Source organism: Salvelinus alpinus, chromosome 32, assembly GCF_045679555.1.
Source record: "Salvelinus alpinus chromosome 32, SLU_Salpinus.1, whole genome shotgun sequence".
Lineage (NCBI taxonomy): Eukaryota > Metazoa > Chordata > Actinopteri > Salmoniformes > Salmonidae > Salvelinus > Salvelinus alpinus.
In genome coordinates, this window is record NC_092117.1 from 4,391,735 (window position 1) to 4,452,847 (window position 61,113).

Below are 61,113 nucleotides of genomic sequence, written 5' to 3' on the forward strand. Positions count from 1 at the left end.
ATAAAGGCCTGATTGGTGGAGTGCTGTGGAGATTATTGTCCTTCTGGAAGGTTCTCCCATCTCCACGGAGAAAGTCTGCAGCTCTGTGAAAGTGACCATTGAGTTCTTGGTCACCTTCCTAAACAAAGCCCTTATCCCCTGATTGCTCAGATTGGCCGGGCGGCCCGCTCTAGGAAAAGTCTTGGGGGTTCCAAACTTCTTCCATTTAAAAATGATGGAGGCCACTGTGGTCTTAGGGACCTTCAATGCTGCAAAAATGTTTTGGTACCCTTCCCCTCTGTGCTTCGACACAATCCTGTCTCGACACTCTACGGACAATTCCTTCAACCTCATGGCTTGGTTTTTGCTCTGACATGCACTGTCAACTATGGGACTTTACCATAGATGGACTCCAATTAAGTTGTAGAAACATCTCAAGGATGATCAATGGAAACAGGATGCACCTTAGCTCAATTTCGAGTCTCATAGCAAAGGGTCTGAATATTTATTTAAATAAAGTGTTTCTGTTTTCTTTTGTAATAAATTTGCAAAAATTTCTAAAAACCTGTTTTCACTTTGTCATTATGGGCTATTGTGTGTATATTGATGAGAAAAAACGTGTATTTAATCGATTTTAGAATAAGGCTATAACGTAACAAAATGTGGAAAAAGTCAAGGGGTCTGAATACTCTCTGAATGCACTGTATGTGAGGTGTGTGCATGAGTGCCTGAGTTGTGTGTGTGTACTCTACCCTGTGTGTTGAGGTGTGTGTTATGTCCATCCCCCTGACTGGTCATGTGGATGACCTCCATGAGAAACTCAAGCAGTTCAGTCTGGAGAACCTGTCTCTGCCCCGACTACGCTCCTTCTGGGGAATACTGCCACACAAACACACACACACACACACAGATTGGTGAACATGTGCTCCTAAGGTAGCAGCCAGCCTTGTCTTCTCTCCATCTCCCATGGTGTTAAGCTACAACGTGTGACTCAATTAATACGTTGCCTCTCTGTCTCATAGCTGGGCCAAGAGCGGCACCTTCTGGAGAAAGCAGGGGAAGACAGTCATTCCGGAAGTTCACCGGTGTGTGTGCGTGCGTGTGTGTGTGTGTGTGTGTGTGTGTGTGTGTGTGTGTGTGTGTGTGTGTGTGTGTGTGTGTGTGTGTGTGTGTGTGTGTGTGTGTGTGTGTGTGTGTGTGTGTGTGTGTGTGTGTGTGTGTGTGTGTGTGTGTGTGTGTGTGTGTTTACCTCCAGTAACAGCAGTTCCTTGGCAGGCATGTTGAGCAGGCTGTCCAGCAAGAGGCTACGGATTAAGTCACACACCTGCTTCCTGATTGGCTGACAATCCCCCTTAGGTGCCTCCCCCTGAGGGAGAGGAGAGTAGAGCTAAAACATCACTATTTATCAAACCCCCCATTCTAGGTCTGACGCTCCCACAGGAGGAAGATTAAGAAGAGCAGAAGAAGGACACACACCTCAGTGTAGTCTGGGGGAAACAAAGTGCTGGCGAGTGTGTGTAGGAACTCCATAATCCGTCTCAGGGCAGTGATTGTGTACCAGACACAGGAACTGTATCACAGGGAAACTGGGAAACTGCAACTCCCAAGATGCATCAGTGGCAGACAACCGCTATACATGGAGAGAGATGACAGACAGGACAGCATTTAGATTGAGGAAGAGTGATATACTCAGTTCATACTGATGACTTTAATAGTAACCATCTAGAATGTTGTTTTTTAAGACTACTTTTGTGTAATTTGGCCCTATCCTGTATGGACAGGGCCAAATTGAAATGTTTCTAACCAAAGAAAATGTGAAGAAAATGCAGAACCAAGGTAGCAAATGAAAGGGACCACTTTGGAGAGTATTAGTACAGTAGATAAAGTCCCCAAAAATACCATAAGGTTAGATTTGATAAACCATCATGAAAATTGGCACATTTCAGCAAAGCCTATAGGTCAAAGGTGTAAATGCATTTGCCTGCTTTTACATTGTGGCTCATAACATCCCTTGTGTTGGGTCTACCTGGCTACCAAATAGTTTAAAATGTTTGTATTTTAAGCTACTTTGGTGTTTGCTTTTACCTTGATGATCACAACAATGATTTTTTTTAAACATCAGAAATTGCAGTAAAAAAAAAATATATTCTTACTTTCAAGGTGATGTATTAAATACAAAGTTACCTTTCACACTCTAAGTTATAAGTCTTCCCTGAAGTCTACTGGTTACAGTGATATATAATACGATATTATACACTGTGTCACCTTTAAGAAATGTGACAGAAAACCGTACCTGTACACGTCACTCTAGGTAAAATCCCTTGAGAATGTATTATGTCTAGCAGGGACATAGGTAACCTTATTACAAATTCCCTGCCGATGACTGTTATTAGCACCTCACAACCTGAGCTGCACACTCCACTCCCCATCCCCCGTGACTGGAGCCTGAGAGTCTAGGGGGTACCATAAACCTGCCTCTCAAACTCTCTCTGACTGTTACGAATCCCGCCGAGGATGGTGCCTCTTCCCGTTCGGGCGGCGCTCGGCGGTCGTCGTCTCCGGTCTACTAGCTGCCACCAATCCCCTTTTCTGTTTTCCTTTGAGTTGGTCTAATTTGTTTCACCTGTGGTGTGTTTAGGTTAGGGGTTATTTAAACCCAGTTTGCCCGCTGACTTTTGTGCGGGCTTGTTTTTCTGTTTCGTGTTGGTGGTGTTCAGTAGTGGATTTCTATGATACATTTTTCCTTGGACAGTATTCTTTACGCGCCCAGTGTTTTGTGTGGCGTCGCCGTATTGTATGTTATTTCATTAAGGAAATAAACATCCACTTGTTGAAGATATTCCTGCTCTCTGCACCTGACTCTTTTATTCCACCACTGGAAGTGTTACAGAAGCCCGCACCCGTAATGGAGTCAGCAGAAGCAGCAACCACCCCTCTTCCATCGATGGAGGAGCGTGTCCTTCATCACACCGCCGTTCTCCATCGGATAGGGTCGGCGATGGACATGATGATGGAGAGGATGGAACGATGGGAGAGGAGTGGTATCCCGACATCTACACCAGCTCCTTCCCAGACGGCGCAACCTTCTCCATCAACGTTGGCATCTGGTTCAGGCGCATTGCGTCTCGCACTCCCAAGGGAGTACGACGGAGCGGTGGCTGGGTGCCAGGGGTTTTTGCTCCAGTTGGAGCTCTACTTGGCCACCGTTCATCCGACTCCCTCTGGAGAGGAGAGTGTTAGCCTCCTCATCTCCTGTCTGACGGGTAGAGCCCTGGAATGGGCAAATGCGGTCTGGAACGGCCCAGACTCGGTTCGAGACCACTACCCAGAGTTCACCCGCCGCTTTCGGGCCGTATTTGACCACCCTCAGGAGGGCCGAGCGGTGGGTGAGCGACTGTTCCACCTCAGACAGGAGACGAGGAGTGCGCAAGACTTCGCCTTGGAGTTCCGGACCTTGGCTGCTGGTGCGGGGTGGAATGACAGGGCCCTGATGGACCATTATCGATGTAGCCTTCGGGAGGACGTCCGTCGGGAGCTAGCTTGTCGAGACACTACACTCTCTCTCGATGAGTTAATTGACATGTCTATACGACTGGACAACCTGCTAGCTGCCCGCGGGCGTTCAGAGGGGGTCCTGTCAGTTCCACCTCCCAGCCCTCCCGCTTCAACTCCGATGGAGTTGGGAGGGGCTGCATCTAGGGGGGCCGGAGGAGGTGGCTTCTCTTGCACCTATTGTGGCAGGAGAGGACACACTTCAGACCGGTGTTGGAGAGGTGCCTCTGGGAGTAGAGATGGCAGGCGGAATACTTCTCGGTCACCTCAGGTGAGTAGGCACAAGACTCACCCAGAGCTTCCTGTCGGTCACATGTTTTTGGTTATTTTTTTCCCTGCGTTTTTCCCTTCTCTCCAGCATAAGGCGCTAGTAGACTCAGGCGCAGCTGGGAGTTTTATGGATCGCGGTCTAGCCCGTAAGTTGGGTATTCCGTTGGTACAGATAGACCCTCCTTTCCCTGTGCACTCCTTAGATAGCCGACCGCTAGGGTCAGGGCTGATCAGGGAGGCCACGATTCCGCTGAACATGGTAACGCAGGGGGATCATAGGGAGCAGATTAGTTTCTACCTTATTGATTCACCTGGGTTTCCGGTGGTGTTGGGGGTTCCTTGGCTAGCCATTCACAATCCCCTCATTTCCTGGAGACAGGGAGCTCTTCAGGGGTGGTCAGAGGAGTGTTCAGGTAGGTGTGTGGGAGTTTCCATCGGTGCCACCTCGGTGGAGAGTCCAGACCAGGTTTCCACTGTGCGCATTCCCCCAGAATATGCCGATTTGGCTATCGCTTTTAGTAAGAAGAAAGCGACCAAATTACCACCTCATCGACGGTGGGATTGCGTGATAAACCTCCAGGAGAACGCTGCACTTCCCAGGAGTCATGTGTACCCCTTGTCACAGGAGGAGACGTTGGCTATGGAGACATATGTCACGGAGGCTCTGAGACAGGGGTTCATTCGGCCCTCCATGTCACCCGTCTCCTCGAGTTTCTTTTTTGTGAGAAAGAAGGAGGGAGGTCTGCGTCCGTGCATTGATTATCGAGGTCTAAATTCAATCACAGTGGGATTTAGTTATCCGCTACCTCTCATCGCTACGGCGGTGGAATCATTCCACGGAGCACGTTTCTTCACAAAACTGGATCTCAGGAGTGCGTATAATCTGGTGCGTATTCGGGGAGGAGACGAGTGGAAAACAGCGTTTAGTACCACATCAGGCCACTATGAGTACCTCGTCATGCCGTATGGGTTAAAGAATGCTCCAGCCGTTTTCCAATCCTTTGTAGATGAGATTCTCAGGGACATGCACGGGCAGGGTGTGGTAGTGTATATTGATGACATCTTGATCTATTCTGCTACACGCGCCGCGCATGTCTCCCTGGTGCGCAGGGTCCTTGGGAGGCTGCTGGAGCATGACCTATACGTCAAGGCTGAGAAATGTGTGTTCTCCAAACAAGCCGTTTCCTTCCTGGGTTATCGCATTTCCACCTCAGGGGTGGTGATGGAGAGTGATCGCGTTAACGCCGTGCGTAATTGGCCGACTCCAACCACGGTAAAGGAGGTGCAGCGGTTTTTAGGGTTTGCCAATTACTACCGGAGGTTTATCCGGGGTTTTGGCCAAGTGGCGGCACCCATTACCTCACTGCTAAAGGGAGGGCCGGTGCGTCTACAGTGGTCGGCCGAGGCAGAGGGAGCCTTCAACCAGTTGAAGGCACGGTTTACTGAGGCTCCCGTGTTGGCGCATCCGGACCCTTCATTAGCGTTCATAGTGGAGGTGGATGCGTCCGAGGCTGGTGTTGGAGCCGTGCTATCACAGCGCTCGGGCACGCCACCGAAGCTCCGTCCCTGTGCTTTCTTTTCTAAGAAGCTGGGTCCGGCGGAGCGGAACTATGATGTGGGGGACAGGGAGCTACTAGCTATGGTAAAAGCCCTGAAGGTGTGGAGACACTGGCTTGAGGGGGCTAAGTACCCTTTTCTCATCTGGACTGACCATCGCAATCTGGAGTATATCCGAGAGGCGAGGAGACTGAATCCGCGTCAGGCGAGGTGGGCCATGTTCTTTACTCGTTTTAGATTTACGATCTCTTACCGACCAGGTTCCCTCAACACTAAGGCCGACGCGCTGTCTCGTCTCTATGACACGGATGACCGGCCCATCGATCCGACTCCCATCCTTCCCGCCTCTTGTCTGGTGGCTCCGGTGGTATGGGAGGTGGACGCGGACATCGAGCGGGCGTTGAGGGTAGAACCTGCGCCGTCCCAGTGTCCGACTGGCCTTAGGTACGTACCGCTTGGTGTCCGTGATCGATTGATTCGGTGGGCTCACACACTACCTGCTTCGGGTCATCCGGGGGTGGAGAGGACAGTGCGTGGTCTTAGAGGGAAATACTGGTGGCCCACCTTGGCTAAGGACGTGAGACTCTATGTCTCCTCCTGCTCGGTATGCGCTCAGAGTAAGGCTCCTAGGCACCTACCGAGGGGGAAGTTACAACCCCTTCCGGTTCCACAACGGCCATGGTCTCATCTATCGGTAGATTTTTTGACGGATCTTCCTCCATCTCAGGGGAACACTACCATTTTGGTCGTTGTGGATCGGTTCTCTAAGTCCTGTCATCTCCTCCCATTGCCTGGTCTCCCTACGGCCCTACAGACTGCGGAGGCTCTATTTACCCACGTCTTCCGGCATTACGGGGTGCCGGAGGATATCGTATCTGATCGAGGTCCCCAGTTCACGTCCCGGGTATGGAGGGCGTTTATGGAGCGTCTGGGGGTCTCGGTCAGCCTCACCTCTGGGTATCACCCCGAAAGTAATGGGCAGGTGGAAAGAGTGAACCAGGAGGTGGGTAGGTTTCTGAGGTCGTACTGCCAGGACCGGCCAGGAGAATGGGCGAGGTACGTCCCGTGGGCGGAGTTGGCCCAGAACTCACTCCGCCACTCATCAACGAACATGTCGCCCTTCGAGTGTGTACTGGGGTACCAGCCGGTCCTGGCTCCGTGGCATCAGAGCCAGACTGAAGCTCCTGCGGTGGAGGAGTGGGTACAGCGCTCTAGAGAGACCTGGCGAGCGGTCCAGGACTCTCTCAAGCAGGCCAGTGAACGGCAGAAGAGGAGCGCTGACCGCCACCGCAGTGAGGCCCCTGTGTTCGCACCAGGGGACAGGGTCTGGCTCTCGGCCCGAAACCTGCCCCTCCGCCTGCCCTGCCGGAAGCTGGGGCCGCAGTGTGTGGGGCCATTTAAAGTCCTGAGGAGGATAAACGAGGTGTGTTATAGGTTACAACTTCCCTCTTATTATCGTATTAATCCCTCGTTTCATGTGTCTCTCCTCAGGCCGGTGGTAGCTGGTCTACCACCGGCCTGAGGGGTCCCCGGCGTATAGGATACGAGCCATTCTGGACTCAAGACGCCGGGTGAGGGGCCTGCAGTACCTCGTGGACTGGGAAGGGTACGGTCCGGAGGAGAGATGCTGGGTACCGGTGGGGGACATTTTGGATCCGTCCCTCTTGAGGGACTTTCACCGCCTCCATCCGGAGCGCCCTGCTCCTCGCCCTCCGGGTCGTCCTCGAGGCCGGAGTCGGCGCGCTGCGGGAGCCGCGCGTCGGGAGGGGGGTACTGTTACGAATCCCGCCGAGGATGGTGCCTCTTCCCGTTCGGGCGGCGCTCGGCGGTCGTCGTCTCCGGTCTACTAGCTGCCACCGATCCCCTTTTCTGTTTTCCTTTGAGTTGGTCTAATTTGTTTCACCTGTGGTGTGTTTAGGTTAGGGGTTATTTAAACCCAGTTTGCCCGCTGACTTTTGTGCGGGCTTGTTTTTCTGTTTCGTGTTGGTGGTGTTCAGTAGTGGATTTCTATGATACATTTTTCCTTGGACAGTATTCTTTACGCGCCCAGTGTTTTGTGTGGCGTCGCCGTATTGTATGTTATTTCATTAAGGAAATAAACATCCACTTGTTGAAGATATTCCTGCTCTCTGCACCTGACTCTTTTATTCCACCACTGGAAGTGTTACACTGACCCGTATGACCTGTGCCCTGATAGGTTGCTAGGGAGGTTACTAGGGGGGCGGACATCTGCCCATCCTCTTGACTATATACAGGTCAAACAATACTTGTAGTCTCCCTCAAGAAGTGGCAGAGAGCAACAATCTCTTTCTCTGCCCATCAACAACTGGACTCACTCGTATCTTTGGACTTGTGGGAGGGTGTGCGTGTCCAACGTGAGTTGTGTGACACGTATATATTGTTCTCAGTAGTTAGTTGTTAGTTTTGTTGTATGCTGCCTTTGTGTACATGTGTAGCTGTATTGTAATATGTGCAGGCGGCATATTCATTTTCATACAGTCCTTCCCTTGTTAATAACCTTGATGCTCTACTTGTGCTATCAGTAATAGTATTGTGGGCAGTGTATTCATTACCTCTTCTCTTCACTTTTCAGCCCCACGATCATCTTCGTCAGTGTGTTTAAATAAAGTTCCCTGTGTGTAACTCTTGGGCTGCTTTTTTCCCCTCTAACTGGGGGCGGTGTCAGTGAGTCACAAACCAGTAAAATGCACAGAGCTGGGTCGCACTCTTTCAAACCTGTATTATTGACAAAATGCCTTTATGATGACACAACAAAACTTTTACGAAAAAGCCAGAATAAGTCCAATGAAAGATGTCTAGGTGTATTGCCATTGTAGCTTTAGCCTATTACACTATGGGCAGCTGTTTTAAATATGCCCACCAACCAGCTCCATGGGGCCAAATAGGACAGGTTTCACATGGCTATATAATGCCCAATGATGGCTTAAAATGTTTGGGGTCCAAATATGCCCTAAATATGTACCCTTTAACAATGTTGTGCAAAAATCTAACCGGATTGCCTGTTTTTTTTCAATGTTTTCACCCTCGTTTAATTTGATTTTACATTTAATTATGTGGATATATTGAAGCAACATCTCACCTCAAGACATTTCCAAGTTAAATCTTGGTCGCAAATGGGTCTTCCAAATGGACAATGACCCCAAGCATACTTCCAAAGTTGTGGCAAAATGGCTTAAGGACAACAAAGTCATGGTATTGGAGTGGCCATCACAAAGCCCTGACCTCAATCCTATAGAAAATGTGTGGGCAGAACTGAAAAAGCGTGTGCGAGCAAGGAGGCCTACAAACCTGATTCAGTTACACCAGTTCTGTCAGGAGGAATGGGTCAAAATTCACCCAACTTATTGTGGGAAGCTTGTGGAAGCCTACCCGAAACATTTGACCCAAGTTAAACAATTTAAAGGCAATTCTACCAAATACTAAGTGAGTCTATGTAAACTTCTGACCCACTGGGAATGTGATGAAAGAAATAAAAGCTGAAATAAATCACTCTACTATTATTTTGACATTTTACATTCTTAAAATAAAGTGGTGATCCTAACTGACCTAAGACAGGGAAGTTTTACTATGATTAAATGTCAGGAATTGTGAAAAACTGGGTTTAAATGTATTTGGCTAAGGTGTATGTAAACTTCTGACTTCAACTGTACGTACATGTAGGTAGAGTAATTTAAGTGACTTACGCATAGATAATAACAGAGAGTGTCAGCAGCGTAAAAGAGGGGGGGGGGGAGAATGCAAATAGTCTGGTTAGCCATTTGATTAGATGTTCATCAGTCTTATGGCTTGAGGGGAGAAGCTGTTAAAAAGCCTCTTGGACCTAGACTTGGCGCTCTGGTACCGCTTTCCATGCGGTAGCAGTGAGAACAGTCTATGACTAGGGTGGCTGGAGTCTTTGACAATTTTTAAGGTCTTCCTCTGACACCGTATTCCTCTGACACGCCTTATGGCCGGAGGCCGAGCAGTTGCCATACCAGGCAGTGATGCAATCAGTCAGGATGCTCTCGATGGTGGAGCTGTATAACCTTTTGAGGATCTGAGGACCCATGCCAAATCTTTTCAGTCTCCTGAGGTGGAATAGGTTTTGTTGTGCCCTCTTCACGACTGTCTTGGTGTGCTTGGACCATGTTAGTTTGTTGGTGATGTGGACACCAAGGAACTTGAAGCTCTCAACCCACTCCACTACAGCCCCGTCGATGAGAATGGGGGCGTGCTCGGTCCTCATTTTCCTGTAGTCCACAATCATCTCCTTAGTCTTGATCACGTTGAGGGAGAGGTTGTTGTCCTGGCACCACACGGCCAGGTCTCTGACCTCGTACCTATATGCTGTCTTGTCATTTTTGGTGATCAGGCCTACCCCTGTTGTGTCATCTGCAAACTTAATGATGGTTTTGGAGTCGTGCCTGGCTGTGCAGTCATGAATGAACAGGGAGTACAGGAGGGAACTGAGCACGCATCCTGAGTGTTGAGGATCGGCGTGGCAGATGTGTTGTTACCTACCCTTGCCACTTGGGGGCGGCCTGTCAGGAAGTCCAGGATCCAGTTGCAGAGGGAGGTGTTTAGACCCAGGGTCCATAGCTTAGTGATGACCTTTGAGGGCACTATGGTGTTGAACGCTGAGCTGTAGTCAATTAATAGCATTCTCACATAGGTGTTCCTTTTGTCCAGATGTGAAAGGGCAGTGTGGAGTGCAATAGCGATTGCATCATCTGTGGATCTGGTGGGGCGGTATGCAAATTGGAGTCGGTCTAGGGTTTCTGGGATTATGGTGTTGATGTGAGCCATGACCAGCCTTTCAAAGCACTTCATTATTACAGACGTGAGTGCTATGGGTCGGTAGTCATTTAGGCAGGTTACCTTAGTGTTCTTGGGCACAGGGACTATGGTGGTCTGCTTGAAACATGTTGGTATTACAGACTCAGACAGGGAGAGGTTGAAAATGTCAGTGAAGACACTTGCCAGTTGGTCAGTGTATGCTCGGAGTACACGTCCTGGTAATCTGTCTGGCCCTACGGCCTTTTGAATGTTGACCTGTTTAAAGATCTTACTCACAATGGCTGCGGAGGGCGTGATCACACGGTCGTCCGGAACAGCTGATGCTCTCATGCATGTTTCAGTGTTACTTGCCTCGAAGCGAGCATAGAAGTAAGTTAGTTTGTTGAGGAACAAAAAAATATTTATTCAATTTTAGAATAAGGCTATAACGTAACAAAATGTGTATGTTTTCTCCTATCACAGCCATTAAACTCTGTAACTGTTTTAAAGTCGCCATTGGTCTCATCATTTTTTGAATGCTTTAACACAACAAAATGTGGTAAAAGTCAAGCGGTGTGAATACTTTCTGAAGGTAGTGTATCATTGTAACCAATAGACTTCAGGGAACACTAAAGAACATTTTAAAATGTAAAATGTAAAGAATTTTGCAAAAAATGTAAAGGCTACATATACACTCAGTGGCCACTTTATTAGGTGAACCACCCCTTTCACAGAAATTGTTGTCTCCAGGACCTTCAGAACTGACTGGAAAGAGGGGGGGGGAGAGTTACAGAAGAATCACACACACTATTCTGACTCCAATCATGCTTTAGTCCTTTCTGACTATCTAACGAACAAGGTAGAGGATGCTACATTATAGAGTTCAATGGATAAGGCAGAGAAATACCAGTTAACATGTTTACTGAAGAGATAATATGGCAACAATACAGGCATAACTCCAGGTCCTTGAGCCAATACAGAATTAACCCTTTACAGGGCAGCACAAACAGAAAAGCCTGGATCAAGCTATTCAGTTCACAATCACTATTCAGATGTATGAGGTATGTGAGTATGCAGTCACAGAAACATCAATGACCAGCGGCTAGATTAGATACGCTATGAGTAATAATGTATAATGCATTCAATTGCCTTTCGAGAAGCTAACATCGAAGTCCTATCTCTTTCGTGGTGCTGTTCAGTCAATTAAAACAAGCAGGTCATGAAGAGATGAAAAATAGTCCAGACATAAATAAATCACTAAATCATAAATGATTTGGGGTAACCATTGTTGAGGACTAAGCGAAATGTGATAAGCTTCCGCTAATTTAGTGGTCTAATCCATCAGATATGTAATGTAGTGGCAGAACGCAGGGAGAAATGTGATTAACAAGAACTGGAGTAATCACAATGGCTATCAACACACGCCAACCCAGGTCACACAATTGGATTGCCATGCGCTTTAACCAAGTTAACACACATTAACACACTCGCGCTCACACACGCACACACACACACACACACACACACACACACACACACACACACACACACACACACACACACACACACACACACACACACACAGATCGTCTGCGAGTTAGTACCCCTTCCACTCTGATCTATAAAAATGGACACGTACAGTAAGACGCTAACTCATTTAGACCTAATCAGGTTTATCAGCCATTCTCTGATGTGAAAGAGGTCCTAATCTTCAGAGAGCTACAGAACAAGGCTGGAGGGGTAATCGAATAGCACCCTGGCTAACAGCTAAACCTGTATTAGCGAATCAATCTGCATTTGTCTGTAATGCAATAAGGCTCCCGGAGGATGAGATAACAAATTCACTGCCTTATTATGCTTTAAATGTGTTACAATTTGCTACAATTAGATGTGAAAATTAAATTTGCAGATCAGTCCATTTCACCTCATGCTTTAGCAGAATGTGTTGGACAACAATCCATAATACATTAGAGATCTCTGTGTGTGTGTGTGTGTGTGTGTGTGTGTGTGTGTGTGTGTGTGTGTGTGTGTGTGTGTGTGTGTGTGTGTGTGTGTGTGTGTGTGTGTGTGTGTGTGTGTGTGTGTGTGTGTGTGTGTGTGTGCATGCGTGCGCATGTGTGCGAGAGTGCTTTTGCACACGTGTGTGTGTGTGTGTGTGTATACCTGCAGCAGGTCATGTTTGAGGCCCAGCTCCTGTTGTGTAGAGGAACAGAGAGCTCCTATAACCGTAGACATGAACTTGTCAGGGTTGATCTCTGATAGGTCCTCCAGGTCCTCTGTACTACTTCTCATATAGGAAGATCTTTACGTAGGGAGCCATCCCTCTACACTCAGTGAGTACACAATCGTTAAAAAAAATATTACTGGGTGTATCTACAAACGGCCTGTACAGGTCCAGAAAGATACATCCGTTCTTTTGTTATTTTTGTTTTACACTGCCTGCAAACAGGCTGGATGATTCCGAATCCATTGAAGAGCTTGAAAGATTCATTGACTAGAGATACTTACGAGCTCTGTCACGTTCCTGACCTTATTTCCTTTGTTTAGTCTTTGTTTAGTTGGTCAGGACGTGAGCTGGGTGGGTGTAGTCTATGTTATGTGTTTCGTTGTTTAGGTTTGTCTAATTGGCCTGATATGGTTCTCAATCAGAGGCAGGTGTTTTACGTTGTCTCTGATTGGGAACCATATTATGGTAGCCTGTTTGCACTGTTGGTTTGTGGGTGATTGTTTTCTGTCTTTGTGTTCTGCACCAGATAGGACTGTTTTCGGTTTTCACATGTATTGTTTTGTAGCTTGTAGTGTTCACGTTAATTATTCTTTATTAAACATGTTGAACACTAGCCGCGCTGCGTTTTGGTCCTCTCCTTCATCCCAGGAAGAAAGCCGTTACAAGCTCAAAGAAACTGGTTGCTGGTTTCGGAGGATTTAAGAACGGTTAAGGACAACAAACCCAATCAACAAAACAAACCAAAGTCAATTTGGCCAAGCCGTATCAACGAAAGCATCGAACCATCCCCAAGCAAGAGGGCGCGCTTGGAGAGTGGGGAGAGGTTTACGGATATGGATGTCGACTTGTTGAAATCCATGAATGAAAAGCTTGCCAAACTTGATATCTTGGATATACTACGAGAGGACATCAATGCATTATGTGCCAGTCTAAATACAGCCAATGTCAGATTGATGATCTAAGGAAAGAGAACACAGTGTTGAAAGGTAATGTAGACTCTATTCATGGCAAGGTGGAGGTGGTGCAAAGGGAGAACAAACAACTTAAAGAAACCTTGCTTGATGTACAGTGTCGATCAATGTGGGACAATCTTTTCAGGGATACCAGAGAATGACAACAGCAGAGGCTGTGAGGACACTGTCCGAGACTTTATGTCAACTCAACTGAAACTGCCCACTGATGTCATGCGTGATGTCACTTTCTCCAGAGTCCATAGAATGGGTAAGGCCTCTGGGAATAGGCCACGGGATATTATTTGATGTTTTGAACATTTTAAGCAAAGGAAATGGCGAAGAGCAGGGACAGAGAACCCAGAAACACTGATTTTGGAATGAATGATCACTTCCCCACTGAGATCAATGAAAGGAGAAAAAAAGTGTATCCTATCATGGAGGTAAAGCGTTGTCTGAATCAACGAGTCTCCATGGTGATGGATAAACTTTACATCAACGGGCAACTGTATTGGGACTCTAGAGTAACTCGCTGGCTATTTTAATTTAATGTTCAAATCTGAGTTTGTGTGTTGTGGTGTATCATGACAACTTCAACTATAATGAATACATGCTCTTTTGATCTCCACTTGATAAGGAAAGGGTTGCATATAGCTCAGGTTAATGTATGTAGCCTTCCTAACAAAATACATGAGGTTTTTAACTTGGTCTACAGAAATAATATTCATATTTTAGCTTTGACCGAAATGCATTTGGATGCATCTGTAAATGATGGACAAATTAACATTCATGGATATAGTCTACTGAGAAGGGACAGGAATAGGAATGGTGGGGGTGTAGCACTGTACATTCAGAATCACATACCTTTTAAGAGGAGGGATGACCTTAATGTATGTCAAATAGAGGCACTATGGGCTCAAGTACATCTGCCTCACCAGGCACCCATATTGGTAGGATGTGTGTATAGACCTCCTAGGTCTAAGGTGTTCGATCTGGATGACTTATGCACTGGATTTGACCAGGCCACAGATAGTAACAGAGGTGTATTTATCTTGGGTGATTTTAATATAAATTGTGTCGTGACTCTACTGTGAAGATGTGAAGGATCAGGTTACAGTGGGTCCGCTCTACAGCGCCCTCTCTCTCCCGCAGAGGTGGAGGGGGCCACTTTATGGCGGTCGTAAAATACTCTGCATCTGGGCTCTGTAGTATGGAGATTGGAATGTGACTGTGGAACACACAGAGACACTTGAACATCAAAAGGTTGAATAATTGAACAGTGTTTCTGTATTCCAAGCAGCTGGAGTGGTCCGTGGACACTTAAGGAACAGCCATGTCGAGTTTGTTTCATTTGGTGACCTCGTGAAGGACAGGAGACACACATGACTGTTTCTTTGTTTGTATATACTTCTCAATTATGTGGTTTGCATCTGAATGTTGTATGAAATAAATGATTGAGTATAGCAATACTTTTGGAAAGATAACAATGTGATCTTAGTTTTCTAAATGAGAATTGTTTTTCATAGTAACTTGGGATCAGTCAGTTGCCACGCCCCCGTGAGCACAGACATTACAAGGCGTCATGGAACGCCCCCTTTTCTATTAAGTATAAAACCCACTTTCGACAAAATGTAAATTTTACCAGAAAACATGGAAGCTGTCGCTACATGTTGAAATGGTTGGCAACTCTACCAAAGGACAAGACCAGAGAACGTGGAGATCATTCCCAGGTTGAAATGGCTAAGAAATCTACAACCCACTGTAATAAGAACAATTATTCAGACTGCAGCTGTTTAAGTACTTTAGTCTGGTAAACGCACCCGGTCGAACTACCGAATGGTACTCTGACATATCCATTATAACAAGCTACAACTACGAAAGACTTTGATCTCTGGTGGACAAGCCAGAGACTTTCTGTCGACAATCTATCCAGCAGACGGACTTAGGGGGGGCTGGCACTTAGGGGGTCTGGCCCTCCCTACCGTACCTCCTTGCCCATCCAAATAAAATATTGAAATATTGATAATTTATTTGACCGCGACGCGCGCTGACAAAGACGCATAAACCTCAGATAAAGCATCCGAGCGAGCGAAACAGCGCCCCTATGTCTCAATATGTGTTGACCATGTGTCTGATGCTGTCGGCACCAAAATAATATGGCATGTCATACTATTTCTGGCCAGACAGCATCTGATACATGGGCAACATATAGAAGGGCGCCGTTTCGCTCGCTCAGATGCTTTTACCCGGTGATATAGTTTCAGCAGAGATGAAGAGGCAAAGCGAGAGGGCTCACTCTGGCCAAAATCTGTACAGAATAAACCCAATGCGTTTCTAAGGCATAATGTACAGACCTACAGTAAGCTTGTCAACAGCCTTTCAGCCTTTGGGACAACGACTCCCATTGTTAGAGCGGAGACATGAGCATCTCGTCATTATACCGATCTCTGGTTTCAGCCTCTTGCAAAGTGGAAAGGGAAGGTGACGAGGCACAATGCACTGTTAGGATGCTGGCTTCTGTTCAAATAAATGTATGTTTTGCCAAAATTAGATAATTACTTCTGTCTAAATAAAAACACCAAAAAGCATGACTTACTGTAGCCACAGAGGATCATTAGCTGTGGATTGTTTCAAATCCAAAGTGTGTAGGCCTACGCCTATTTGGCAAGCCGGCAATTTGGGCAGCGAGCGTGGCAATATGTTTAGCGGATTGAGTTGCGGCTGTCAGTGAAAAGCATCTAAAATATGTGTGAAGATAGTGTCTTGAGTATAATTTTAAATGTTTCAACAAGAAGAAGGGGAGGGGTGTGAGGCGAAGATATGGTTGTCTCTCTCCAGAATGCACTCAGTTGTCTTCCGGCCAATTCTTGCGCATTCATGGTTTCATTATGTGAATTGTTTGCCCTTTGATTGTTTTAGTTTTTTATCAATTCTCCATTACATATGTCACCAGTAGGCCTAGTAAATGTACCGTTAATCCCCCGTCATATGGTTACATACGTTTTTGTTAATGCATGTATTAATTACAGTCATTTAACATTATCGGTGTGGAAACGTTATTTGTAGAGTTCACAACCTACTACACTTGTGAGAAGCAAGTTTTTTTATTTATTTCATAACCATTACGTGTTTTGTCAATCTTTTCATTGTCTTTTGTTTGGAGTGCTCCGTGAGCAATGAGCATGTGTCTGGTTTCTCTGTCCTGATAACATTGAAGGAGCATGCGTGCCTGTGCAAGCATAGAAGTAGACCTACCTGGCCTGCTGCGTGCAAATGTAGGAAAGTGCCCATTTGGCAATGTCTGATTTCTGATTGTCCTAACACACCACATAAGTTGGTCGTTGAAAAACAGTGTTACGATCTGATCCACCCAGTGGAGGTCTGGCCAAGGGTGAATACGCTTTGGGGACCGAGCCGTGACATAAGTCAATGATCTTATTTTTCCTTGTTAGACAAGTCACATACTGGGTGTAAGTACTCAAAGTGCGCTTAAGAGTACAGCCATTGAAATCCCCCATGATGAATCAGGGGAAATCGCATCAAGCTCTTGAGTGAGGTTAAAAATGATGTCAGCTGCATTGACAATGTTTGCTCTCGGATGCACTGATCAAGTTTGGAAGCGCAGCATTGTCAGAATAGTATGAGAGGGTTTTCTATTTAGGAGCTGAGACGTGGAGATGTTTGTGGTAAACAAATATATAGAAATATAGAAGTGGTTTGTAATACCCTACATTTTTTTTGACCTGTAATCAAAATCCCATCACAGGCAAATAAGATAATCTTAAAACACTGTGGTCTCTACGCCGGCGAGATGTGCTCCTCTGGGTGATAGATGGGCTGTGTGTGTGTGTGTGTGTGTGTGTGTGTGTGTGTGTGTGTGTGTGTGTGTGTGTGTGTTTGCCCATGCACATGGACATATCTGTATGTAAGTGTGTGAGATCGATGGGTAGCCTCCGTACAGTGGTGTTTTATGAACGCGGTGCGCGTGTTAACAGAGTTACGACAACAGACTCTACTTCATCATCTTAGACATAATCACCTCATGGCCTGTTAACCTGAGAGGGTGGCTGGGGGGCAAGAGGGATAATGTAGGGAGGGGTGCAGGGGGTTGTTTGGAGAGTACAAGGGATGAGTGCGGGGAGGAGGAGAGGAGCGTCTAGCGGTGGGAGGCACACAAGGTTATATTTTGAGATGTGCCTTGTAAAGAGGCTTTTTTTGTTCCACCCTTTAGTGAGAGTGCTGTAGCAATTTAGTAACTGTATGTGGTAGTCAGTGGCGGCTGCTGAAGGGAGGGCAGCTCATAATAAGAGCTGAAACGGAGCGAATGGAATGCCATCAGACACATGGAAATCACGTGTTTGATGTATTTGATTTCCGCAACAGCCATTACCACGAGCCCATCCGCCTGTGGTGGTAATAGTGCCCCATCAATTTAAAATGTATAGGGGACAGATTGGGGTGGCAGCAAGTCTTAAATCTTGAGCATTTTGCCATGTCATTTTGGTCTGCTTTGCCTTGTAGTTGCTGCCAGCTTGGAAGCCTTTGTTAAGGCCTCTAAAAGTGGAAGTGACGTAAAACACCAAATATCCATTCATATGCTGTAACGTGTGAACAAATTACCTAGCAGTCAACCTGCTTGCACCAATCCCATGTAATTACAGTAACATTTTGTCAAAATACAAACCCCAATTGCCTCAACCTAATTTCATTCAGAGCTGTGCAGAGCTGTGCAGACCGGGGGGCGACCATATAGTATACGAGATAATTCTGTATTTCATTTTCAATACATTTGTCATTATGGGGTATTGTGTGTAGATGGGTGAGAAATAAGATCTACTTAATACATTTTGAATTCATGCCGTAACACAAACAAAATGTGGAATAAGTCAAGGGGTATGAATACTTTCTGAAGGCACCATAGGCCTAGGCTAGGCCTAACTGTTAAGACTCTGTAACGGCTGTTTGAAGAAGAGGACCAAGGTGCAGCGTTGTTCGTGTTCATGATTTTTTAAATAAACCTGAAAACTAGAACAAAAAATAACAAAGCGGAACAAACAAAACAGTTCTGTCTGGTGCAGACACACAAAACAGAAAAAGGCTACCTAAGTATGGTTCTCAATCAGAGACAACGATAGACAGCTGCCTCTGATTGAGAACCACACCCGGCCAAACACACAGAAATAGAAAACATAGAATGTCCACCCCAACTCACGCCCTGACCAAACCAAAATAGAGACATAAAAAAGGAACTAAGGTCAGGGCATGACAGACTCTCTATACTGTCCCTACGCAAGGGTGTTGGCATACACAGGGGATTGAGAATAACATTGTAGCGAATTCAAAGGGCAGACTGACGGGCTGATGCACGTAACTCCATATCTTCACAGTCGGTGACAGTACCAAGAGAGTTAACTGCATTTGGTGTCCTGACAATGCACCATATGGTGCGTGGCCAAGCACAACTCCAACACCATCATTGAGTTTGCTGACGATGAAACGCTGGTAGTCCTGATCACCGTCAATGATGAGACAGCCACGCACCAGTTAACTCTTTTGTCAGAGACCTGGCAGTGTGGTGCCAGGATAACAACCTCTCCCTCAATGTGAGCAAGACAAAGGAGCTGATCGTGGACTACACATCGACGAGGCCGTAGTGGACCGGGTCGAGACCGAGTTCCTTGGTGTCCACATCACCAACAAACTATCATGGTCCAAACACACCAAGATAGTCGTGAAGAGGGCACAACAACACCTATTCCCCCTCAGGAGATTTGGCATGGGTTCCCAGGTCGTCAGAATGTTATACAGCTGCAACATCGAGACCAACCTGACCAGATTCATCACCGCCTGGTATGGCAACTGCTCTGCATCCGATCGTAAGGCGCTACAGAGGGTAGTGCGTACGGCCCAGTGTATCACTGAAGCCAAGCTTCCTGCCATCCAGGTAAGAGGAAGACCCCAAAACATTTTTCAAAAACTCCAGCCACCAAAGTCATATACTGTTCTCTCTGCTACCGCACGGCAAGCGGTACCGGAGCGCCAAGTCTAGGTTCAAAAGGCCCCTTAATAGATTCTACCCCCAAGCCATAAGACTGCTGAACATTTAATAAAATGGCTACCCAGACTATTTGCATTGACCCTGCCCCCCCCCCCTTTTTTTACGCTGCTGCTACTCGCTGTTCATTATCTATGCATTGTCACATTACCCCTACCTATATGTACATATTATCTCAATTACCTCGACTAACCTGTACCCCTGCACATTGACTCATTACTGGTACCCCCTGTATATAGCCTCGTTATTGTTATTTTATTGTGGTACGTTTTTTTAAACTTTAGTTTATTTAGTAAATCTTTTCTTAAAACTGCACCTGTTGTATTCGGCATATGTGACAAATAACATGTTTTAATTTGATTTAATACGGCCGTTAGAATGGTACAGCATTGCATTGGGGATACCTGGTGTGTGTGTGTGTCTTCGCCTCCAAGGACCACATCAATTTGCCACTTTATAGTGTATAGTGTAGGCAAGGCTAATCTCCCCCACACTGAAGTAGTAGGTTCCACTTGAACCACATACTTAGCAATCCCCCGTTTTCTCATCCATGCCAATATTTCAACATTCATTTTTCAAACAAATATAGGTGCATTAGATATGTTTTACAATCATATCAAAACCTCAATTTTACAGTGTAGAAAATGTTCTATTGTTCAATTTGAATGAGTGGATTAGAAAATTCAAGAACTTGAGAAATTGAAACTAACATTGTATTCTTTAATGTGTATTAGATCATTAGACTGCTAAAAGTTACACGGACCATGAACAATCACACTGTTTGATTCCCTATTTTGGGACACTTGGGTGTATCGGAAACAAATGTATAGAAAGATAAGATGGCGCTGACGGAGAAGGGCGTCATTTTACAAGTTCCATTCCGACTTTGCTATTTAGTGACTTTTTGTGTGTGTATATATCAACTTTTTTTGTACAGAATGTTCGTACTATTATCACATATCCCCAGGTATCCCCAAAGCAACAGCTCCCCAAGATGGAGAGTTAGAGAAAGAGAAGCAACACTTGGATCCATTTGGAAACGACGCTTATAGTAGCCCTAATACCTTTCCCCCCGAACTGCCGCTCTTATGGATAAGAAGTAATGTATGTATTTATGTGTTGAAGGTCTTCGTTGGGTATCTCTGTTGGGCCCAGGCCTTCGTGGGCAGGGTTCTGCTTGGTGAGAAGGGTTCGATTGGGCCCCCTGCTCTTTGGATGGCCTTCTCCTTCATTCTCAGGTGTAAGTCTCTGATTGTTCACAAAGAGGTCACAACGTCCTTATTAGTTGTCTGTTTAGTTGCACTCGTTCTGGAAGAGTGGTCCCCTGAGGACGGCTAATCAGCCGTGTCGATGATCCCAGAGTGGTGATGGAAGCAGTGTAGGCAACGATGATTTGAAGAGAATAACCGGATGGTTCAACTTAAATGTGCCTTCTTAGATACAGTACTTATCTAAGGCAAATTCTTAGATAAGTATTCTTAGATAAATACAGTAGAACAGCTACTCAACTGTAGCATTGAGGTTAGAGGTTCTTTTGTCTTCTTCAACCTCGTGTCGCGTTTCGGGGTCGGGAACTATCGTAGACCTCAGCTGCAGCTTGTGGTCCTTCTAGTCTGATATGTTAATTCTTAACTCAATCTTTTTTATAACCTTGGGTAAGACGGGGGCGTTTTCGTCATTCTCAGACGCTCTCTGGGCTCCCTGGGGTGTGGCTAGTTACGAGGCAAGGTATCAGAATTACTATGATCTCGTTAGAGAACTGAAATCACAATCTTATCATCACAAAAACTAGATATTTTCTACACAACGTAAAGAATGGAACCCTGATATACACCGTGTAAAAGCTCTTCAAGTCACAATGTTTTTGTTATAACGTCTTTATAACAATTTGAATGACATTACAAAATAGACATACATTTTCCATATTCCATCTCTCATCATTCCCAACATTCGGATGTTGAAATATATTGTCCCAGTCTCCATTGTTTGATGTTAAAGTTCTGGGCAGCAATCTCTTCTGTACAAAGAGACATTCCATTCGCCAAAATTAGACCCCAAAAGGAATCGTCTGCTGCCTACAATTTACGATCGACGTGAGGTGTCATAAAACCCCCACATCCATCCCTCCCCCCTCTGCGGGTGATAGGGCTCTATTGAACGCTGATCCACTGTAACCTGATTCGTGGATCCTCACAGGAGAGTCATGACATCACTCTCACGCTTGATCAAATTTTAGGTAGGAGCGGTCTGCCAAGTAGGATGCAATCCAAGAGTGTGCATAGGCTGAGACGCCCAGCCCTGAGAGGGTGGAGAGGAGAATCTGATGGTTCATAGTGTCGAAGGCAGCGGATAGATCTAGGAGAATGAGAACAGAGGAGAGTCAGCTTTTGTAGTGCAGAGAGCCTACATAACACAGAGAAGAGCAGTCTCGGTTGAGTGACTCGTCTTGAAGCATGACTGGTTAGGGTCAAGAAGATCGTTCTGAGAGAGATAATGAGAGATAATCAGAATCAGCACGCTCAAGTGTTCTGGAAAGAAAAGAAAGAAGGGATACAGGTCTATAGTTTTTGATGTCAGATGAGTCGAGTGTTGAGCAACTCGGGCCATTTTGAAGTCAGAGAGGACGTATCCACTAGTCAGGGATGAGTTGATGAGGGAAGTGAGGAATAGGAGAAGGTCTCCAGAGATTGTCTGGAGAAGGGAGGAGGGGAGGGGGTCAAGTGGGCAGGTTGTCGGACAGCCAGACCTCACTAGTCGCAGGATGTCATCTGGAGAGAGAGGGGAGAAAGAGGTGAAGGCGTAGGGTAGTTCTGTGTGAGTGACACCAGTCGGCTCAATAGGCTGAGTGAATGAGTAGCGGATGTCTTCAACCTTTTTTTCAAAGTGGTTGACAAAGTTGTCTGCAGAGGGAGGAAGGAGGATTACGGAGGGAGTTGAAGGTGGAAAAGAGTTTCCTAGGGTTAGAGACAGAAGCTTGACATTTGGAGTGGGAGAAAGTGGCTTTAGCAGCAGATACAGAGCAAGAGAAGGTAGCGAGGAGGGAGTGAAAGGATGATAGGTCCTCCGGAAGTTGAGTTTTCCTCCATTTTCGCTCAGCTGCCCGCAGCACTGTTATGTAAGCTCGCAAGGAGTCACTCAGCCACGGAGCAGGATGGGAGGGCCGAGCCAGCCTGGAGGAAAGGGTGCGAGTCATAGGATGCGGAAAGGGAGGAGAGTAAGGTCGAAGAGGCAGAATCAGGAGACAGGAGGGAGAAGGATTTAGCATTAGGGATGGATTATAAAAAAGGAGAGAGTAGAGGGAGAGAGAGTGTTTGGGCTTCTTGTGTTCAATTTGCTGTCTACAAATTATTTGTAATTATGTTCCGGCCCCCGACCATCTGCTCAAGAAACGTAATATTAGGAAGGTGTTCCTAATGTTTGGTATACACACTAGGGATTCATATTTTCCTGAAAATCATTCCCAGTGTCCTGGCAAATACCGCAAAAATCGTAATTGCCAATTTAAAACGATTAAAACCAAGACATGTTCATTATGCCATGCTTCTCCAAAATAAGATTGTTGCTGCAACACAATGCTAGCTTGATTGCGCCACTATGTAAAGATTTCACAGCAAGTGAAACTGATATTTAGTAATGATAGAGTAACTTTGATTGCCAATGACATTGTTGTGAATTTTGAAACAGTGTCACGACTTCCGCCGAAGTTGGTTCCTCTCCTTGTTCGGGTGGCGTTCGGCGGTTGGCGTCGCCGGTTTTCTAGCCATCATCGATCCACTTTTCATTTTCCATTTGTTTTGTCTTGTCTTCCCACACACTTGGTTGAAATTCCATCATTACATGTTGTGTATTTAACCCTCTGTTCCCCCCATGTCCTTGTCCGGAATTGTTTATTGTAAGTGCATGTGCACGTTTAATCTGGTGTGCGACGGGTTTTGTACCCATTGATTGTTTGTTCTGATTCCGGTGGTTTTTATTATTAAACTGCTCCGTTGTAAACACGGTTTTTGCTCTCCTGCGCCTGACTTCTCTGCCGCCAGTACGCACCCCTTACAAACAGGCCGTTCATAAATTCAGAGCGTTATCATGTTCCTCAATTAATTCAGCACATTTCAGCAGTAGGCCTAAGCTGTCTCAACACAGAGCGCACTCAGGACGCACAGAGCACACCTTGAGTAGGCTATAGCATTGTCGAATCATACAAACTTTGACAAGCTTTGATAAAGCGACCTATGGATTACAGAATAACGTTTTTCGAATTTTGTGATTTGGGGTTTTAATGGGATTGGGACGATAGGAAAATAGCCTAAGCTCTATACACAGCTATATAAGGCTACGTTGTGAGTAAATAGATAAATAATACTCTTGATTTAGACTACATTATTGCATGCTAAATATTTCTGATTTCTGCACCCCCACAACATGATGCTGCCAACCCCGTGCTTCATGGTTGGGATGGTGTTCTTCGACTTGCAAGCCTCCCCCTTTTTCGTCCAAACATAATGATGGTCATTATGGCCAAACAGTTCTATTTTTGTTTCATCAGACCAGAGGACATTTCTCCAAAAAGTACAATCTTTGTCCCCATGTGCAGTTGCAAACTGTAGTCTGGCTTTTTTATGGAGATTTTGGAGCAGTGGCTTCTTCCTTGCTGAGTGGCCTTTCAGGTTATGTCAATATAGGACTCATTTTACTGTGGATATAGATACTTTTGTACCTGTCCTTTGCTGTTGTTCTGAGATTGATTTGCACTTTTCCCACCAAAGTATGTTCATCTTTAGGAGACAGAACGAGTCTCCTTCCTGAGCGGTATGACGGCTGTGTGGTCCCATGGCCCTTGGCTGATTTCTTTTGATTTTCCCATGATGTCAAGCAAAGAGGCACTGAGTTTGAAGGTAGGCCTTGAAATACATCCACAGGTACACCTCCAATTGACTCAAATTATGTCAATTAGCCTATCAGAAGCTTCTAAAGCCATGACATCATTTTCTGAAATTTTCCAAGCTGTTTAAAGGCACAGTCAACTTAGTGTACGTGAACTTCTGACTCACTGGAATTGTGATACAGTGAATTTGTCACGATCGTCGTTATAATCATACTCAGACCAAAGCGCAGCGTGAAATCGGTTCGACATCTTTTTATTAAAGTGAACCGAACAAAAAAACAATAAAGAATAAACGAAACGAGACATTCTGTAGAGCTCACAGGCATCAACACAAAAACAAGATCCCACAAAAACCAGTGGGGAAATGGCTGCCTAAATATGATCCCCAATCAGAGACAACGATAAACAGCTGCCTCTGATTGGGAACCATACCAGGCCAACATAAAACTAGACAACCTAGATAGGAACACCCCCCTAGTCACACCCCGACCTAACCAAAATAGAGAATAAAAAAGGCTCTCTATGGTCAAGGCGTGACAGAATTATAAGTGAAATAATCTGTCTGTAAACAATTGTTGGAATTGTGTCATGAAATTACTTGTGTCATGCACAAAGTAGATGTCTTATAGGCAGCTGAAAGTGTTCTCTTTTAATTTTAACATACTTGTTCTCTTTTGAATCCATACACAGTCTGAGAGAGCCACCTTTGTTCTCAACTATTACTAGTGAGTGGACCCAATCAGGGTATCTAAGGACTCTAGCTGCAGTAGCTCTGCTTTTAGCTTGTCTCTTAGGGATAATGGTACCTTTCTAGGTGCATGGATCACTGGTCTATTTAGCTGCTGTAACTTGAGTTTTCATATTCCCTCAAAAACCTCAGCATCAAAATGAGTAATTTGACAATTCACTGTAAGTACTCGATTCACTAGATCCAGTGAGTTACATGACTTTAACCCGACGATGAGGGGTTTGTCACTCTTTAATATGGCAAAAGGAACCTTTTGATATTTACCATCTACCTCCAGCACCAATTGAAGTTGCAATTACTTCACCACTGTCAGATTGAAGTCTCTAGACTTTTTTTGGGGGGGGGGGGGGGGGGGGCAAAACATTTTAGTGACTCTCCTCTTGACGGTGAAGAGAAAAATGCAATTCTCCACATTCTGCCATGGGGCGGAGAGAACTTTGCAATTTTATAACAAATTCCCTGCAATTCTACACATTTTGCAATGACTTATGCCAAGATGGCATAAGAGATTTTTTGTTTTGTTTCACTGCTAATTTCGTGCAATTCTACCCGTTTTGCCATGGGGTGGAGAGAAATGTTTGCAGTTTGAAAGCAAATTTCCTGCAATTCTACACATTTTGTCATGACTTATGCCATGTTAATATGATATGCAGTGCATTCGTAAAGTAATCAGACCCCTTGACTTCTTCCACATTTTGTTAAGTTACAGCCGTATTCTAAAATGTATTAAATAAAAAATGTTCCTCATCAATCTACACACAATACTCCATAATGACAAAGCGAAAACAGGTTTTTAGAAATGTTTGCAAATGTATTAAAAATAGAAAACAGAAATACCGTATTTACAGTTGAAGTTGGAAGTTTACATACACTTAGGTTGGAGTCATTAAAACTCAATTTTCAACAATTTTCTTGTTAACAAACTATAATTTTGGCAAGTTGGTTAGGACATACCAGGGGGGTGATATTTGGGGACATAGCATGGGCTAAATACTTCTTAAAGCTAGACGCCTTCTCAGGATTTCGGCAGATCAGTCTAGACAAGGAGAGTACAAGACAAATTGTGTTTGTCACATGCGCCGAATACAACAGGTGTAGACCTTACAGTGAAATGCTTACTTACAAGCCCTTAACCAACATTGTAGTTTTAAGAAAAATAAGAGTTAAGACAATATTTACAAAATACACTAAAGTAAAAAAAAAAAAAAGAGCAACAATAAAATAACAACAACGAGGCTATATACAGGGGTCCTGGTACAGAGTCAATGTGTGGGGGTACTGGTTAGTCGAAGGTAATTGAGGTAATATGTTACATGTAGGTAGGGTTAAAGTGACTACGCATAGATAATAAACCGTGAGTAGCAGCCGTGTAAAAAAGGGGAAGTGAGGGTCAATGCAAATAGTCCAGGTAGCCATTTGATTAGCTGTTAAGCAGTCTTATGGCTTGGGGGTAGAAGCTGTTAAGAAGCCTTTTGGACCAAGACTTGGCGCTCCGGCACCGCTTGCCGTGCGGTAGCAGAGAGAACAGTTTATGACTAGGGTGGCTGGGTCTTTGATAATTTTCTGGGCCTTCTTCTGACACCGGCTGATATAGAGGTCCTGGATGGCAGGAAGCTTGGCCCTAGTGATGTACCGGGCCATATGCACTACCCTCTGTAGCGCCTTGCGGTCGGAGGCCAAACAGTTGCAATACCAGGTGGTGATGCAACCAGTCAGGATGCTCTTGATGGTGCAGCTGTATAACTTTTTGAGGATCTGAGGACCCATGCCAAATCTTTTCAGTTTCCTGAGGGGGAAAAGGTGTTGTCATTACCTCTTCAGGACTGTCTTGGTGTGTTTGGACCATGATAGTTAGTTGGTGATGTGAACACCAAGGAACTTAAAGCTCTCAACTTACTCCACTACAGCCCCATCGATGAGAATGGGGGAATGCTCGGCCCTCCTTTTCCTGTAGTCCACGATCATCTGCTTTGTCTTGATCACGTTGAGGGAGAGGTTGTTATCCTGGCACCACACTACCAGGTCTCAGACCTCCTCCCTATAGGCTGTCTCATCGTTGTCGGTGATCAGGCCTACCACCGTTGTGTCGTCGGCAAACTTAACGATGGTGTTGGAGTCGTGCTTGGCCACGCGGTCATGGGTGAACAGGGAGTACAGGAGGGGACTGAGCACGCACCACTGAGGGGCCCCACGTGTGGAGGAACAGTGTGGCAAATGTGTTGTTGCCTACCCTTACTGAAGGATACTACTGCTAGTCAGGTGATAACTCACATTGTCATTCTTTGCTCGCCATGGGGTCGCAGGGGTAGTCCGTACGGACAACGCTACACAGTTCAGCTGTTCGGCTTTCAGTGATTTTGCTAAACTGTAGGGGTTCAAGTATGTCAGATCGAGCATACTGCACTCACAGTCTAATGGGTTAGTCGAGAAAGATGTCAGAGTAGTGAAACTACTGCTTAAGAAAGCTCTTGACTCAAAGACTGATCCATATCTAGCTTTGTTAATCTACCTGGCTACTCTCCTGGAGAGCTGTCATTCAACAGGAAACTCAATACCAGGTTGCCAGTGCTACTAGAAACAGAAAAGGATGACAAGGCCATTCTTAACAAACAGAGAGAAAAGGGAGTTACGCACAGGAGAAATAGGAGACACTTGTTACTGTACATGTACCTGAGTGTGAGCAAACAGACAGGCAAGAGAGTGAAGTTACAAGTCGGACAATGTCCAGCCCAAACATTCCTGTGTCAGACAACACCAGGGAAGCCTGTTGAAACAGGACAGTCAGGTAGAGAATTAAAGGCACCTCAGAGGCATATTGAGGAAATGTAAATGTGTTATTGAAATGCAATGTTCACCATGCAAATGTATTGTAAGTAACCAGGTTGTTTATAGAGAATTGTTTTATCTCTTACGGGAAAAAACGTATCTTGATAAGGTGGATGTGGCATATTGTATCTGATGTCCCGATCCAATTCCTGCCAACCCCATAAATAACCCCCTTGACAGGCGCCCTGCTTCGGAAATTCATACACAAAACATTATTTTCAAAAATCTTTTTGGGGCACAAAGCTGTCATGGTTCTTCCAGGCACCAGAGGGTGGCAGAGACCGCCCTAGAGACTTTGTTTGTTACTCAGGTGTTGCTTATCATTTCATTATGATTTCCCTTTTAAAAGAGCTGTGTTTTCTGTCCATGTTTGCAGAAGTGTGATTTTGGCTGCTCTGTGTGTTTGTTGTCTGAGTAAGTTTGAGTCCTTGTTAGTTTTTCAGTATTACTGTGATCCTTCTTTTACCTTATTTTCAGTAAAGTATTTACGTTGATCCTGAACCATTGATTCCTCATCTGGTCCATTCTCTACACCTGGGCCCAACCACACCACGTCACAAAAGCACACTTCTATTCCGTGGAACACACAAAAAAATCTGAATAAGAGCAGGTCTTGTTATTCTCACCGACATCACCTTACCCAATGGCTCCATGATACTCCTCGTGACTTCGAACTTATCCTCCAGGCAACATTGATTCAAAACCCTCACTCCGACTATAAACGAATCTAGGGATTTGTTAGTTTCCTTCACAACTTCACTTATTTTGTTTCCTTGATTTTTCACGACTGTAGCCCTCTCGCTCTCACTCTCTGTACTCTCGTCTTCACCATTAGTTTCAAACAGAACATCCGTTTCCACCATCTTCCTCCATCTCGTGGGAGCCTCCTGCTGCTCTTTTTTCCTTCTGGTCCTACACTCCACATTGAGACTTGTTTGGCTTGTTATGGACCTGTCATGTTACTAATCTTGATGATGACGATGGCATCAATCATCAAGATATCAATATTTTCTGTGATATTGCACTTCCCTATACACCTCAAGGTATGGAAATATGTCCATATTAATCCTTACTTTATAAGTACTGATAGTTTATTCTCACTTAATATACACTCTCGGGATTATAACATAGATAATAAATAACTGTACATCAAAGGCAATCGCTTTGTGTAATGCTGTAGTTTTTTCAATGGGTGAAGAAGTACATGACTCTCCCTATAGTAGTGCTGTGTGAGAAGCCTGCCGCTAGTCCTAGTCGATAGCACCATCTTGTGGTGTGTAAACTACAAATGAGCAGCAGGTACTGATGAGAATTACAACCCTGGACTATCATAAAATAATAGGCCTCAGGCCTATACATTGTATCTTTCGTTCAAACTGTCCAGTAAAATTCCCATGAACTATGTCTTTCACATCCCCTACTTTTAGCCACTGACTTTTTTTAACAGTAAATTCAACAAGTGGTTATTATTAAACATGACCAACATACTGTATTTCTTCAGAGTTTATCATTTCAATGAAACCCAATTCTTGTGTTATTTTTCAGGCAGCTCTAAAGTGTTGTCCATATGGGTTGGAATGTTCAACTGGTTTTGAACCGAGGGGCAAGAAGACCCCCAGCTCCGCTAAAACCATTGACAACCATACTGAACAAAAATATAAAACGCAACATGAAACAATTGCAAAGATTTTGCTGAGTTACAGTGCATATGAAGAAATCAGTCAATTTAAATATATTAATTAGGCCCTAATCTTCGGATTACACATGACTGGGCTGGGGCACAGCCATGGGTGGGCCTGGGAGGGCATATGCCCACCCCCTTGGGAGCCAGGCTCAGACAATCAGAATTCGTTTTTCCACACAAAAGTGCTGTGAGGCCGGTTGGACGTACTGGCAAATTCTCTAAAACGACATTGGAGGCGGCTTATGGTAGAGAAATGAACATAAAATCTCTGGCAACAGCTCTGGTGGGCATTCCTGCAGTCAACATGCCAATTGCATGCTCCCTCAAAACTTCAGACATCTGGCGCATTGTGTTGTGTGACAAAACTGCACATTTTAGAGTAGCCTTTTATTGTTCCCAGCACAAGGTGCATCTGTGTAATGATCATGCTGTTGATAATAATAATCTTCTTGATATGCCACACCTGTCAGGTGGATGGCAAAGGATGAAATGCGCACTAACAGGGATGTAAACATTTGAGAGAAAACTACTTGTCAGGTATAGTTCACTTTTATTTTATATCCCTCAAATATCAAATTAATGGAGGCCAATATTGATAAATATCGTGAGGCTACCCTCACAAAATTTCCCATAAGAAGCTTGTGTTTATGGGAAATTTTGTGAGCGTAGCCTCATGATATTTCTCAATATTGGCCTCCATTAATTTGATATTTGAGGGATATAAAATAAAAGTGAACTATACCTGTCAAGTATGAGTGGTTTAGGTTAATTTCCCATACTTTGTGGGCTCTGCCTGTCAAGCAGCAAAGGGCGCATATGCCGATGTACTGTTGGCTGATAATGTTTACTTTGCGAGCTACCGGTAGAAACTTTGTACAGTTAGCTAAACATAGTGTTGGCTAAACATAGGCACTTATCCGTCAGGCAACCTTAGCAACCACAGCCAGCAACATTCGTTTTAAATACATCTTTCAATGGAAGAGATTTATTGTTGAGATTTTCAGTTTCTCTGATATAAATCAACAACTCCATATACGCAGCCTGGTCTCATAGACTAGACGTAACAGTAAAAGTAAATCCGGGACCGTAAAAATAGTATGATTGATATGTTATGTTTCATGTGGTTAAATATGACAGAAGGTTACGTCTAGCAATCAAAGGTTGCATATTCGAATCTCATGGACAACTTTAGCATTTAGCTAATTAGCAAATTTTCAACTACTTACTACTTTACAACTACATAGCATGTTAACTAACCCTTCCCCTAACCTTTTCCCTTTTAGCTAACCCTTCCCCTAACCTTAACCCTTAATCCTAATGTAACAGATGTATAATGTACTCTCCATGCGTTGTGTTTTCTCAAAATAAATCACTTCGGCCAGTGGTCCCAGTTGAGCATCATTTATTTCTGTTGTTAAATGGGAAACAGCACGTTAGTTGTGCAGGGCTTAACAGTATTGATGGCTGTCGATGGCAAAATCTGTAGCATGAAGACAACTGTGTTAGCAGTGGCTTATGTGACCATGACATCGGTGTATGCTAGCTAACACACTTATTTACAGCAATCATATGCCAAAGCACATCCCAGAAAGCCCCTCAATCCCTAACAGGTACCATATACCCACACATGTATAAATCAGTAACGTACAGCAAACTTGTACACATTGTAAAATAGAAAATAGAAAACAGTATTCAGAACGTGACCTACCCCTTGCATCACATTTTCCTACTGGGAAGACCTGACGTTCGCGATCTCCCCCTATCTGCAAGCGGGGCCAATCACATCACACCTTATTGTCATCAGAGTTGAACTAACCAATAAGAATGCTTGAACATTAAATACACATTTCTTTAGAGACAAGTGGAAACATAACCAACCCTGTTACACTAACACCTAGTCTAGTTAATGTTAGCCAGCTAGCTATTGTCAGCGTTAGCCATCTAGACACCTAGCTAACGTTAGCCACAACAAACTGGAATTAGTCAAATGTCATATGTTTAGCAAAATTGTAACATTTGTAGCTTTAGCAAATTCATAACATATCATACAAATTGCAATTCGTAACATAGTAAGTAATAGATGATGGACATCCACAAATTAATACCATACGAAACGTAACATATCATACTAGATGGAGAGTCTCGGGTTTACATACAGAATAATACTAAATGCTCTGCGACCAGGTTGCAGCCAGCACTGCATGGTTTTATTTCTAGGAACACAAGTAAAAAAATATATGAATTATGAATACAACAAATATACAAACAAGAGTACATAAACCTAACAGACAGGGGTATTACATATCAAGATTAATTTTCAATTTGTTAAATACTTTTATGGTGCGTATTGCTTTTTTGTTTTTACATTTACTGATCATTTCAAAATAATATTTAAATTCTATCTTAAATAATGTGAAGAGAGGTTTGTTCTCTGCCCACTTCATTTTATGGATAAATAATCTTCCATGAAAGATAAACAAATTAACAATGAAAGTTAAATCAGGGTCCATATCATTTGGATCAAAATAAAACATCAGAGTCTCTCATATTATCATTAATAGTCGTTTCTTTTAAAATAAAATATTCTAGGAACACCAGTGATGGGGAAAACTCAGAGCCGGGTCACGTGTGTCTATATCTAATCAGATGCGCTAGGCGGGGTCTGTCCTGCCAACTGCAGTCTAACCTAACGTGAACGTAGCATGCGTGACTGCAGACAGTTTAAAGACAAAACAAATCTAAATCCTTGATAGACAAGGGCCTTTACTAAATGAACGTATGATTGTTGTTACAATGTATCGTCTCTGTAAAGATATGTTGTTTACATTGACAGAGTGATAGTCAGGCGTCACAGTATTCGCATTATGCTTCCGATGCCTAGGATCGACGGGGACATTTTTGACTGTATCCAACGAGGGAACATTGATCAGTGTGCACATTTCATTCAACATGATCGATCTATCCTCAAAGAGAAAGGTACGTTTATAGGCCTGCCTATGCATTTTTGTAGTATGCATTAGCCAACAATTTACTGTGCACACATTTGGGGAATTAATGTTATTTTCGATTTTTTTTTAATCCAAAAGCCTACCATATTGCAGAAGAGCATTTGTGGAAACCAAGACTGTTCTCAGGACAGGCCTGGTAGCTAGATATTTTCGCGTCACGTCGGAGACAATTTCAACAAACCCAACCCTTTTCGTGCGCAGCCGGCTATACACGTATATGTATCCCCGTGGACCGGTTCGTACATAACATTGTCCATTCAGGCTGCAAAGGTGTCAATTTCCTCTTTAACTCGATTTAATGGCGAGAAGAAAACACCATGCTACAATGCTTGTCCCGGATCTCGCATACTGTGTTCTTTCAATCAGGTTGCAGCGGTCAGTTTTTTTTTCAACCCTGGGGTGTAATCATTAGTCCAAACAGTACCGTTTTGCTAAGTAAGGCCGAAACATTGTAAAAGACTCCAGCCACCCAAGCCATAGACTTTTCACTTTGGTACCGTCGGGCAAACGGTACCGGAGCATCAGCTCTCGGACCAACAAGCGCTGAGACAGCTTCTACCCACAAGCCATGCTGTGCTGTTGTCTTAGGTCTCTCTTTATGTCAATTTGTGGTGTCATTTGTCGTGATCTGTGTTTTGTCCTACATTTAAATGTTTAATCCCAGCCCACACCCCCTTCATTGTAAATAAGAATTTGTTCTTAATTGACTTGCCTAGTTAAAGGTTAAATAAAAACATATATAAAAAAAGAAGGCTGCTAAATTGTCAATTAATGGTACCCAAACTATCTGCACTGACTCTTGTACTGACCCTATGCACACTCATTAGACTATATAGTGTATTCGGAAAGTTTTCAGACCCCTTGACTTTTTCCACATTTTGTTATGTTACAGCCTTATTCTAAATGGATTACATTGTTTTTTCCCCCCCTCATCAATCGACACTATACCACATAATAACATTTAGAAACTTTACCAAAATAAATGAAAACATTTATTTTACATATAAATATTACATTTACATAAGTATTCAGACTCTTTACTCAGTACTTTGAAGCACCTTTGGCAGTGATTACAGCCTTGAGTCTTCTTGGGTATGATGCTACAAGCTTGGCACACTTGTATTTGGGAAGTTTCTCCCATTCTTCTCTGCAGATCCTCTCAAGCTCTGTCAGGTTGGATGTGTGGCGTCGCTGCACAACTATTTTCAGGTCTCTCCAGAGTTGTTGCCACCGCCATGCTTCACCATTGGGATGGTTGCAGGTTTCCTGCAGACGTGACGCTTGGTATTCAGGCCAATCTTGGTTTCGTCAGACGAGAATCTTGTTTCTCATGGTCTGAGTTCTTTAGGTGCCTTTTGGCAAACTCCAAGCGGGCTGTCGTGTGCCTTTTACTGACTTCCATTTGGCCACTCTACCATACAGGCCTGATTTGGTGGAGTGCTGCAGAGATGGTTGTCCTTCTGGAAGGTTCTCCCATCTCCACAGAAGAACTCTGGAGCTCTGTCAGAGTGACCATAGGGTTCTTGGTCACCTCCCTGACCAAGGCCCTTCTCCCCCGATTGCTCAGTTTGACCAGGTGGCTAGTTCTATGAAGAGTCTTGGTGTTTCCAAACTTCTTCCATTTTAAGAATGATAGAGGCCACTGTGTTCTTGGGGACCTTCAAAGCTGCAGAAATTATTTGGTACCCATCCCCAGATCTTTGCCTCGAAACAATCCTGGCTCGGAGCTCTAGGGACAATTCCCTCGACCCCGTGGCTTGGTTTTTGCTCTGACATGCACTGTCAACTGTGGGACTTTATGTAGACAGGTGTGTGCCTTTCCAAATCATGTCCATGGACTCAAGGATGATCAATGGAAACAGGATGCACCTGAGCTCAATTTAGAGTCTCATAGCAAAGTGTCTGAATACCTATTTAAATATGGTATCTGTTTTTATTTTTTAATAAATTAGCAAAAAATTCTAAACCTGTTTTCACTATCATTATGGGGTATTTTGTGTAGATTGATCAGGATTTTTTTTTTCAATAAATTTTAGAATAAGATAACTATGCACTGTATATACAGAGCATTCAGAAAGTATTTACACCCCTTGACTTTTTCCACATTTTGTTGTGTTACAAGGTCGGATTAAAATGGATTTTGTCAACGATCTATACAAAATAATGTAATGTGGAAGAAAAATTCAAACCTTTGTAGATAAGGTTTACAAACCTAAAAAAATAGATATACAGTATATACAGTGGGGAGAACAAGTATTTGATACACTGCCGATTTTGCAGGTTTTCCTACTTACAAAGCATGTAGAGGTCTGTAATTTTTATCATAGGTACACTTCAACTGTGAGAGACGGAATCTAAAACAAAAATCCAGAAAATCACATTGTATGATTTTTAAGTAATTAATTTGCATTTTATTGCATGACATAAGTATTTGATACATCAGAAAAGTAGAACTTAATATTTGGTACAGAAACCTTTGTTTGCAATTACAGAGATCATCTGTTTCCTGTAGTTCTTGACCAGGTTTGCACACACTGCAGCAGGGATTTTGGCCCACTCCTCCATACAGACCTTCTCCAGATCCTTCAGGTTTCGGGGCTGTCGCTGGGCAATACGGACTTTCAGCTCCCTCCAAAGATTTTCTATTGGGTTCAGGTCTGGAGACTGGCTAGGCCACTCCAGGACCTTGAGATGCTTCTTACGGAGCCACTCCTTAGTTGCCCTGGCTGTGTGTTTCGGGTCGTTGTCATGCTGGAAGACCCAGCCACGACCCATCTTCAATGCTCTTACTGAGGGAAGGAGGTTGTTGGCCAAGATCTCGCGATACATGGCCCCATCCAGCCTCCCCTCAATACGGTGCAGTCGTCCTGTCCCCTTTGCAGAAAAGCATCCCCAAAGAATGATGTTTCCACCTCCATGCTTCACGGTTGGGATGGTGTTCTTGGGGTTGTACTCATCCTTCTTCTTCCTCCAAACATGGCGAGTGGAGTTTAGACCAAAAAGCTCTATGTGTGTTTCATCAGACCACATGACCTTCTCCCATTCCTCCTCTGGATCATCCAGATGGTCATTGGCAAACTTCAGACGGGCCTGGACATGCGCTGGCTTGAGCAGGGGGACCTTGCGTGCACTGCAGGATTTTAATCCATGACGGCGTAGTGTGTTACTAATGGTTTTCTTTGAGACTGTGGTCCCAGCTCTCTTTAGGTCATTGACCAGGTCCTGCCGTGTAGTTCTGGGCTCATCCCTCACCTTCCTCATGATCATTGATGCCCCACGAGGTGAGATCTTGCATGGAACCCCAGACCGAGGGTGATTGACCGTCATCTTGAACTTCTTCCATTTTCTAATAATTGCGCCAACTGTTGTTGCCTTCTCACCAAGCTGCTTGCCTATTGTCCTGTAGCTCATCCCAGCCTTGTGCAGGTCTACAATTGTATCCCTGATGTCCTTACACAGCTCTCTGGTCTTGGCCATTGTGGAGAGGTTGGAGTCTGTTTGATTGAGTGTGTGGACAGGTGTCTTTTATACAGGTAACGAGTTCAAACAGGTGCAGTTAATACAGGTAATGAGTGGAGAACAGGAGGGCTTCTTAAAGAAAAACTAACAGGTCTGTGAGAGCCGGAATTCTTACTGGTTGGTAGGTGATCAAATACGTATGTCATGCAATAAAATGCAAATTAATTACTTAAAAATCATACAATGTGATTTTCTGGATTTTTGTTTTAGATTCCGTCTCTCACAGTTGAAGTGTACCTATGATAAAAATTACAGACCTCTACATGCTTTGTAAGTAGGAAAACCTGCAAAATCGGCAGTGTATCAAATACTTGTTCTCCCCACTGTATATACACTATATTTTGATTACCTAACTACTCAAGCCCTGAGGTAATACATGTTACAATTGCCTTTTGCAGTGATTAAAGCTGTGAGTATTTCTGGGTAAGTCTCTAAGAGCTTTGCACACCTGGATTGTACAATATTTGCACATTATTCTTTTAAAAACCCTTCAAGCTCTGTGAAGTTGGTTGCTGTTAATTGCTAGACAGCCATTTTCAAGTCTTGCAATATATTTTCAAGCCAATTTAAACTGAATCTTGGCAACTCAGGAACATTCAATGTTGTCTTGGTAAGCAACTCCAGTGTATATTTGGCCTTGCTTTTTAGATTATTGTCCAGCTGAAAGGTGAATTTCTCTCCTAGTGTCTGTTAGAAAGCATACTGAACCAGATTTTCCTCTAGGATTTTGCCTGTGCTTACCTCTATTCTGTTTATTTTTATCCCCAAAAACATTCTAGTCCTTGCCAACAACAAGCAAACCCATAACATGATGCAGCCACCACCATGCTTGAAAATACGAAGAATTGCACTCAGTGCAATTGGATTTGGATTTGACCAAAATATAACGCTTTGTATTCATTTCTTTGCCACATTTTTTGCAGTTACTTTTGTGCCATATTGCAAACAGGATACATGTTTTGGAATATATATCCTTCTTGTCACCCTGTCATTTAGGCTAGTATTGTGGAGTAACTACAGTGTTGTTTGTTCTAAGCTAACATATGGAATTGTTTTAAGAAGGTCATACCATGGATCATTTAGCTATTTGATTTCGAATTGTAGGACCCCTTTAGGCATCAAAAAAATATATTTAAAAAAAGATTTAAAATATACAATTTGACGTTTACAAAACAGGTGTAACCAATAAACACATAGGGAGGGGGAGAAAAGGATCAGTGGCAGCTAATAGGCCGGTGACGACGACCGCCGAACGCCACCCGAACGGGAAGGAGAGCCTGCCTCGGTCGAAGTCGTGACACTGACACTTTCAACCGCAGATGCGGAAGGGCGACATAGGCGGATGCGGTGGATTGAGACGCAGCCCATGCAAAAAAAGAAACGTCCCTTTTTCAGGACCCTGTCTTTCAAAGATAATTCATACAAATCCAAATAACTTCACAGATCTTCATTGTAAAGGGTTTAAACACTGTTCCCCATGCATGTTCAATGAACCATAAACAATTAATGAACATGCACGTGTGGAACGGTCGTTAAGACACTAACAGCTTACAGACGGTAAGCAATTCAAACTTAAGACACTAAAGAGGCCTTTCTACTGACTCTGAAAAACACCAAAAGAAAGATGGCCAGGGTCCCTGCTCATCTGCACAAACGTGCCTTAGGCATGATGCAAGGAGGCATGAGGACTGCAGATGTGGCCAGTGCAATAAATTGCCATGTCTGTACTGTGAGACGCCTAGACAGCACTACAGGGAGACAGGACGGACAGCTGATCATCCTCACAGTGCCAGACCATGTGTAACAACACCTGCACAGGATCGGTACATCCGAACATCACACCTTCCGGACAGGTACAGAATGGCAACAACTGCCCGAGTTATACCAGGAACGCACAATCCCTCCATCAGTGCTCAGACTGTCCGCAATAGGCTGAGAGAGGCTGGACTAAGGACTTGTAGGCCTGTTGTAAGGCAGGTCCTCACCAGACATCACCGGCAAATCTGGTGCAGTCCATGAGGAGGAGATGCACTGCAGTACTTAATTCAGCTGCTTGCCACACCAGATACTTACTGTTACTTTTGATTTTGACCCCCCCTTTGTTCAGGGACACAGTATTCCATTTCTGTTAGTCACATGTCTGTGGAACTTGTTCCGTTTATGTCTCAGTTGTTGAGTCTTATGTTCATACAAATACTTACACATGTTAAGTTTGCTGAAAATAAACGCAGTTGACAGTGAGGGGACGTTTCTTTTTTTGCTGAGTTTATACAGTTGAAGTCAGAAGTTTACATACACTTAGGTTGGAGTCATTAAAATTCGTTTTTCAACCACTCCCCAAATTTCTTGTTAACAAACTATAGTTTTGGTAAGCTGGTTAGGACATCTACTTTGTACATGACACAAGTAATTTTTCCAACAATTGTTTACAGACAGATTAGTTCACTTATAATTCACTGTATCACAATTCCAGTGGGTCAGATGTTTACATACACTAAGTTGACTTTAAACAGCTTGGAAAATTCCCGAAAATTATGTCATGGATTTAGAGCTTCTGATAGGCTAATTGACATCATTTGAGTCAATTGCAGGTGTACCTGTGGATGTATTTCAAGGCCCACGTTCAAACTCAGTGCCTCTTTGCTTGACATCATGGGAAAATCGAAATAAATCAGCCAAGACCTTGGGTCTCGACCCCGCCCTGTGCAACTGGGTCCTGGACTTTCTGATGGGCCGCCCCCAGGTGGTGAGGGTAGGATACAACATCTCCACCCCGCTGATCCTCAACACTTGGGCCCCACAAGGGTGCGTTCTCAACCCTCTCCTGTACTCCCTGTTCACCCATGACTGCGTGGCCATGCACGCCTCCAACTCAATCATCAAGTTTGCAGACGACAGTACAGTGGTAGGCTTGCTTACCAACAACGACGAGACGGCCTACAGGGACGAGGTGAGGGCCCTTGGAGTGCGGTGTCAGGAAAATAACCTCACACTCAACGTCAACAATACAAAGGAGACGATCGTGGACTTCAGGAAACAGCAGCGGGAGCATCTCCCCTATCCACATCAACGGGACAGTAGTGGAGAAGGTGGAAAGTTTTAAGTTCCTCGGCGTACACATCACGGACAAACTGAAATGGTCCACCCACACAGACAGCGTGGTGAAGAAGGCGCAACAACACTGCCCACAACCTTAAGGCTCTCCAGAGGGTAGTGAGGTCTGCACAACGCATCACCGGGGGCAAACAACCTGCCCTCCAGGACCCCTACACCACCCGATGTCACAGGAAGGCCAAAAAGATCATCAAGGACAACAACCACCCGAGCCACTGCCTGTTCACCCCGCTATCATCCAGAAGCGAGGTCAGTACAGGTGCATCAAAGCTGGGACCGAGAGACTGAAAAACAGCTTCTATCTCAAGGCCATCCGACTGTTAAACAGCCATCACTAACATTGAGTGGCTGCTGTCAACATACTGACTCAAATCTCGAGCCACTTTAAAAATTAAAAATTGGATGTAATAAATGTATCACTAGTCACTTTAAACAATGCCACTTTATATAATGTATACACACCCTACACTGCTCGTCTCATATGTATATACTGTACTCTATACCATCTACTGCATCTTGCCTATGCTGCACGGCCATCGCTCATCCATTTACTTATATGTACATATTCTTATTCATTACTTTACACTTGTGTGTGTATAAGGTAGTTGTTGTGAAATTGTTTGATTACTTGTTAGATATTACTGCACGGTCGGAACTAGAAGCACAAGCATTTCGCTACACTCGCATTAACATCTGCTAACCATGTGTATGTGATCAATAAAATTTGATTCGAAGTGGTAGGCCACACAAGCTCACAGAACGGAAGCGCAGAGTGCTGAAGCGCGTGTCCTCGGTTGCAACACTCACTACCGAGTTCCAAACTGCCTCTAGAAGCAATGTCAGCACAAGAACTGTTTGTCGGGAGCTTCATGAAATGGGTTTTCATGGCCGAGCAGCCGCAGACAAGCCTAAGATCACCATGCGCAATGCCAAGTGTCGGCTGGAGTGGCGTAAAGCTCGCTGCCATTGGACTCTGGAGCAGTGGAAAGACTCTGGAGCAGTGGAAACGCGTTCTGAGTGATGAATCACGCCTCAGCATCTGGCAGTCCGACGGACAAATCTGGGATTGGCGGATGCCAGGAACCCTCACCTGTCCCAATGCATAGTGCCAACTGTAAAGTTTGGTGGAGGAGGAATAATGGTCTTGGGCTGTTTTTCATTTTGAAACTATCAGACCAGGGGTGAAAATACAGACTGCTGCAACCTGATTGGCTTAACGCGCTACTTGGCTTAACGCGGTACGCGACATCCGGGACGAGCAATAGCCACTCTAGCGTGGTGGTGGAAAATGGTGTTTCATAAAGAGAATATGCATATATTTTTCATTTTCTCCCGCCTTCTTGAGTTGAGGAGGAAACCGACTTTGGGCGAACCATACTTTGGCCTATTCTAAGGGCACGTCCGGGTAGTGTGCCTAAATTATCATACCGTTATTCTAGGGAATTTGTTCTTAACTTCCGTAAGTAAATGCTGAATAATAAGCATGTCAGAGGTGATCATACTGAGATGATTGTTGTCAGAGCTTTTCCAGGAGCTTTTCCAGAAGCCTTTTTCACACAGCTATCGCTTTGCAACATCAAACATGCATGAGCAAATTGCTTTGATATATATATACATATATATATATATATAACATGTGTTATAACCAATCGTACCATCTTATTACTACTGGCCATATTCCGCTTAGTTTAAAACCATACAAAATTTAAGGTCCAGCGTTCCATCACAGTTCCAGAATGCATCACCACTCACTGTTCTTAGATGACTGCTGATGTCTCCTGTTGGGATTTTGTCATGTTGAGGGACCTTGTCTGTTTTATCAGCGATCTGAGATGAGTAGTTAGTCTATCCTTTCAGACATCTCCTGTGACAGTATGGCAGGAAGTCACAGCAGCTAAAAAGACAGTGGAATAGAGACAATAGTAGGCCTACTGCTCTTTAGGTGGTTAGGTTTTGAAGTGACTATCTGTAAGTAATCAAATAAATGTGATCATTTACAGTTATAGCACCCTAATCATCTTTGTGTGTCGGTCTGTATCTGCGTCTGTGTCTGTGTGTAGGTTGGGGTGGTTTCACCCCTCTCCACTTTGCGGCCTTCCAAGGTAACCGTTCGATAGTTAACCTGTTGCTAAGCAATGGAGCTGACCCCAACCTGACCTGCGATGCAGGAATGACGGCCTTCCACTTAGCCTGCAGGTCGGTAACACTACCTGTCTCCTACCACGTCAGTATCTGCAGATTTTAATGGATTGAATAGGTCCCCCTTTCCAGTCCTATTAGATCTATGGAAAGGGACTAGGGGAAGAGCATTGGGCCCCTGGAGCATCTAGAAATGCCCCGTCTCTCCTTCTTCTCCCTGAAATGTGTACTCGTACACTCCCCCTCATGGATGTAAAAGGAATGGACTGGTGTAAGACATATGGTGGAACCTCCCTCCAGCCTGTGCTTACATCAGTCCAATGCTTTGAAATCCTTGAGGGGGAGTGAACAAGTGCAAATCAAATTTTATTGGTCGCATACACATATGTAGCACATGTTATTGCGGGTGTAGCAAAAAGCTTGTGTACTAGCACTGGTAAAGAATTAATTGTACTATTAATAGTAATTATTATTGACGGTGATGTCTGTGTCTCTCCAGGCACGGTAATGTATATGTGATGCACCAGATTATGCAGCATGGAGCTGATCTACGCATGGTAGACCATCAGGGAAAAACCGCCCTACACCATGGAGTGTCTGGAGGCAACATGTAAGGACACACACACACACACACACACACACACACACACACACACACACACACACACACACACACACACACACACACACACACACACACACACACACACAGCTACATAATATTACACACACACGTAACTCAGCAAAAAAAGAAACGTCCTCACTGTCAACTGGGTTTATTTTCAGCAAACTTAACATGTGTAAGTATTTGTATGAACATAAGATTTTTTAGATTTTTTAAAATCTTTATTTAACTAGGCAAGTCAGTTAAGAACAAATTCTTATTTTCAATGACGGCCTAAGAACAGTGGGTTAACTGCCTTGTTCAGGGGAAGAACGACAGATTTTTACCTTGTCAGCTCGGGGATTCAATCTTGCAACCTTTCGGTTACATGTCCAACGCTCTAACCACTAGGCTACCTGCTGCCAACAACTGAGACATAAACTGAACAAGTTCCACAGACATGTGACTAACAGAAATGGAATACTGTGTCCCTGAACAAAGGACTGCACCAGATTTGCCAGTTCTTGCTGTGAGATGTTACTCCACTCTTCCACCAAGGCACCTGCAAGTTCCCGGACAATTCTGGGGGGAATGGCCCTAGCCCTCACCCTCCGATCCAACAGGTCCCAGACGTGCTCAATGGGATTGAGATCTGCGTATGTGCTAGCATGAGCTGCGCGAGCTTCCTTCTTTTGCGCAAGTGAAATTGAACATGTTTCATTATTTGAGACTAAATTGATTTTATTTATGAATTATATTAAGTTAAAATAAGTATTCATTGTTCATTCAGTATTGTTGTAATTGTCATTATTACAGATACATAAAAATTGTTTGATTAATCGGTATAGGCTTTTTTTGGTCCTCCAATAAATCGGTATCAGCGTTGAAAAATCATAAATCGGTTGACCTGTATGTAGGTATTCCATACAAAATCTGCCGTTTCCAGCCAGTCATTTAAAACATTAACAATGTCTACACTGTATTTCTGATCAATTTGATTTCAATGGACAATTTTTTTTGCTTTGCTTTCAAAAAAATTCTAAGTGACCCCAAACTTTTGAACGGTTGTATGTATGTATGTATGTATGTATGTATGTATGTATGTATGTATGTATGTATGTATGTATGTATGTATGTACAGTGGGGCAAAAAAGTATTTAGTCAGCCACCAATTGTGCAAGTTCTCCCACTTAAAAAGATGAGAGAGGCCTGTAATTTTCATCATAGGTACACTTCAACTATGACAGACAAAATGAGAGAAAAAAATCCAGAAAATCACATTGTAGGATTTTTAATGAATTTATTTGCAAATTATGGTGGAAAATAAGTATTTGGTCACCTACAAACAAGCAAGATTTCTGGCTCTCACAGACCTGTAACTTCTTCTTTAAGAGGCTTCTCTGTCCTCCACTCGTTACCTGTATTAATGGCACCTGTTTGAACTTGTTATCAGTATAAAAGACACCTGTCCACAACCTCAAGCAGTCACACTCCAAACTCCACTATGGCCAAGACCAAAGAGCTGTCAAAGGACACCAGAAACAAAATTGTAGACCTGCACCAGGCTGGGAAGAATGAATCTGCAATAGGTAAGCAGCTTGGTTTGAAGAAATCAACTGTGGGAGCAATTATTAGGAAATGGAAGACATACAAGACCACTGATAATTTCCCTCGGTCTGGGGCTCCACGCAAGATCTCACCCCGTGGGGTCAAAATGATCACAAGAACGGTGAGCAAAAATCCCAGAACCACACGGGGGGACCTAGTGAATGACCTGCAGAGAGCTGGGACCAAAGTAACAAAGCCTACCATCAGTAACACACTACGCCGCCAGGGACTCAAATCCTGCAGTGCCAGACGTGTCCCCCTGCTTAAGCCAGTACATGTCCAGGCCCGTCTGAAGTTTGCTAGAGAGCATTTGGGTGATCCAGAAGAAGATTGGGAGAATGTCATATGGTCAGATGAAACCAAAATATAACTTTTTGGTAAAAACTCACCTCGTCGTGTTTGGAGGACAAAGAATGCTGAGTTGCATCCAAAGAACACCATACCTACTGTGAAGCATGGGGGTGGAAACATCATGCTTTGGGGCTGTTTTTCTGCAAAGGGACCAGGACGACTGATCCGTGTAAAGGAAAGAATGAATGGGGCCATGTATCGTGAGATTTTGAGTGAAAACCTTTTTCCATCAGCAAGGGCATTGAAGATGAAACGTGGCTGGGTCTTTCAGCATGACAATGATCCCAAACACACCGCCCGGGCAACGATGGAGTGGCTTCGTAAGAAGCATTTCAAGGTCCTGGAGTGGCCTAGCCAGTCTCCAGATCTCAACCCCATAGAAAATCTTTGTTAGGGAGTTGAAAGTCCGTGTTGCCCAGCAACAGCCCCAAAACATCACTGCTCTAGAGGAGATCTGCATGGAGGAATGGGCCAAAATACCAGCAACAGTGTGTGAAAACCTTGTGAAGACTTGCAGAAAACGTTTGACCTCTGTCATTGCCAACAAAGGGTATATAACAAAGTATTGAGATAAACTTTTGTTATTGCCCAAATACTTATTTTCCACCATAATTTGCAAATAAATTCATTAAAAATCCTACAATGTGATTTTCTGGATTTTTTTTCTCTCATTTTGTCTGTCATAGTTGAAGTGTACCTATGATGAAAATTACAGGCCTCTCTCATCTTTTTAAGTGGGAGAACTTGCGCAATTGGTGGCTGACTAAATACTTTTTTGCCCCACTGTATATACAGTTGAAGTCGGAAGTTTACATACACTTAGGTTGGAGTCATTACAACTCGTTTTCAACAACTCCACAAATTTCTTGTTAACAAACTATAGTTTCAACAAGTCTGTTAGGACATCTACTGTGTGCATGACACGTAATTTTTCCAACAATTGTTTAGACTAATTATTTCACTTATAATTCACATTTACATTTGAAGGTAGGCCTTGAAATACATCCACAGGTACACCTCCAATTGACTCAAATTATGTCAACTAGCCTATCAGAAGCTTCTAAAGCCATGACATCATTTTCTGGAATTTTCCAAGCTTTTTAAAGGCACAGTCAACTTAGTGTATGTAAACTTCTGACCCACTGGAATTGTGATACAGTGAATTATAAGTGAAATAATCTGTCTGTAAACAATTGTTGGAATAATGACTTGTCATGCACACAGTAGATGTCCTAACAGACTTGAAACTATAGTTTGTTAACAAGAAATTTGTAGAGTGGTTGAAAAACGAGTTTTAATGACTCCAACATACAGTTGAGGTCGGAAGTTTACGTACACGTATGTAAACCCTTTGAAATGATCTGGATTTCTACATAAATTGGTCATGAAATTAGATCTGATCTTCATCTAAATCACAACAACAGACAAACACAGTCTGCTTAAAATAATAACACACAAATTATTGTATTTTTTTTGTCTATTGGAATACATAATTTAAACATTCACAGTGTAGGTTGGAAGAAGTATGTGAACCCCTACGCTAATAACTTCTCCAAAACCTAATTGGAGTCAGCTAATGTGGAGTCCAAACAATGAGACGAGATTGAAGATGTTGGTTAGAGCTACCCTGCTCTTTAAAAAAACACTCACAAAATTTGAGTTTGCTCTTCACAAGAAGCTTTGCCTGATGTGGACCATGCCTCAAACGAAAGAGATTAAGAAATGTTGACTTGCATAAAGCTGGAAAGGGTTACAAAAGTATCTCTAAAAGTTGATGTTCATCAGTCCACGGTAAGACAAATTGTCTATAAATGGAGAAAGTTCAGCACTGTTGAAACTCTCCCTAGGAGTGGCCGTCCTGCAAAGATGACTGCAAGACCACAGCGCAGAACGCTCAATGAGGTTAAGAAGAATCCTAGGAGTGTCAGCTAAAGACTTACAGAAATCTCTGGAACATGCTAACATCTCTGTATACGATACGTAAAACACTAAACAAGAATGGTGTTCATTGGAGGACACCACGGAAAAAGCCACTGCTGTCCAAAGAAAAACATTTCTGCACATCTGAAGTTAGCAAAAGAGCATCTGGATGTTCCACAGTGCTACTGGCAAAACATTATGTGGACAGATGGAACTAAGTTGAGTTGTTTGGAAGGAACACACAATACTATGTGTGGCGGGAAAAAAAGGCACAGCACACCACCATCAACCTCATCCCAACTGTAAAGTATGGTGGAGGAAGTATCATGGTTTGGGGATGCTTTGCTGCCTCAGGGCCTGGACAGCTTGCTATCATCGACGGAAAAATGTATTCCCAAGTTTATCAAGACATTTTGCAGGAGAATGTAAGGCTCTGTCCACCAATTGAAGCTCAACAGAAGTTGGGTGACGCAACAGGACAACAACCCAAAACACAGAAGTAATTCAACAACGGAATGGCTTCAACAGAGGAAAATACTCCTTCTGGAGTGGCCCAGTCAGAGTCTTGACCTCAACCCGATTGAGATGTTATGGCATGACCTCGAGAGCGGTTCACACCAGACATCCCAAGAATATTGCTGAACTGAAACAATTTTGTAAAGAGGAATGGTCCAAAATTCCTCCTGACTGTTGTGCAGGTCTGATCCGCAACTACAGAATGTTTGGTTGAGGTTATTGCTGCCAAAGGAGGGTCAACCAGTTAATAAGTCCAAGGGTTTACATACTTTTCCCACTCTGCACTGTGAATGTTTACACAGTGTTGTTCAATAAAGACATGAAAACTTATCATTGTTTGAGTTATTAGTTTAAGCAGACTGTGTTTGTCTATTGTTGTGACATTAGATGAAGATCCGATCAAACGTTACGACCAATTTATGCAGAGGTACAAGTCATTTCAAAGGGTTCACATACTTTTTCTTGCCACCGTGTACGTGTTGTGCATCAGTGACATACGATGTCAATACATGACATGTGTCATGCGCACACACACTACACACACTTACCCTGCGTCGTGTCTCCCAGTGTTGCGATGCAGTACCTGTGGGAGACGGGAATGTTCAGGTGGTGTGATGGAGACATGTACAATGTCACACCTCTACACCTGGCTGCTGATGCTGGCAACACCGAGGTGGTCCGCTACCTGCTCCGAAACAAGGTGAGGTGTACACACTGACTTGCTTGGAGAGTAAGTCTGATGATGACTTCCATGTTCCCCCTTCTATTGGGGAGTTTACCTTGCAGAGTTATGTGCGTCACAATAATATCTCCTTTCTCCTGAAGTGTGCACTCATTCACTACTTCCCACAAATGTAAAAGCGTTGGATTAGTGGAGGCATGGGAAAGTGGGAGTTCCGCCATATTTCCAGTCGGGTCTGTTCAAATCAGTGGAGGGAGGTGAACAAGTGCACAATCTCTGTAACATGCGCTGCTTGCTGAAAGAGCTGGAGCCCGATGAAGCACTCGACTGCAGTACCCTTCAACTTTTTAGGATTGCTGCCGCACTATTTAAAATAAGTTTTGTTTGTGTGTGTGTGTGTGTCAGAGGTGTATGGTGGAGACTGTGGATGAGGATGGGTTGACAGCGGTTCATGTGGCATCGGAGAGAGGCTGTACAGAGATGTGTTGGACACTGCTACAGAGATCAGGCTTCAGGATACTACACTTGAAGACCTACAGCGGACACACGCCTCTGGACCTCTGCAGGCAGGGAAGGACATTCAGGTGGGTCGCAATAGCTCTAACCTTTACCTGGGTATTAATTAGGCACAAAACGGAGGACAACAGACACAAACAGGGACTTGTGCAATAAGACACTTTTATTTTTTTCAGGTGCAAAAGTTTTTAAACATTTTCCATTGTGTGACAAATACCACCCAGGAATATATCACACTGTCAACCTCTTCTGACCCATTGCCATATCACCATCACTTTCTGTGTTGGGGTTGTATTTCCACAGACATCTGCAGCTGGCCAAACTACTGATCCGCTACATGAAGGAGCCACCCTTCAGCAAACCTGACGAGTCCCCACGTAAGTGCTACCTACGCCTTTAGTCTCTAATGAGGCTGTGATAAGTTTAACTGTAATGAACTTTGTGTGACATCGAATCATGTTCCTGTGTATAATTGTTTCTGTGTGTATCTGTGCATGCGTGGATCTTTGTTTGTGTGTGTGCGTGCAGTCCTGTACTACTGGACATTATTCTTCCCGTGTCTGATCGGAGGAGTGATTCTGATTATCGCAGCGATGTTGGGGGGCTACGGAGGGATAACGTGCGCCATCCTCTTCCCTTGGCTGGCCAGGAGTATATTCTCCCAGTTCCACCGCATGACCACCTACCAGAGGTACAGACTGTGTGTCTATGTGCGTGCTAACTGTGTGTTTGTGTATGTCTGCATTATACAGTATATTCATCCATTGTAATTGTTCTTTGTTCCATTAACTGTTGTGTTGCAGGTTGGCCAACCCCGTCTACCTAGGGACTATGATAGCTGGACTGTTCCACTCTCTAGTCTGTTTCTACTACAAAATACTGCCGCCTAATATCCTTTATCTTACAGTGATACTGTACTGCCTAATACATATATAAACATACAGTTGAGGTCAGAAGTTTACACACCTTAGCCAAATACATTTAAACTCAGTTTTTCACAATTGCTGACATTATACGTATAATATATATATTTATAATATATATGTGTGTATATATATATATATACACTGCTCAAAAAAATAAAGGGAACACTTAAACAACACAATGTAACTCCAAGTCAATCACACTTCTGTGAAATCAAACTGTCCACTTAGGAAGCAACACTGATTGACATTAAATTTCACATGCTGTTGTGCAAATGGAATAGACAAAAGGTGGAAATTATAGGCAATTAGCAAGACACCCCCAATAAAGGAGTGGTTCTGCAGGTGGTGACCACAGACCACTTCTCAGTTCGTGGAGGAGGCCGTAGGAGGAGGCCGTAGGAGGGCAACAACCCAGCAGCAGGACCGCTACCTCCGCCTTTGTGCAAGGAGGAGCACTGCCAGAGCCCTGCAAAATGACCTCCAGCAGGCCACAAATGTGCATGTGTCAGCATATGGTCTCACAAGGGGTCTGAGGATCTCATCTCGGTACCTAATGCCAGTCAGGCTACCTCTGGCGAGCACATGGAGGGCTGTGCGGCCCCACAAAGAAATGCCACCCTACACCATGACTGACCCACCGCCAAACCGGTCATGCTGGAGGATGTTGCAGGCAGCAGAACGTTCTCCACGGCATCTCCAGACTCTGTCACGTCTGTCACATGTGCTCATGTGCTCAGTGTGAACCTGCTTTCATCTGTGAAGAGCACAGGGCGCCAGTGGCAAATTTGCCAATCTTGGTGTTGTCTGGCAAATGCCAAACTTCCTGCACGGTGTTGGGCTGTAAGCACAACCCCCACCTGTGGATGTCGGGCCCTCATACCACCCTCATGGAGTCTGTTTCTGACCGTTTGAGCAGACACATGCACATTTGTGGCCTGCTGGAGGTCATTTTGCAGGGCTCTGGCAGTGCTCCTCCTTGCACAAAGGCGGAGGCAGCGGTCCTGCTGCTGGGTTGTTGCCCTCCTACGGCCTCCTCCACGTCTCCTGATGTACTGGCCTGTCTCCTGGTAGCGCCTCCATGCTCTGGACACTACGCTGACAGACACAGCAAACCTTCTTGCCACAGCTCGCATTGATGTGCCATCCTGGATGAGCCACTTGTGTGGGTTGTAGACTCCGTCTCATGCTACCACTAGAGTGAAAGCACCGCCAGCATTCAAAAGTGACCAAAACATCAGCCAGGAAGCATAGGAACTGAGAAGTGGTCTGTGGTCACCACCTGCAGAACCACTCCTTTATTGGGGGTGTCTTGCTAATTGCCTATAATTTCCATCTGTTGTCTATTCCATTTGCACAACAGCATGTGAAATTTATTGTCAATCAGTGTTGCTTCCTAAGTGGACAGTTTGATTTCACAGAAGTGTGATTGACTTGGAGTTACATTGTGTTGTTTAAGTGTTCCCTTTATTTTTTTGAGCAGTGTATATATATACATATACATATATATATATATATATATATATATATATACACACATATATACATATACACACATACATCAAAATATGTATATAAAAAAATGTGTAGCCTACATGTAGTATATTGTTGGTTGAGCCTTAACCCGCTGTGACGCTTGTGGGGAGATAGTGTTCTGGGTCATGTGTCGCTGGTCCAGTTCTCTATGGTTTTGGCCATGTTCTGGAAGATTCTAACCCAGGATCCTGGGGAGCTGGGACCGGGAGATGCAGATCCTCGCTACTCCTCCATAGCAGACCTGCTGGAGAAAAAACAGAATCCTCAGAGGTTCTGCATCTACTGTGAGGTGAGGAGAACCAATCCATCAATCAATCAATCTTTATTATGAGTTAAGAAAACACAGTGGTTCTTTATCTACTGTGAGAAGAGAAAAGGTTAAGTTAGTGATGTAGCTAAGGATTGAGTTGTGTCGAGAAATACGTTTATCCTGCCCTCCTTTTGTCATTGTATTATAGTGGTGATGAAATTTAATTGGGCAATGCATGTTAAATTTCCTTTTTCACCATCTTTTTTTCGTCCATCCTCCATATTCCCGAACAAAACTGTGCACATCCACAGAGAACTACATGCTCACCAAACGGCGCCTCGATCCAGTCAGCAGTTTTCTTTATCTAGATTACTCAACTTTTGCAAGTGTGTTGAGACAACAAAGGAATCTATGTACCCAGAACTTTCCTGCCCCAAAATTGTGTTGCAGCAGATTGCCTTGATTTAAAAGTTGACTCAACTTTAAAAAAAATATGTTTTACAGTGGGTGTTCATCAATAGCAGCAGATGGTAATAAGCTGCGTTTTCTGTCAATGCTTTGAATTCCCTGTATTTTTTGGAATTGCCAACACTGTTAACCCTAACCCACTTAAAACCAGGGGTTGGAACCAAAATTGTTTTTCAATCGTTTCGTTCTGAATAGAACCATCGGATGCAGTCCAAACACTTAAGACACACCCTCGTCCACTTACCCTCGCCTTGTGCCCTTGGGGGAATCCCCGTCGCCATCTTGGCAGGTGGTCCAAATGATTAGCCAAGCAAGGGACGTTTGTAACGTAAGCCCCTCAGCCCTCGTTTTTAGTCAGCTTTGTGAGTGTACAATTATGTTCACTCCTGGCCTGAAACTCCCCATAATTCCATTCGCAACGATTGTACATCCGCTAAGAAAAGTCTGCGAAACTTAAGAACAACATCAATGGAGAAGTCAACATGCAAGTATAAGTAAAAACTAATGCAAATAAGTTAGACATTTTGCTACTACGTAAAAAGTAAATGGTTTTGTTTGGTTATCTTTTGGAAATTGTAGAAATGAAAAATGTTCCTTCTTCAGAAGTTCCAGCTAGGCAGGCTAACGATAGTTAGCTAATTCATTTGCTAGCTATCATACAGTAGGCGTATATTAATAATGATATATTTAATATGTAGACATACAATCATAATTGACTGTAGTGCATATAAAGCACCCACAAGTTACCGGTGGCTGGAAACACAATCATCGCGGGATGAATGAGTGACGAATTTCCGGCCAAGGGTGGCCCATTTTAAAAATCATTCCTTCCTTCTTTTTCCTTCTTTTTTTTGAGAAAAATCAGTATACATACAAGAAGTATACAAACAGACAATGATAACATATGCTAGGGGGTACAACAAATGACAGATTATAGAAAGACCTTAAATGCATACATACTGATTGTTTTAACAGCTTTCTTATTAGAAGACTGTATAATGGTCTTAATGTACTGCTCGAATTCCTTATAGAAAACACAGAAGAGTGATTTTTGGGGTGAATTTACATTTATGAATATGAATTTTTCCATTAGCACAATTAGATTTAAGGTAAAATTGTTCTTCTTTATTATGGTTAAGGAAACCGAGCAGCATTCTCTCATAAAAAACAAAAGTCATCAAGAAGATTAACAATTATAAAACTGTGAATATCTTTCCATAATTGTTTTACATGTAGACAATGCCAAAATAAATGTGAAACTGTTTCTGGATGCTCAACACAAAAAGTACAATCAATGTTAATGTCTTTTTTGAGTTTCTTCAGGTAATGATTCGCAGGGTAATACTTATGGATCATTCTGAAAGAGACCTCTTTGACCTTGTTAACAAGCAAGTATGTGTGGTAATAACCAGACTTTTTCCAATAGATATTAGTGACCAATGTATTCCAGTAACTTGTGACATAAGGGATGGATACAATATCCCTTTGAAATAAAGCACGTATAGACCTATTGTTTTGACGGAGCAAGGAGAAACATTTTCCCTATTGAAGAGTCAACTGGATTAAGCGAGGGTAGGTCAAGAACGTGAGGTCTGGCTACACCTTTAAATAACATGAGAGTTCCAGATGGAATAGCATCAAAGACTATGGCAAACTCTCTAGGTGTTACAGGGATATTGTAACGAGTTAAAAATTCCTTATAATTGAGTAATAATCCTTCTGCATTAAAAAGTTGACTCACCAGAAGGATATGATTATTGAACCAGTTCTTAAAAAATAAATACTTGTTTCTATACAAAATGTCCTTATTGTTCCAAATGAAATACCTATGAGGGAAAAAAATTATGTTTATATATTAAAGACCACGCTAAGAATACTTGTCTATGAAAAGCAGATAATTTTGCAGGAATCTTATCAATGTTATAGTTACAAAGTAACATAAAATTGAGGCCACCAAAACGGGAGAACAAATAATGAGGGATGAAAATCCAAAATTGAAGTAGGATTCTTTAAAAAATGTTTAGCCCAATTTATCAGCATTTGATTTAGTGGATCATGAAATAATTTTGACAAAATGTATGCATTATGGTTTTAAGGAGGTAGCATTGAATTGGGTACAGTCATATCTAACTGACAGGAAACAGTCCACCTATATCAATGGTTCATTTTCTTCCCCTCGTGTTAAACTGTGGAATACCGCAGGGCAGCTGCCTTGGGCCACTTCTCTATTTAATATATACCAACGACCTTCCCTTAGCTGAAACTCAAGCTACTATATTTGCAGATGATACTACAATTTATGCAGCAAGACAATCGGTTCAACAGGTACAGCAAGCTTTACAAGGAGATTTGAAGAATATTAGGGAGTGGCTTTGCCAAAACAAACTTGTTTTAAACACCAAGAAAACCAAAATTATGTTGGTCTGTTCCACTAGGAAAAGGCCAAAACAGCATGGGATACAATTAAGTATGGGAGGAGTACAAATTGAAGAAGTGGCAGAAACCAAACTATTGGAAGTGCAGCTAGACAACTGCTTATCATGGTCGTCTCAAATAACTAATCTATGTAAAAAAAAAAATATTAAAACAGCATGCATAATCAGAAGGATAGCTAAATATTTACCCGGGCGAACCAGGCGACCCGGGCGCGAACCAGGGACCCTCTGCACACATCAACAACAGTCACCCACGAAGCATCGTTACCCATCGCTCCACAAAAGCCGCGGCCCTTGCAAGGGGAACCACTCAAAGCGAGTGACGTCACCGATTGAAACGCTATTAGCGCGCACCACCGCTAACTAGCTAGCCATTTCACATCGGTTACATATACATCATTTAAAACGGCCAAGTTCTATTCACAACGGTATTCAGTTGGTAAGAGACAGACATTCCGTAAATGCTAGAAATAGATTGTCTACCATCTATGCGTTGTCAATATATAAATGTAAACATTATTTTAAAACAATTGAAATATAATACATAGAAATGTTGTGGGACTATAGTAGAAGAATAATCAATATTTCTTTAGATTGAGTATTTATTGGGTCATTATGTTAGTATACTTTGTATGTTTGTAATAGTGTGTTATATGTGGAAATGTGTTTGTATTATAAATTGTATTTTAATGTTTAAGGACTCTTGGAAGATTAGTCCAAATGGGGACTAAAAGAGATCCAATCAAAATCTTTCAAAAACAGGGTTGTGTCATCTGCAAGTCATTCCTTCTTTCCTAGCCCTCCAAGTGTATACTCGTCATACGTTATGATAAGTCAACAGAAATGTCCACTTAATTTGAAGGCTGAGGGATTAAGTGTTTGGACCGTAAACCATAATTTTTTGGATTCCGTTCCGACCAGAAAAATAAAGTTCTGAATCAGTTCTAACTAAAACATAGTAGCGGTTTATATCGTTCATTTATGTTCCTTTTTAAACCTCAAAACAATATTTTTGTACATTTAGCTAGACATTAAATTACTTTACCAATGGATAGAACAGCTTGCTATGTAGCTACATGCGTTGGACAAACAAGTGTAGTGTAGGGTGTGCAAGATGCAACTGAAATTTCGCAGAGAGCGTTAGGCATCTTGTTGTTATGACATACATTATCTGAATAAGGCCCATAGAATTATACATACGGAGGAGTGGCTTCTATGAAGGAACTTTTGAATGTCTTTGAACTTCAGAGAGTTGGTTTAACTAACGTTGGACTAGAGTATGCCCTTGATTAGTTACATTACATTACACATAATGCAGCCTAAAGTTTGAGAGCTAGACCGGAGCTAGCTAGCAAACAAACGTGTGTGTGTGCAGTGCGCACCAGAATTAAAATAACACGTCTTACCTTTCTGTAGTTAATACATCCAATGTGAAAAGTGATAACTATGGTATCTGTAACTAGCATTGAAAAGTAAATCCATTCTAATAAAAAAGATCTCCCTAATTTCTGAATCATGCTTGTTACGTCATTAGCTACCGAGGGAGGGGAGAGGCAGATAGCCTACACACTGGCAATGATTTTCAGCTGGCAGGCAGACACTGGAATACATTTGAGTGACAGTGAGGGCTTTGCATAGGCACTTTGTTGCGTTTTTTGTGGGACTGAAAAAAAAATGCCCAGAACGTTATTAACCGGTTAGTATAGATCACTTTCGTTCTGGTTCTGTTCCTCAAATTTCGTTATTTTACGGTTTTCAGTTATTTTCCCTGAACCGGTTCCAACCCCTGCTTAAAACAGTTTTTGTATTTATGATATGATTTATAGAAGTGCATAGATGCAGTAAACAAGTCAATCGAACTCGAACATAACAATGGAATTGCCATGGAAACGCGTGGGGGAAAGAACCAGTCTCCTCATTGCCCTCCAGCAAAATTAGCCTACAGTTAGGCGTATTTCACACTATGTTGAGGCACAAATTGGAGTATAATGCTTGTATGGATGTCAACCCCAACACATGTTCATATCATTACCAATCAACTGCATTCGTTAAAAAACGACTGACTACCACCATCGATTTATACGAACGGGAATTGGCATTTAATAGTCACTTCTTCTAAATCTGAAAAGGGACAACTTCTACATTTTAATGCACGAAAACAGACAAACATATCCAAATGTAACTTAACCACATTGTGGGCCTGTTTAAAATACATAAATCATGACGGATTTGACATATCCACTTTGGTGCACATTTAGCAAATTTGATCTAACAATCTGGTCCGCATCTATCCCTTGTCAAGTTAACCACTCAAACAGAAAGTGTTTCTCACTGCTATTCCCTCTCTTCTCTAGTTGTTCCAGCCGGACCATACTAAACACTGTAAATTGTGTGATGTGTGTGTGAGGGATTACGACCACCACTGCCTGTTCCTGAACCGCTGCGTTGGTAGGGGAAACCATCGACTCTTCATCATCTTCGTCCTCTCCATGGCCGCAGCACACCTCCTTTTCGTGGCTGCGGCCATTTACCACCTGTATGTGGTGGTGGTGTCCCTTGAGGACCAGTCGTTGGTTAGGGCAGTAGCTGCACAGTTCTGGGTGGTCACATTGACAATAATGAACGCTCTGACAATCTTTTGGGAGGCTTGGCTGTTGACAGAACAGTTTGATGCAATCGCCATGGGGACTACGACCTACTTCAAACCTACCTGCGAGACTCGGCAACGGTCACTAGGACACCGCTGGACAACAGTTCTTACCTTCCTATTGGAGGGGAGGAGACGGTTAGATTATGGACAGACGGGGGACAATATCTCCATAGACATTTAGACAATATGGACTCTAAAACCTGTGGTGTAATGAAGAACAATGTATATATGAATGTTATATTCCATTCTTGAAACCGACTGGATCATCTGTGAGACTGTTAGCATGGTGAGCTAAAGCCTAGGCATTACCTTGGGAAGCTAATACCGCTATTAAACATATAAACAAGTGGTGTGTAGACCAGAATTAGTTTTAATAGATCTTAACATTAGATATTCCTTATTGTCTTTGGGAGTGTGGTCGTCAACATATATGTTAAACTTTATACTTGAACATAGGTATTGAAAAATTCTACTTTTAATATATAGACTACAGTAGACTGAATGCGGAAATCTTGCCAGCTAACAAATCAACATGTCACACTCCTCACATAACGCACTGACGTAACATTATGTCCTGGTAAGCATTTCCTATGTATACTGTACATGTAGAGCTAGTTTTATGTGATGCTCTGAGCTATTTTAAAGCTGACGGTACTTCTACAACAATGTAGCTAGTTTATGAACAACTGAGTGTGCGCTGTCCTGTGAAGGATCCCACTATTTTACTACAGTACATCCCGTGGAGTTAGCTTTCTGTTTTACATTTTAATGCATTGGTGTATTTAAAACAGTGTTTCATTGGAGATAACTGGTCACTTGAAACGTGACCGGTTTCTTTTTAATTAAATAAAAGTAATATGATGAAATGATGCATGCTTTTATGTTATTGGTGGTGTAAACCATAGGTAACAGTGGCTAGACTTTAGCTTATAAGTACAATGTGATTTGGCTAATTGCAAGACGGTATGGCTGCGTTATTTCAGGGAGCTAACACAAGTCTACAGGTCTCAGGCAACATTTCTTATTAGGCAAGAGTGGTTCAACATGTAAAACCACCTTCGTCACATGTTAACATTGGCTAATAACATGTCGTGACTCTAACCTACTCTATAGCAAAACCAAGACTCAGCACTGCTAATAGACCACATCCAGTCATCTCCCATTACTCTCACTGAGTTCCTCAATATCCCATGGGGACATATTGCTAGATTAAAGGATGATGATTCAGTAGCCATCTAAGCGTGGTTTAGTCGTAATGTATATACTGTACAGTGCCTTCGGAAAGTATTCTAACCCCTTGACTTTTTCCACATTTTGTTAGGTTAGTCTTATTCTAAAATTGATTAAATTGTTTTTTCCCCTCAATCTACACACAAAATCCAATAAAAAAATTGAAATATTACATTTACATAAGTATTCAGACCCTTTACTCTGTACTTTGATGAAGCAACTTTGGCAGCGATTACAGCCTCGATTCTTATTGGGTATGACGCGACAAGCTTGGCACACCTGTATTTGGGGAGTTTCTCCCATTCTTCTCTGCAGATCCTCTCAAACTGTCAGGTTGGATGGGGTGCGGCAACGCACAGCTATTTTCAGGTTTCTTCGGAGCTGTTCGATCAGGCTTAAGTCCGGGCCACTCCCAAGACATTCAGAGACTTCAGAGTCCCGAAGCCACTCCTGCATTGTCTTAGCTGTGTGCTTAGGCTCATTGTCCTGTTGGAAGGTGAACCTTCACCTCAGTCTGAGGTCATGAGAACTCTGGAGCAGGTTTTCATCAAGGATCTCTCTGTACATCTGTTCATCTTTGCCTCCATCCTGACTAGTCTTCTAGTCCCTGCCACTGAAAGACATCCACACAGCATGATTATACCATCACCATGCTTCACCATAGGGATGGTGCCAGGTAGCCTCCAGACATGACGCTTGGCATTCAGGCCAAACAGTTTAATATTGGTTTCATCAGACTGGAGAATCTTGTTTCTCATGGCCTGAGAGTCTTTAGGTACCTTTTGGCAAACTCCAAGTGGGAGGATTTGGCTTCCGTCTAGCCACTCTACCATAACGGCCTGATTGGTGGAGTGCTGCAGAGATGGTTGTCCTTCTGGAAGGTTCTCCCATCTCCACAAAATAACTATTGAGCTCTGTCAGAACTTTTTTGGTACCCTTCCCCAGATCTGTGCCTCGATATAATCTTGTCTGAGCTCTACGGACAATTCCTTCGACCTCATGGCTTGGTTTTTGCTCGGACATGCCCTGTCAACTGTGGGACCTTTATATAGACGTGTGTGCCTTTCCAAATCATGTCCAATCAATTGAATTTACCACAGATGGACTCAAGTTGTCAATCAAGTTGTAGAAACATCTCAAGGATGATCAATGGAAACAGGATGCACCTGTGCTCAATTTCGAGTCTCATATCAAAGGGTACTTATTTAAATAAGGTATTTCTGTTTTGCATTTTTAATACATTTGAAAACATTTCTGAAAACCTGTTTTCGCTTTGTCATTATGGGGTATTGTGTGTAGATTGAGGATTTTTGTTTATTTAATCCATTTTAGAATATGGCTGTAAAAAAAATGTGGGAAAAGTCAAGGGGTCTGAATACTTTCTGAAGGCACTGTATCTGAGCGGTTTAGCCATTTGTGTCACATGCAATATTATTGAATGTCCTCTGTATGGCCTGCTCTATATACAGAGTGTTTAAGATGGGAGAAAGTAGTCTGTACAGGTTGAGGAGGCCAGAAGACCTATCTCTCTCTTTCATTCATTCTACTCTCTCCCACTCTCTCTCTCTCTCTTGTCACTCGCTTACAAACACTCTCACTTGCACTCTCTCATGCACACACACACTCCCTAAATCGGCATTATGGATTCTAGCAGTAGCAATTTTCTGACGTGGCATCGCCTCTGTTCCTGGCATTCCATTCCATCTGGTCCTTTTCCATTAGCCAATCAAATCATATAATGTTAATTATCTCTGTCTTATTGGTGAGCTGGTCTGGTTGAGTTTCCAGGATCAGAGGGGATTGTATGTGTCATGATGTGATTATTGTCTTGGACAGCTGCCGGTGACCATAGCAATGGAATAAACAAACATTAACATAGTGTGAAGAGTGAATAGCTACCATAAGCATCAGTGGAGGCTAGTGATTGAAAAAAATGGAGGTGAATGGGAGACCCACGGTATAAATGCAGACCGCACGAAAGCGATAATGCGTGTTTACAAAAATGTAAGAAATTATTTCAACTTAAAACATTTAATAAAGACATGTATGGTAAAATATTATGGGCAATGAGAATGAGATGGTTGCTTAGTGTTAGGAAGATATCACAGCAGTGATTTGAATGAGAGTATGAGTTGGGGTGTGTTCGGAGGCTTGACTTCAGTGCAGGACAGGGGTTGAGGTGTTCAGAGGCTTCAGTGCAGGACAGGCTCATCGTGGATGGATGGTGTTGGAGAAGAGCTCAACTCTTCCACTGAGGCCAGGACTTGGGAACACATAACACAACACAGTTAGATAAAAAAAAGCTAAGAATGAATTAGTCCAAGCAAGGATAAAAATCACATTGATGTGTAATAATGTGATGGTGTTCATCTGATTTTCTCTCATCACTGTATGTAGAGTCAATTGACAGAGCTACTCACAGTGCTTGGAGATGAAACATTCAATGCACCAGTGGATGAGAGGGCACATGAGACGTGGCTTCAGTTCATGTCGAGAGCGTTGACACTGGTAGTGGAGTGGAGAGGCCATCATGGCTTAATCAGGGAACAGGAGGGGACTTAGCTGTAAATACAAATAGCAGATACATTGAGCTACACATGAATCCCTGATTTGAAAATGGAATTCGCTCTACATAAAGTCATTTACTCCGCTGCAAATAGAAATAGCGGTTACAGTCCATTACAGCAACGTCTTCATAATGGGCAACGCGTTTCTCCATTAAATTAAACTCAGACATCTGAGAATTCACAAAGTCAAACGCAAACTGCGCATCTCGCCCTCTTGACGTATCAAGGTAGCCCAAGAAACGTTCTAGAATAAAGCACTGATCATCCGCATACCTGATGAAAACTGACAACTGCGAGCTACAGCTGATGTCTGTGGTTTAATCCATTTGCCATGCGAAAAAAATGCGCTGAGTCAAACTCTTTTAATCTCACTTTTAATGGATGATGCAATGAAAGCTATTAAATCATTCTGAATTGATTTCGACATTCCAGAGAAGACCGTAGGATCTTCCAAATGCTCAGTAAGTAAAGCATTGTAAAGTGCAATTTCCTCTGCAAGCTCCTTGTAAGAGGAACTTTCCCTTTCATCATGCCCCCTAAAAGCCAACAATTACATGGCCAGAAATACAGTAGTGTCGATCAACTGCTTGAGAACATCCCAGTTTATTCTTACAGTACCTTCTCATCGTGTTGCGCAGTTTGAATATGCAGAACTTCGTCCATTACATGATCGATGCAGTTATTTCCCAGAAGCTTGAATCTGATCTGGGCAACGAAAGGGGTTCTTCAACTAAATAAATGCGCTACATTGTCGTAGGAAGGCATTCTGGCAGAGAAAACTGCACTCTGGTAGCTATCTAGCTTCTTGCTACTAAAGTTAGCAAAGCAAACTGAAATAAATAAACTCAACACACAAAAAGGAAGTTCTAAAATCAAGAAAACAATATATATAATTTACCTCATTTGTTTCCTGTGGTTTGAAGAAACTAATTTTAATCAAATAGTTTTTGGGGGATATTATTTCAGTCTCTAACTGTCCAACAATGTCACCGATTCACCAAGCTTCTCCACACATAGGACCCCCATGATGTTCTGCAGCACAACCCCAATACACCATACTAGATTAATGATCTGTTCCTATGATTGGATGGACAACATGTCAGTTCATACTGCAAAAGCTTCGATTGGTTGGACATCCTCCGGAAGTCTTCAAATTACCAAGTAGGTTTATGGAAGAGGGTGAGAAGTATGAGCCTCCTAGGTTTTGTATTGAAGTCAATGTAGCCGGAGGAGGACAGAAAATAGCTGTCCTCCGGCTACACCATGCTAGCCTAGAGGGTGCTGTTGAGACTACTGTAGGCCATTGCAAAACAGTGTGTTTTATTTAATATATTTAGTATAGTTTTATCTAAAAAATATATAATTTTTTTTATATTTCAATATTTTTATTTAAATGAAATTCACTGAGGAGGATGGTCCTCGAGTTCCTCCTCTGAGGAACCTCCACTGGTGCTGACGTATCACCATGCAGGCTACGTTTTCTATTGTGATTGGTCAACAATGACGGCACCTCTTGAAAATTAAAGCAGATTCCTATTTTCTCCGCCTCAGCTGAGCGACTACCAGCACCG

The 61,113-nt window shown here is 43.2% G+C and overlaps 1 protein-coding gene and 1 long non-coding RNA gene across 6 annotated transcripts; one reads left to right on the forward strand and one right to left on the reverse strand.

Annotated features, from left to right (window-relative positions):
* The first annotated feature begins 32,155 nt into the window (after positions 1-32,155).
* LOC139562245 (putative ZDHHC-type palmitoyltransferase 6) lies at positions 32,156-56,614 on the forward strand. 3 transcript variants are annotated; one of them, XM_071379753.1, is made up of 10 exons: positions 32,156-32,482; positions 41,208-41,343; positions 41,786-41,896; positions 46,853-46,985; positions 47,373-47,551; positions 47,787-47,860; positions 48,075-48,174; positions 48,287-48,372; positions 50,041-50,231; positions 55,450-56,614. In XM_071379753.1, exons 1-10 carry the CDS (start codon positions 32,371-32,373, stop codon positions 55,924-55,926), a joined length of 1,599 nt encoding a protein of 532 aa, XP_071235854.1. In that variant the 5' UTR covers positions 32,156-32,370; the 3' UTR covers positions 55,927-56,614. The 3 variants fall into 3 exon arrangements, with proteins under 3 accessions (XP_071235854.1, XP_071235853.1, XP_071235855.1); XM_071379752.1 differs by having other exon boundaries at positions 32,157-32,482; positions 48,012-48,174; XM_071379754.1 differs by lacking the exon at positions 41,208-41,343 and having other exon boundaries at positions 32,157-32,482; positions 48,012-48,174.
* Positions 56,615-58,990: 2,376 nt separating this feature from the next.
* On the reverse strand, positions 58,991-60,643 carry LOC139562246 (uncharacterized). 3 transcript variants are annotated; one of them, XR_011672326.1, is made up of 4 exons: positions 60,441-60,643; positions 60,161-60,247; positions 59,396-59,537; positions 58,991-59,238 (listed from the first exon to the last, which is right to left on the reverse strand). It is a non-coding gene; the product is annotated as an uncharacterized lncRNA (long non-coding RNA). The 3 variants fall into 3 exon arrangements; XR_011672324.1 differs by lacking the exon at positions 60,161-60,247 and having other exon boundaries at positions 60,441-60,616; XR_011672325.1 differs by lacking the exon at positions 60,441-60,643 and having other exon boundaries at positions 60,161-60,430.
* Between the last annotated feature and the right edge of the window lie 470 nt (positions 60,644-61,113).

Bases quoted from the DNA above. Each gene is read 5' to 3' on its own strand.
- LOC139562245 (XM_071379752.1), top strand. From the start codon at position 32,371: ATGCTTCCGATGCCTAGGATCGACGGGGACATTTTTGACTGTATCCAA. The intron at 47,861-48,011 runs GTAAGTGCTACC...GTGTGCGTGCAG, and splicing joins CAAACCTGACGAGTCCCCAC to TCCTGTACTACTGGACATTA. The intron at 50,232-55,449 runs GTGAGGAGAACC...TCTCTTCTCTAG, and splicing joins GGTTCTGCATCTACTGTGAG to TTGTTCCAGCCGGACCATAC.